The following is a 72089-nucleotide window of genomic DNA, read 5'->3' on the forward strand; positions in this document are numbered from 1 at the left end:
ATTACTGTCATTTTCAATGTGGAAAGCACAACTGTCAACATATACAGTTGTCAAATCCTTGCATGTCTTTTCATCAAAAGCTTTATGTGGTGATTGTCCAAACTCCTTTAAACTAGATTCCACTTCTATTTCATTTGATACATGTTCTCAGCTGCACAGTCATGTAGATCTGCTAAACCTTGAGCAATTGGGCTCTTTTTATTTTGGCCATACCTCACTTCTACAGGAAAGCCTTTAATGCTAGTGTCAATGAAGTAATTCTGGACTGTACTAGGTTGCCTGACCTAATTCTTTTACTCTCTAAAAACTGCAATGGTTGATGATGTGTCTCAATGATTACCTTTTCCCCTGTACAATGGGGTGGAAATGCTGTAGCACCCACAGAATGGTCAAAAGGGCCTTTTCACATTCACTGAATTTAATTTCAACTTGGGAAAATGCCTTACCTGCATAAGCAATGGTTTTGTGATTCACATCATGTTTTTGTGATAACACTGCTGACATACAATGTTCGGAGAAACCTATTTCTATAAAGAAATCCCTATTCTTTATGGGGTATGCTAAACATGCTGCCTTTATAAAACATTCCTTTAACTTAGCCACTGCCTCAGATTGCTCTTTTTCCCATTTCCAGGGTATATTCAGCTTCAATACTTTAGTCAATGGCTGAGTAATTTCAGCATAATTTCCAATAAACTTTCTGTTATATGCCATAATTCCTAACAAACATTTAAGCCTTTCACACGTCTAGGGTCTTTTAGTTTTTGCATGGCTTCTGCCTTCTTCTTTTGTGGGTTTAGTCCATGTTCAGTCACTTCATGGCCTAGAAAATTCACCTTTTTCTTGCACCATTGTGCTTTTTGTAAAGATACTTTGGCACCTGCCTTTTGCAATTGGCCGAGAACATGTCTAATTTCATCAAAATGGCTTTTTAAGCTTTAATTTTTTATCAGAACATCATCCACGTAAACTATAGTTCCTCTTTCCGCTGCATCAGGCATAGCCTTTCTCAAAAATATGCTAAATTCACTCCCACTATTGACGTACCCGAATGGAGTTCTAACCCATGCGTATTGGGTCTTATCAAATGAAAATGAAAATAAATTCTGAATCTCCTCTGCCAATGCCACACACCAATATCCAGATGTGAGATCTAATGTGGTAAACACCTTTGAGCAATGCACCTGAGCTAAGCCTTGATCAATGAATGGCAGTGGCCATCTGGACATTGGCACTCTTTTATTTAATTCTCTCAAATCTGCACAGAGACGCCATTGACCATTTGGCTTTAACACACCTAAAATAAGAGTGTTGGATGTGCTAAGAATGGGCCTGATAATTCCCGAGACTCCAAATTTTTAATTATTTATGCCAGCAACTCTAAACATGCCAGTGGTAATCTATACTGGCACACAATTACTGGATTTCTACTACACCCTTCTGGTAATGTGGCAACATGTAAATCAGTTAGTCCACAATCGTATGCATTTTTAGCAAATACCTCTTTAAACTCCATAAATATTTTCCTCAATTCATTTTTATCTTCATCGCTATCGCATGCATCTGCTGACAAAATCTGCTCCTCTACCATTTTTGAAAATTCTGGGAAATCCTCCAGTGGAGGAATCTCTGTGCTTTCTTCCAACTGTGTGGTTGTGTCTATCTGTAAAGCTTCCACTTTTAAATATATTGGCATATCAGCTTCCACTTCAATGTGCTGATTTTCTGTTTCACTTTCATTTAAATCAAATACTATATAATCTTCTTGATGACAGCACACTGTCTCATTTGAATCATAGGGGTACACAGAATTAATTTTAAAGATCCCTTTGGACTGAGAATCCAGGTATTCTGGCAACACACAACCTGCATCTACATACCTTTCAGGGATATTTCTAATCACCATGTTATTTAGATCTGCAGTATAATGTGATTTTTGTATGGCCATTTCTAATGAAGAATTTTCCTCTAAATTAATATCCTGACCCCCTTTATTATTCACCATAATGTTTACAGACCCTTCACCAACATCTATCAATGGAATGTATCCATAATCCAGGCCTTGCTGTTTTATGGATTCATTCAAGCACACAAATGTATCAGAATCTTTCATCTGCTGTCCATTTTTGCACGTTAGCGTTATTGCAACCTGCTTGGTGAATACAGGAATACTAGTATCCTTCCTCAGTTGTAATTCAATTGCATATGGGACCAGTTGTGCGCAATGATAAGCCCTTCTTATGTCTTCCAATACAGGTGCAGGCCCACCTAGCCGTGACCATATTTTTTGATTAAGGAAATCTAACACCATACGCATTCTGTGCATGATATCATTGCCCATGTAAAATTAATTTTGGGTTCCATTCACTATCCATACATTATGATAAATTGTTTTCTGCCCAATGTTAATCTTTAGCATGCATCTGCCTGCAATTCGGTTTTCAAAGTCTGGACTGTCCAAACCAGAGACATATTGGTTTTTAATTCAAAATTTTGGGATCTCCTCTCTTTCCATTATTTTCTGCAGTAATTTCTCGTTAATAAAGCTTCTTTCTTGTTCAAGCGCTAAGTTAGCTTTTATCCCTTTGGAATGGTCATTTATACCAATGTGAACCCATGGTTGCTCATCTTCCATGTGTATTTCAGCAATAGTAGTAATGTGTTTTTCTGGGTCTGTTTTAGGAGTAGTATTCTGTTTGCATTCATTCTCTTTTAAATAAAAGTATAATGTGTGCTCATCTATTTCAGTTTGCCATTTTTTCTTAGGGTCTAAATAAATCCGTACAGATTGTTTCTCATTTTCACTTTGCATTTTATCTTGACACATCAAGATAACAGTGACGCTAGGTATATAGCTATTCTGGTATTCTGGAGGTATACCTCCACTGCATCATTCGTTTTGGCAACTGTGTGGCATTCATTTATATTGCTGTTTGGTGATTTTATTTTCTTAGGTCTCAATGTTTTTTTTTTATTAATGACCACAGTACTCCATTCACCCCATCTATGAGAGGAGACAATCTTTTCAGGCAATCTGTCCCCATCAGAAATGGGATTTCACAAATAGATGTGATCAATACCTCCTGTTTCATTCTGTGTTTTCCTATTTTTATGTCAACTTCAGTAACACCTATAATAGGTACCTTCTCACCGTTAGAACTATGCACTGGACCTTCACTTTGCCTCACTGGGATCTGATTCTGTGGAGATCTCCCTTCATTGATACGTTTTACCAAGTCTATGGACATATTTGTGGCCTGTGCGCCGGCGTCAATCATCACAAATGTATTGCATTTCTCTTCTACAGTGATGGTAGCCTACTACCTGTCTTCAACTTCCTCTAATACACATAAAAAGTGTGAATTCTTACTGATTTCATGACTCACCTTTCTGAGGCCTTTTTCACTTATGGCTAAGCACATTGGTAAAAGGAAAGATATTTTTCCCTCCTTTCTGTCCATTTCTGCATGAGAGACTTTATTCATTTCCCCATGTTCAGAGGTTTTTTGCAGTGTGGCCACTGTTCGCCCATCCATCCAGGGATCATCAGAGGTCACATTACCATCCTCCAACTGAACATGTGTGACAACATCACTTAGCAATTTGTCATTTTCTAACTCTGTGCATTTGTAATTATTTAGTATGGTACCAGTCCTTTTAACTTCTTCAAAAATATGTGGCTCAAAGAATTCTTCGAGTGATCGACCTGTACCCTCCTTTTGAGTATTTATTTTTTCTGCCTGTGTTTGGTTATTGTTTTGATTGCCCAGGGAAGGAGTTCTAGCATCCCCACTTACTCCCTGTTCACTGGTATTCCCCATGCATGAGTCATTTTTCTTAAATCTGTCTCGTTGTTCTTTTGGAATTTCAGGTTTTCCTTTCTCATTGGTACAAATCTCCAATGTTTGATTTAGCTTTGGGTTAAACCAAACTTCTTTTTTAGAAGTATCTGCACTTTCTGTCACATGTTCACTTACTGGTACTTACATTTTTAAATCATTGGGCATCTCAGAGTCATTATGCAAAATCACATCAGAGCAATCTGTTTTCTTAGCACTGCAGGTATTATAAATACATAGGGCCTCATCACGAGTTGGGCAGTATAGCCCTACCGCCAAGCCCCGCAGTGCTATTAGCGCCGGATCACAGGTTTGGCGGAAGGGTTATTGCCCATTCCCCATTGGGCCCATTCGGGAATTCCTCATTCCCCATTGGGCCCAATGGGGAAAATGTGCGCTATTATAGTAATTGCGCCGAAAATCAGCAATTTTGCAGTGGATTTCCCCCCAGATCAGAGCTGGGGAAATCCGCCAAAGCCATGATCTGGCGGTCCCTTAAATCCAGCGGTAATAGCGCTACCGCCGCATTTAAGGGTTACCGCCAGACTTGTGATGAGGCCCTAGTCACTTATCAGAAACCACCCGGTCAGTGCTATGGCCTTCTGCCCCCTCCTTTGATGACTGTTTTTGTGCTGTACAGAGCTTTCCTATTTGCCCAGCCAACATTTTCACTTGGGCCTCGAGACACTGGAATCTTTCCATTTCTCTAGAATCCTCTCTCTGTGGCCTAGATCTATATTGGTTGTTTTCCCCCTGACTTAATCTATTCTGATGCCTCTCGGGAGAATGATTTCTATTGGGATTGTTCCTGAACTCTTGATTTATATGTGGCGGGGAGCGGAGGGCAACCATCTTTGGTTGTAATCCCCTGGTGATGGTGAATCATTGTATTGACGTGGAGCATAATTCGTATTCTGCCTCATGTCCTGTCTCTTATTTTGTGGGTATTGACTCCTATGTTGATTCCCATTATCAGTAAATCGATCCACATATTGGGGTCTATCCTGATTACCATATATCATGGTGTTGGGATCAAATCTGCTCTGTGTCCCCAATGTCTGGTAGGGACCATTATTTCTTTGATCCTGACTTTGCCTCTGGTTATTGTTCATACCTGACATATCAGGCCAATATCCTGCCCGGGGCCCGTCCCCTAAGTACCTAGGGCTAATGTAATTCTCTCTATTACTAGGGTCATGTGATTGAAACATTGGTGTAGGGAGTGGCAATCTCTGTTGATTACCCCCTTGTTCAGGTGTCAAATTATTTTTACCTGGACTTTGAGCAGACTCAAGGGACATTTTGGCTGACCTGATCTCCATCACTGTTGCTGAGGTTTCTTTAGATTTTGGTCTAGTGGCTTTCATTTTATCATTTTCTCTACCCTGACAATAGAGTAGCTCATATAGTTTTGTGCTTTGGTGTACAAGCCATTCAAGTGATTTGTCACGGTCAATTTCACGGACCAACTGTGATATGATGTCTTTCTGTAGCCCATAGAAGTAGGCAGATTTAAACTCATTGGAATTGGGGTCAAAGGATACATCAAAACGAGAAAAAGCTCTTTTCAAGTCTTGCAAAAATTGGCAAGGTAACGTGTTAGGCCCAGCGGTAATCGTGTAAGAAACCTTTTTAGCCTCTTGCAATGACTGGAAAGGAGAAAAATGATGTCTAATCTCTTTTTCAAACTCTGCCAATGTCATGTTCTGCTGTTCATTTAATCCACTAATGATGCTGGCTGTGGGAGCATCTAGAGTTAAATGAAAATATTGCCTGTATTGTTCCTTAAGTATCTGGAGAGCTTTAAATATATCATGCACCGCTTCTAAGTGGTCCTCTATGCAGCACTCCCCTCCTTTTTTAAATGGTTTGATCAGAGCTTTGATGGATTTCATTATCTTTATGGGGCTACTCGTTGCTATGCACGGAATTGCACTACTTTGTGATTCAATCCTGGTTTCAGGTGTATGGGATTGGTGGCGGTCCCCACTGGGTGTATCAAATCCCCCAAGGGTGCTGCAACCAAGTTCTGTCACCGGTCTAATCACTGGGGCACTAGGATTCACCTCAACTACATTGAATGTGGTGCCCTGCCGTCTATCCTGGGACCTGGAAATGCATATCTGCTGTTCCAAATCATGCACTTCTTAAGGAGCCTATCTGCCTCCTTATGCAAATACTTGTTTTCCTCACTCAATTTATTAATTACCTCCTGCATATCACCCATTTGCATTTGGCATTCATTGAATTCTTTGTTTCTCTTGTCTCGTTCTTGAAACATTTTAACCATTTCCTGTTCAGCATTTTGGAGATCACTTTCTTTTCCACAATGTTCGTTTTGCAAAATCTGCATTTCCAAAAACACCTAATCTTTGTCTTGCCTAATATGGTCTACCAACGCTTTCAAATGTACCAATTCTTGTTCACTATCCTCAAACTGTTTCTTGCTTTTAGAAAATTGAATATCAAGATCCCTACATTTTAACTACATGTCTTTTTGACATAACTCCAATTCTGCTCTTAACATTTCCTCTTTTTTACTTGCCCCATCCAGATCAGCTTTTAACCTGTTAATCATATTAGTATCATTTTCTTACATTGGCAGGGATCTATTCAGGATAAACCATGTCTTGGCACATAGCCGTATCAGACAATCTTTCTCTGCATGTTTATCAGCTGCATTTAATAGTCTCAAAAGGCAGAACTGATTATGCTGCCTTCTGCAAAAATGCCGTCTAATGGTTCTTGCTGTACTTCACCATAAATGTGGTTGTGCCATTCTGTGGCATTATTTGATGACCATGTCCCATGTGCATATAACTTTGCCTCCAGATATTGCACTAGCTCTGAGAATGTGGCTCCATTTGAGACATTCCGAAATTCACTTTTAGTGTCACACTGTTATCATGAAATGGGTTCCCTCTAATGCACGTATGGTAGTGTGAGACACACTTGCCACGCCCAGTAGGTGCTCTATAATCACTTTTCCGGCCTGCACACCATATATGTAGGATATTTTGTGTAAAGTTGGGGTCTGGCAGTATTTTCGTACTGCCAGCAGAAGAGTGGTAGTTTAGAAATACTTATCCTCGCGTTTAGATTGGGTTTGTTCTCACATCATCCTAGAGACCATACCTTATTATATTATATTGGCGAATCCAGTAATATGTATTGGTGGCGATATTTGGTGGTAATAGATTACTTAGTGGTGAGCATAATTGTCCTTCCCTACATTATAGCCCTATCATACACAAAACTTTCCTTACTATTATAATACTCTTAGTGATCTATAGAGGGCCTCTGACCTACATTTAGAGACACCACAGTTTTACATAGATGCCACCTACAACCTGTCGCCGGTATCACTGATTTATTTACACCAGTGAACTATCCGTCCTTAAGCCTCATTACTGGTTCATAGACCCCCAGTAATCTATATATTGTATTAGATTTCCCCAGACAACATGCACTGGGGAACACACGCATACACCTATTTATTACCGCTACGTCTATCTGCATGAACAAGTTGGTAGCTGTATTAAGAAAGAACACAAATCTTCCCCACGTATGCATAGGCAAACCCAAAGCAATGACAAATCAGAAGCATTTATATATGTATATTTTATAATTCAACACATGACGAATAAAAATGCAAGGGATTTTCTTTTGCTTTGCTACTCTAACTGCCTGTTATTTTTAGATCACATTCGTCAAACAATTGCATCAGAATAACCTCACTTCCACTTGGATGCTCACCAAAGATTTTCTGTTCCCTCTCCCACAAAATCTCCTTTTGCTTGCTTCAGAAGGACAAGCCCAGCATGGATTGCCTCTGTTATCTCGGATGTTTGAAGTGTGTAGCGAAAACATAGAGTTCTAAAGCCAGCGCTAAGTGAGACTAGAAACGTCTATCTGAGAGCCCAGTCATTATCCGAACGAACTCACCCTCTGCCTTTGTTCCCCCAGCAAAGTTCTGCACCTTCCCATTTTGCTTACGTAGCAAAATTGCAGACACACTGCTCCAATCAAATTGAAGTCAGCATCACCCTTCTTTTAGCACAATTGACCAGTTACACAGTGAGCAACTGTAACTAATATAATTTCCTCGTATGCAGACTCCCTGCTTACTGCAAACACAGAACAATAAGGGAGAAAATAAATTCAGTGCACGTTTGAAAAACGAATTTCAGAATATGTATTTTCACCCCATTTTGCACATAGAGATTACATTATAATGTTAATAAGTTAGCTCTAGTAATAAGTAATTGTTAATTAAGTCAGTTAGTTAGATGAATAATGTAGTCTCCTATGTATGAGGTATTTCAAAGAAGAGAGAAAAAAATAATTCTGGTGCACTTTTAAACCTGCAGCTTCACATTGCTTTTTGCTGTATTATAAATCCTGTCTCCAGCCAGATACTCACATGGTATGCTAGCAACATAGACTGGCTATGTGTTTATGCCACATTATTGCTGGCAACAAAATGCTATCACATTCAGTGAGGCGCTATACACTCCAAGGCGCTATAAAGTGCTATTTTTCGCTATATACTACTACAGTCCACCCCCAGGAACTGGATCCAATATTGATGGCCGTGTCCTGGCCACCTGGATGACAAATCCCTGGAGACTAGCGGGTGAGACAGCTTCAGGTTTCTTACACCACTCTCAAGTACCTTGGCACTTCAGTCTCCACCTCAGTTTACTGTTCTTCCTCTGTCTCATGTTCATCCACCTGGAATAGGATGTTATAATCCTGATGATGACAAATCACATCTTTCGGTCCTTAAGGGTACACTGACTGAATTCTGAAAATCCTCTTTGGTTTAGAGTCTAAAGGCTCAGGCAATTCACATGTGAATTGACATAGATCCCAGGAATATTCCCAATAACTGTATTGTTTAAATCTGCAGTGTACTATGATTCTTGCACTGCCATCCCTAATGGTGTATTTTCTTTCAAGTTAATATCCTGTCATCCTTTGTTATCCATAAGTATTTGGATGGGGCCATCCCCAACTTCCACTAAGGGTGTGTATTCACATCTCTGGTGTCATGGATTTATTCAGACATGCAAATGCATCGGGCTCTATAACTGTCTGTCCCTTTCTGTACTTCAATGCAATTGTAAACTGCCTTGTTAATGCAGGAATGCTAACATCTTTTTTACTTGAAGCTCAACTGCATATGTAATTATTTGCACACAATTGTATGCTTTCCTTTGATCCTCAAATTCAGGTGCTACTCGACCCAATCTGGACCAAATGTTTTGATTGAAGAAATCAAAAACCATACTCATTCTGTGGGTGTCCAGTCATTCATTCGAAAACAAAAGGATCAAATGCAATACATTTGAGTCAAAAGGAATGAAAAAAAAGACTAAATGCCTTTTTTTACTGTATATTTTTTGGGGGGTTTTGGTTTAGGTAAATTAATGGTTTTTGGCCTAAAAACAGGGGTTTGGGAGGACCTCCCCAAAAAACAAAAAAAAACAAAAGAAATTCAGGCTTTTTTTTCTTGCTCCTTTTGACTCGAATGTATTGCATTTCGATCTTTGTATTCAATCCTTTCACCCATAACCCATTCTGTGCATAATATCATTTCCCAGATCAAATTTGGCTTTGGTTCCACTTACAATGCAGATGTTGTGATGAATGCTATTGGACCGTATTGCTATTTTCAACATGCATCCCCCACAATTCTGTGTCCCAAATCAGGACCATCTAATCAGAACATTTATTGATTTTTTATTTCAAAATTAGGGATCACTTTTCTGTCAAGTATTTGTTGAACAATTTCTCATTAATGAAACCCCTCTCCTGTACCAGAGCCAACACTGACTCAATCATTCCCAGATGCCAATCCATGTGCATAGGTATCCAGGCCTGACCTTCCTTCATGTGCTTTTCTGCTTAATCTGACACTGAAACTTCACATTGTTCACAGTTCTCATCACTTAGATAGAACTGCAATGTGTTTCCATCTATCTGTGTTTGATGGTTCTTCTTGGGATATTAGTGAATCTTTAATGACTGCTTTTCTCCACATTTCTTCCTGACATATGAGAATTACAGTGACACTAGCTACATAGCCATTTTGAAGATACACCTGCACTCTTCCCTCTGTTCTAGCAATGATGTGACATTCTTTTGCATTTCTAACAGTAGGGAAGGCATGGTCTCAAGGTAAGACAGACACAAGTGATCACAGTTCAAAGATGTTTATTATACTGTAAAATTGGGTGATATAAAAGCCTAATATAATCTAAAATGGGAGCAAGCTACGACCATTAAATAATAATAGTACAGTCCTAGTGGAATCGAGTCAAATAAACAGGGCCTATACTAAATAAAAACTATTACCAATCCTTACCGCTATGCTACAAAAGAATGTGGGAAAATATTCACAAGAAAAGAAAGAAGTGTTCACAAAATGATAAGTCAGGATGTTATGACCGGGGACTCCCTTCCCCACATTTTTACAATGGGACATGGCGGTACATTTGAGTACAGCACACTCCTGGGCTTCTCGACACAAGATAACAGCTCCTTTTCTCAATATCAGGGCCTTTTGTGTCCAATTCTCTTTCATGCAAACTCTCTTGCTTCAGAGGGCCTCATATGACATTCACAACAAAACAAACAGATCCTCCTGGTAACCTTCACGTTGGGTGATTACTCTTCACTCTGGGATCCCCCTCAGCCGGGCCCCGATCCTTTTTCCAACATTAGCCTCTCAAAGAACTTGCAAATTTAAACAGAGTCTTCCGAAGGCTGATCACGTCTCACTGGGTCACTCTGTTATTCTAGGGCAAGTGCATGCTTCATAATATCACAGTTCACACAGTGTTCCTCTCAGCTGGGCGCAAACACCAATTTCACAATTACCTCAGTCGGGTTCACACTTTCTAAATCTCATCTGAAAGTGGAGATTCCCTTCCCCTAGCTTTCTCTTGGCATCCCTCCGCCAGGTTCACATTTGCCACAGTTCGCATTTTGATAAAAATTCATTCTAGAACCCTTAGGTTCTTCCCTTTACCTAAGTCCGGGTCTCATCCCCCAGTCAGGCTTTCTCTTAATCCCCCAGTCAGGCTCTCTCTAAAGCTGCAGTCAGGTTTTCTATAAAGCCCCCAGTCAGGCTTCGCACAGATCATTCAACACAATTTCTATCTGCAAGCGTCCCTCAGTCGGGTTCACGTCTGCCTCCACCATGTGTCAAAACTTCTACAACGTGTCAAGCACTTTCGATTGTACAAGGGGTTTGTCTTAACTCATAAATGGCCACCTTGACACCTCACGCCGGCCTTCCCAATGGCCTTTTGGTACCTGTTGTGTCTCCTGGTTCGGGAGAGAGGGCACCAGCCAGAGACCTTCGAATGAGAGCCGATGTGGCGCCGGACCACTCTATCTCTGTTGCCAGTTTCTTTCACAAATTTCAGAGGAGTCTCCCTCTGCCGAGCTTGGACCCTTCTCACAAAGTTCACAAGGGTCTCCCTCTGCCGGGCTTCGACCCCTCTCACAAAGTTCACAATCTTCAAAAAAGGTTTTGGCACTGCCACTTCCAGTCCCAAAATGCACTGTCACGATTTTGCTCCCACTTTTCAGCTCCCCAAAATGTAATTTGGCATTGAGAACTGCTGGAGCTAAAAGGGAATACTGTGGTAGGGTCGGACTCTGTTTTTCTGACCCGCAGAGGCCTGGGTTCACCTGACTGGCCCAGGGGAGGAGTCTTACTGTGGGTACTGCCAGGCAACCCCAGCTGGCCATTGTCTTGCCTTCTGGAGGTACATCTCCCCCTCACCAGTGCAGTCTCTCCTGGACTCACAGGGCCAGTCTCATGATGGTTTTCTCCTCCTCCAGGTCTCCCAGGGGCTCCGCAGGTCTTCTGGTCCTCTTCTGGCTTTGTGCACATTCCAGCATCCCCAACTCGCTCAAAGTGTGCTTTCCTGCTCCGCCTTTTATGCTGCCTGGTAGAGACAAGTGGAGTCAGGTACGAGTAATTAAAGAGGGACGCCGAATTGGACAGTCTGCTGTAGAAAGGGGAGAGTCTGTTTTCTGGGTCTGTGGTTCCCTGTTGGTAAAATTCATCCTCCATATCTCTCTTCTCTTCGTCTCAGTGACTTGAGAATAGAGCAGAGGGGAGTAATTATGGGGATTGTAGTTGTCACTAGTAAGTTTAGGAAAATCCAGACAAATACAGTTGAGAAAGGGGGAGGTAGACCTGTTGTTGCGCACAGTGAGTTGTCCGTGAGAAAGGGTCTGTGTCGGAAAGGGGGGAGGGGTTGAGTTCCTTAATATCCTTAACTGGTAGGAAGGGGAAACAGTGTTATAGGGAAGGGGGTACCACGTCTTACCCTTTGGTGTCCCACTTCCACTCCCAGAGGCCCCCTCATTCAAGTGATCCTCCCACACCGGTCCATTCCCAGGAACTGGATCCAGCAGCGATGGACTTGTTCTGGCCAGCTGGATGACAAATCCCCGGGGATCAGCATGTGACAACACCTTCTGGTTTCTCATGTAACCTAGCCCACCACTTTTTGAGGCTTCAGGGGCTTTTTGGGCAAAGACCTCAGGACCCCATTTACTCCATCAATCAGAGGTGACAGAATCTTCAGACAATTCATCCCTAAGAGGAATGGGTCTCCTTAATGGGCGTGACCACCACTTCTTAACTCAGTCTATGTTTCCCCACCCTACCGATGCCAACTTCAATTGCACCTTCCACCAGTATCTCTTCCCCATTTATGCTATTCAGCATTTCCTTGACATTACAATCGCCTGTGCACCTGTATCCACTGTTGCAATTACATTGCATTGCTCTTCTACTTTAATAGGGGCATAATATCTGTCTACACATTCTTCAAGTATATATAGAAAATGTGAATTGTTGCTAATCTCGGGGATGATTTTATTTCAGGCCTACCAGGCTTCTTGCTAAACAAAGAAGCATGTGAAATTACATTTTACCCACCCCCCTTTTTGCCCATCTCCTTTTCAATCTCTCTGTTTATATTTCTGTCCTGAGAAGCCTTCTGGGGCTTTGCCTCTTTTGACTGACCCCCATTCTCACCCCATTCCCTATCTGTTTTGTCCACACTATTTAGATTTTTTTTCACTTACCTACTTCTGGTGCATGATTGCTTTGTGTTTTCATTAGCATCAACAATTTGTGTTTGGAACTCACCTGGCTCTTGTACCCTACCTGTCATTTTCACCTCTTGGAACATCTGCGGCTTGAAATATTCCTCTTGGAACTCACCTGCAAGTGGTCTTTGGAAAGTTTTCATTTCTGTGTATATATGAACATGATTAAAATGATCAGGTAGTGAAAGCCTGTCACCTGGCTTTGTACTTTGTTTTCATCTATCATTTCATTCAATTTCATTTAATTAATTGCTGATACATTCAGTGCACCATTAATCATGCAATGGCCCACTTGCTCACTGGCTATGAACTGGTGAAATGTGTGTACGCCATCCTTTTCATGTGGCATGTTCTTTTTTTAATGTCTTTTAATCTGTTGCTATTTGGGTTCCCCCTGCGTATTTCTCCTTTCCTTTTCCTTATCTTCACATACCTGAATGGAGCCAATAGTCTGGTTTAGCTCTACATTGAACCACATCTTTTCTTGTGTGTGTTTTTATTTCCTGTTATCATCATTTGGTTTTCTCAATTATTTAATTAATATGCAGCTCAGTGTGTTTGACCAATGGTGGATCACTCGTGCCTTCAGTGTGAGAAGTCTGCCTGATTATTCATTTGTCAATGCCCATTGAAATGTCACTCTTATGTTCTGCATTCTCACTCAGCTGTTGCTTTTGCCCCATGCACAGCCTTCCTCTCTGATCAGCTATTGTCTTAACATGTGCCTATAAGCACTGGAATCTTTCCAGATCCCTGAAATCATCTCTCTGTGCCCTTGGCCAGTACTGGTTTGATTCATATTGGTCTGTCCTAGTTTAATTTCCTCCAGGAGACTGACTTCTGTTAGTGTTTCCCCTGAAATCCCGGGACAGAGGAGGTGGGGAGCGTGGAGTTGCTGTCCTCTGTCCATATTCTCCTATTTAGTAGGCCTGAAAATAGGAGCGAGTGCTGTAGGTCAAATTATATCTCTCATTTGATTGATACTGCTCCCTTTGTTCATTCCCGGTTTCAATGATTCTATCTACATATCTCTGGCCAGTTTGATTGCCATATATCATTGTAGCAGGGTTAAATTTACTATGTGCTCCCAATGCCTGTTAGCGCCTTTTATGACTTTGGGTGTTATTAGATCCCGCTATATCATAACGAAACCCCACTCGTGGTGAAATGCCAAGGTACCGGGGACTAATGTAAAACTCCCTCTTACTCAAATCTGTGTATATATATACCGGTGTGCGGGTGCTGCCCTTCCCTACATGGCCACACCCTTCTGAATCTAAAATGTGTCATTCCTTGTCTGATCTGTTTCATATGCCATGTGTTTTCCTGATCTGATTTCTAAAACTGCAGGGACTGCTATGATTCCTTGCTTTTATTTTCACTGTATGTGATTACCTCCCATATCCTTTGTGAATTGATCTAAGATCCACTGTAAACTCTTGTCATTAGTAAATTCACGGGCCAACTGAGTCACAATTTCTTTTTGTAAACCATGAAAGAATGTGCTTTTGAATTCTACTCAGTGCACATCACAATTCACATCAAATCTCATAAATGCGTATTTCAAAGGTTGTAAGAACTGTCTTGGGGAATCATATGCCGATAAATTATATGCTGCACATTTTGCGTCTTGAACAGATTTATATGGAGAAAATGTTTTCTTATCTCTCACTGATTAGATTGTCCTGCTCATTAAGACTATGTATAAAGCTGGCATGGATCTGGTCAATTGTCAGGTGAATCTAATATATTATTTTTTTGGAATGTACAAAGTGTGATAGAATGCCATAACACATTCCGAATATTCTTTGATTGCCACACCCAAATCTTTTCTGAAAGGCATAACAATGCTCTTTAGAGATTTCATGATTTTAAGTGGATTAAAATGAGCTTCGTCTTATATCTCTGTTCAGCAGAAAAGGGCACAGCTTGATTCCCCCTCTCCAATGTTGGAATTTGGCCAGGGCGTGGAACGCGCTCATCAGTTGGCCGCATTCTCAGACTGTGAGTTGGCATAGCCCCAGTGACAGTCATGCCCTGCAGCTCATCGTGCGTCGAGCACAGCACTTGTCTTCTAAAATCTGAATTCTGACATTTTATTTCCCTAAATTGGGAATGTAAAAATTCTGAACCTCTTTTCTCAATCTGATTATTGAATCATTTATTTCTGTGACCTGCACTTTGAATTCAGCAATTGTTCTCATTTTTGTATCATCTTCTGACATCAAATGAAACAGTTCGCTTTCCAATGATTGTATATATCCCTAGCAGATTGCGCATGGTGTCTGCGCAGTGATTGCATCTCTGACAAAGCGAGATCTATGACTGCACATTTTGCGTCTTGAACAGATTTATATGGAGAAAATGTTTTCTTATCTCTCACTGATTAGATTGTCCTGCTCATTAAGACTATGTATAAAGCTGGCATGGATCTGGTCAATTGTCAGGTGAATCTAATATATTATTTTTTTGGAATGTACAAAGTGTGATAGAATGCCATAACACATTCCGAATATTCTTTGATTGCCACACCCAAATCTTTTCTGAAAGGCATAACAATGCTCTTTAGAGATTTCATGATTTTAAGTGGATTAAAATGAGCTTCGTCTTATATCTCTGTTCAGCAGAAAAGGGCACAGCTTGATTCCCCCTCTCCAATGTTGGAATTTGGCCAGGGCGTGGAACGCGCTCATCAGTTGGCCGCATTCTCAGACTGTGAGTTGGCATAGCCCCAGTGACAGTCATGCCCTGCAGCTCATCGTGCGTCGAGCACAGCACTTGTCTTCTAAAATCTGAATTCTGACATTTTATTTCCCTAAATTGGGAATGTAAAAATTCTGAACCTCTTTTCTCAATCTGATTATTGAATCATTTATTTCTGTGACCTGCACTTTGAATTCAGCAATTGTTCTCATTTTTGTATCATCTTCTGACATCAAATGAAACAGTTCGCTTTCCAATGATTGTATATATCCCTAGCAGATTGCGCATGGTGTCTGCGCAGTGATTGCATCTCTGACAAAGCGAGATCTATGACTGCCCGGATCCTTTCTAAGATCGTTTTTAAACGGTTAATCTCCTCCAAATTTTCTTGCAACTGCTTACCTTTTACCTATATCTCAACACTCAAAGCTTCTAACCATTGGGGAATCGCCTGATCTGACAGTTCATTGTATTTGGCTTGTGTAAGGAAGGCATGGTTATCAGAAGCATGACAGACATAAGGGGCCTCATTACGACTTTGGAGGTAGCCATGGCGCTCTTAGCGCCGTGGCTGCCTTCAAAATCGGATCCGGGTCCGGGTTCCCTGAATGGGAAATTACTGGGCCATTCCGAGTTCGGAGGGCTCGGTAATTCCTCCTACTGGGAACCCGGGCCCGGAACTTTCCCATTCCCATTTGAGCCCCGATAGTGCTCAATGGGAATGGGAGCGGGAGGTAACAATGGGCCGATTGTGACCGGCCCGTTGTTAGCTCCCTTGTCCCCTCGCGGGACCCGGTAATGATGCCTGGTTTTACCAGGCGTCATTACCGGGTCCCACAAGGGGACCTCGTAGTTTTGCGGAATGGGTTTAACGGGTCCGCCTCCATTAGCGGAGCCCGTTAACCCATTCCGCAAAAGTCGTAATGAGGCCCAAGGAGTATAATCCAAGGGTGTTTATTGAACAATATATGGTGAGAAAAACACCTAATCTACGCCTAAATCTAAGATGGGAGCAAGTGACAACCACAAAATAAAGAAAAGACTGTCCTAGTGGTGTTGTGTAAAAGCAAAATGGCCTATACTATAAACCTATTAACAAATCCTTACTCTATATAACAAAAGGATGCAGGACAATGACATGTATAACAAAATAGTGTAATGCAAACTAAAATGTCCAAAAAGGTTTTGGTAGTTCTGGACTCTTGAACTAATACACTCCCTTCCCCACGTTGAATCACGGGACAAGGCAGAGCAGTGGTATGACTGTAAGCCCCCCTTGAGTCTATAGGCATCAGGAAGCTGTTTCTTTCGAAAAAGCAGGATCCCTCAAATCAATGGCCCTCATTACGACCCTGGCGCTAAGTGAAAAACGATGGCGGTAAATGGTTACCGCCATCGTTTTCCGCTAGGTCCGATCATGACCCGTGACCGTTAACTACGATGCCATTAGCGGCATCGTAGTTAACGCTGCCGCTAACTGCGCCAATGGCGCACGCACGCGACCTCCAACACCGTACTTAGCGCCATGGCGGAAAGGTACGCGAATGCCGACCCAAGCGGACATGCACCTAACGCCATCACCCAGCCCGTTAAGTACCTTACCGCCATGGTGCTAATTACGCCATCGCGAACCAACTGTAAAGGGCCTTGTGCAGTGAATCCAGCTGCCACAGGTGCACAGAATCAGCACAGGTGGAGGCAATACAGAGTCAGGAAGTACAAAAAGAGCACACCCAACCCCTTCCCAGACCCAGTCACACTCCACAATGATTCCAATAGGACTAGCAATGTTGGGGCTGGAGGACCTGATAGCAATGCAAGTGCTACAACTTCAACTACAACAACAACAACAATAGGCTGCACAGAGGAGACGCAGGAGGAGAAGGAGGGCAAGGCAGGGCCAGCAAGCCCCACCAGCACAGCCAGTGGCACCACGCAGGCAGCCCACAATCCCACGCATCAGAGCCAGTCCATTCAACCTCACCGCTGAGCAGATCCACACCCTGTACCGTTTGGACCGGGACACCATCACCACCATCGTATACATGATACACAACGACATTGACAGCATGATAGAAACACCAACCGCCATCCCACCCCTACTGAATACTCCACCTGGCTGTGAGTAGCAGAGACAACGGAGCCAGATCATACCCTAAAGCAGCACAAACTTCAGCTGACACCACTAAACCTAATGCCCGATGTATGCAGCCCCACCACGTGAATGAAGGTGTGCCCCAACCATGACACAACCATCTGCAAGTGCATTGTACCAATTCACACCACATTGACCTCAATGAAATGCACCTACATGCACGTCACCAGACACCATCCACTGAAAGGCCTGTCCCCATAACTGCGCACGAATGAGGCACATGACGGACAGAAACATCAACACACCATCACACAGACAGCAAGGCCCACAAAATGTCCCTATCAACATCAGTATTGCTCACTGGGGTCATGATGAGGCTGACAGCAATATTGCAATGATGTGAGCGTTGACCTCACAGGACACGTGCCAGGCCACCAAAACAAACGGCATGAACGAACACAGTGGATGGACACTCACAAGGCACTTGACCCCCCTGCATACATTGGTTGATGGCATGCACAACATTCCATAAGAGCCATGAGCATATACTGGTCGCATAGTGTGAATCAATTAGTGCATTTAAAAGAGGTCCGAAGTAACAGTTGGATGCAAGCCATGGTGGCACGTCATGTTTTGAAATAGACGTCATGACTGACACATACATTCTCGCCCACATACAGGTGATGCAGGCTATCCCCTGAAGAGGTGGCTCCTTACACCAGTCCGGAACCCACAGAACCAGCACGAGGAGGACTTCAACCGTGCACATAGGCATTTGGCCTATTGAAGGCACGGTTTCGCTGCCTCAGCAGGTCTGGTGGGGCACTCCTGTACCGCCATGAGAAGATGGCAAAGATCGTCATGGCATGTGTCATGCTACACAATATGTGCGTCAGACGCAATGTGCCCCTGCCCCCTGATGCAGAACTGCAACCACCTGACGATGAGGATGATGAAGGTGGGGATTCGGCAGCACCTCATGGAGGCGGCGATGCACAGGAGGGGCATGAAATGCGTAGTACTCTGATCAACCAATTATTCTAGCACACGCGAATGGGGGGTGTCACCTGGAGATGACGATTGTGGCACTGTGTGCGTCTGTTATATGGACACTGGGGACTGTTTACCAATAAATCACACATACGCAATGAGCAATGTCCACACATCTGATTAGTGCAAATATGAAAAGTGTATTGTGAAAGTGATTTTGTTGAACACACCCACTCCCCCTCCCCCCTGAACTCCCCAACAAGCCCACTCCCCCCTCCCCCCTGAACTCCCCAACACACCCACTCCCCCCTCCCCCCTGAACTCCCCAACACACCCACTCCCCCCTCCCCTCTGAACTCCCCAACACACCCACTCCCCCTCCCCCCTGAACTCCCCAACACACCCACTCCCCCCTCCACCCTCCCCCCTGGAATCCCTACAAAGGTGTGAGTAAGTCTGTGCAGCAGTGTCTGATGTAGGATTTCTCCACTGTCCGGCCACTATTGGCAGCCCCCTCCCCTGGCCCCCGGGGCACCCCTGCCTGTGCTGCGCAGGTTCCTCCCCGATCGGCGGATGGGGCTGCTTGGTGTCGAGCTGGCACCCGAGGAGGTTCCTGCCTGCTCATTTGGACGCATGTCCCGAATTGTCTGCACTAGTTCAGAGATGACGTGCCGCACAGCGGCGAGTTCTGCGCAGATGTCCTTTGTGGAGGACTCTATAGCAGCCTTCACTGTCTCCGCACATTTCTCCATTGCTTCCCTTGACCCCCCAAATTCTGCAACATGCTCATTGAGGAGCGAGGATAGTTGCTGCTGCCGGGTGACGATCTCCTCCAGGCTTTGTTGTTCTGTCTGGCCCATAGCTAATGGCAGTGGTATTCCCATTGGGCTGCTCACCTCCTGCAGTGGGGATGGAGAGCCTGGCCAATCCTCATCCTCTAACTGCCCCTGTGTGGCATCCGCATGCGGGCTGCTTAGGGACAGGTAGGGGGAATGAGGGTGGGCAGTGGGGCTTCCGACATCAATCTCCTCAATGATCCCTGCTTCGCTATCGGAGGAGGCTGCAATGGCAGCAGTTTCCCCAATAGTGCTGCTTGCAGCAGAGCCTGTCCCTTCTGTGGGCACGATTTGGGTAATGTCTGCTGCTGCTGCTGCTTCTGTGCTGCCTGCTGGGGTGGCTGTCAGTGCCCTGTCCTGTTTTCCTGGCATGGATTTTGGCTGCTGTGGGGTTTTCCTCGGGACGGCAGAGGTGGAGGGTTGTGGTGTTGGCACAGTTGTCCTGGCCCTCTTGGTGGGTGTGGAGGCAGTGGTGTCCTCATCCTCAAGGTCGGAATTTGAGCCTGTGGTGGAGCAAAGGAGGGAAAGTGTTATTGATGGGTCTGCGGACATTGGGCGGGCATTGTGACGACTGACATCTTATCAGTTAGTACATGTGGCACATTTGAGGCAGGGGAAAACAGGTTGTCTCCCTTTTGTGTGGAAGTAGCATGGAGGTATGTGGGTGCCTGCAGTTAGGGTGTGCATACTGCATGTGTACAGGGTGGAGATCGGATGTATCTGTGGGCAGTCTCCTGCTGATGTGTTGCATTTACACTATGGGGCAACATTGTACTTCACATGAATGGACTGATGTCGGGGCTCCTCTCTCCATTCCACCTACTCCTTCTATGCTCTCCATTCCGATGGTGGAGGCACAGATTTCCTCCCATGGCTGCAATTTAATAGGGGACTCCGATCCTCCCCCGGTTGCCGTGGCCAGGTTCCTGTTTGCCGATAGTATGCTCCTGACTCTGAGCCGGAGATCGTCCCACCGCTTGCGGCACTGTCTCACATTGCGGGGTGTTGTTCCCACGGCACTAACCCGCTGAGCTACCAGTGCCCATATGGCCTTCTTCTTGGCTATGGCCGGTCTGGTCATTTGGTTGGAGAATACCACTGCGGCGTTCTCCTGGAGGGTCTCCGCAAGCATGGTAAGCTCCTCTCTGGTGAAGCGGTCTTGCCGCTGGCGGTCACAGGCTTTTTTAACCACTTTAGGCATTTTCTTGCAGGAAGAAGGTTGCTGATGGTATTTGCCGGGTCTCAGGCTCGGATGTCCAGTGGTTGCGGAGGATGCCAATGGATTGTGTTTTTAAAGGTGGCCGCCGTGCTCTTTCCCGTTCCGCCGCGGTGACGCTACTTCCGGTTCCGCTTATCTACGGTGACCGCTAATTGCGGTGACCGCTAACTACGGTCACCGCTATGAACGGTGGTCGGGGTGGCGGTGGTGCACCTTGCGCGGCATACGATGCCGGTAGGTGCCGTTTTGGGGGCATTAACGCCATGGCGCAGTTTACATTACCGGCATGGCGTAATGCTCGTGCAAGATGGGTCGTAATGTCCCGCTTTTTACGGCTTTGACCCAGCACGTAAACGTTAGTTACGCCATGCCGGTAATGTTGTATACTTACCGCCTGGGTCGTAATGAGGGCCAATGTCTTTTACCTGGCAGCGCAAGACTTTTCCCAAGCTCTCACCATGCAGGATTCCCCATTTCTGCGGCTTTCTCGTGATACCCCCTTGGTGGGTTCACCTTCGTCTTTACCCCACTGTTCAGTCACTTTATCAAAAATGCAGGGTTCACTTTCCCTTGCCTTCACTTGGCCTCCCTCCATTGGGTTCACTATAGCCTTCAAATCACTGTTCAGCTAACTTTACCAGTTCTACTAGCTTATAGTGTTCAGGAATTCTTAATGTATTTTAAAAAAAATATTGATTCACTTTCACTAGTTCACTCAGTTCCCTTGATCGGGCACAAGCCTTCACACTGCCAGTATCACACTTGTTTCTTTGCAATCTTTCACGCTTTCACAATTCCGTACTTGCCAGTTAATACAGAGACTTCCGCTAGACAATCTTGTCTCGCTGGGCCACTCTGTTATATTGTAGCAAATGTGTTTACTTTTCACAATCAAGCTTCTCTTTCTCACGGCTGCCGTCCTACGTGCAATCCACAATACTGGATACAGTTCAAAGGTTCATACTAGACTCCTCTCCCGAGGCCTTCTGGTATCTGCAGTTCATTTCACTTCTTGTCAAAGACTTTCGACTGTATGAGGGGGTTTATACCTCAGACTTTCTCCTTGTTCGTCCACTTTGACTATTCACGTCCTTTCTTAGTTGTTTTCTCTCATGGCTTCTCTCACATGATATTATATGATATGATATGATATGATTGATATGATATGATTGGTTATGTATAACACACTTATTACCCAGAGGTTTCTAAGTGTGGACCCAGGGATCAAACCTGTGTTGCTCCGTGTCGTCTTGCTTCCAAGGCGAGTATGTTGCCCCAGAGCTATCCTCCCAAGACAATCTCGGCATTCCTCATTCTTGCTAAAATGTGTTTCACTTGCGATTTCTCGACAACCTAATAAGCACTTCACATTTTAACGTCCTTTTCATTCACCATCAAAAGCCTGTCTCCATTCCCCTCACCAGCAGCGGGTGATACAGTTTATCAAGACCTTCCCTTCATGCTGTCACGACCCATGACCTAGAACCCCACTGGCATGGTCACATGCCAGGTAGGGTTAGGACTCCGGGTTCATTCGGGGCCCCAAGGGCCTTACATTATCATCAGGGACTCTCCTGGAGTCAGTCCTGGCGCCTTTGGCACCAGGCTCATATTTGGAATGGGACTTGAGGGGACTAATTTTTGTGTGTAAGCCTGCATCCAACATGGAGGCACCCACAAAGTCTAGTCCCGAAGAACCAGACTGTGCGGTGCAGTGTTTTAGGGTGTGGTAGCCCGGACTACTTTACCTGGAATACTTAACAGGGGTAGGCTATGTAAACCACACCCAAGCTACAGAACGTGCTTCGCGTTATTCTGCAGCCAGCAGCGTGACGCTCATCGTGTTCAGTGACCAGCACCCGGCGTTCCCGGAATAGCGGACCTGCAGAGGAGACAAAAGAACATCATTAGCAGTCCCTGCTTACCTGCAGCTTTCCATCCTTCGACCCCGGCTGCTCGCAGTCTCCCATCCCGTTGGCAGCATCTTCAGGACATCACGCACGCACCGAAACCAAGCACCTAGAGGGAGAGAGAAAAAAGGACAACGTTGAACAGGTTACTCACGGCAATCACAGCAGTACCATAACCTCCTCACCTGGCTTGGCATTTCTTGGCCGGTTCCGCTCCGGAAATCTCTGCACGTCCAGAAAGACCATCGCGACCTGAAAAGGAATAAAGAATACAAGTTAGCCCAAAAAGACATTAGCGCGCCGCACTTCGCGCTGAACCTACCATTCTTCATACGCTCCGTGTCCATAATCCCGGCAGGAGCCTGATCCAAGCAGCACACCCAGCGAACCTCCGCACACCTAAGGGGGAAACAATCAGGGAAAGACATTAACAGCACGAAGGAAAAGCAAAGGCCTTCAGAGACTGCTATAATCGGACTTACCTCCTTAAAGACACTTGAATGGGTTGGCACCAGTGAAGTTAACTCGGTTGCTTCAACCCGCAGAAAACTATGCACCCCTGCGCAGAAAGCAGGACGGAGAGCACGCCAGACATCATAACAAGGTGAGGAGGGGGCCATCAGGTTGAGTCCAAGGGGCTGGTAGGAAGGAAACGAAATCTGTTTCTAAGTCCAGTCCTCCTGTGTTTTAGGCCCAACTGCCATAGAAGACATCATCCCGAATTGGGCACATCCAGGGGTAATCTGGCAACCAGGCCATACGGGCATCCCCGTGGATACCAGGTGAGTGTAACACATTCAAGGCTTTTGGCCCAGCATGGCAAGCCTCCTTTGAAGTCCTCATGACAGACATGAAGGTGTTACTGCTGTGACCTTCTGCAGTGGCAGGGAGTTGCCCCATTGGAATTCTCTAGTGACTTTCATCTCGCACCTGGTAGGACCACAGCCTTTCGTTTGTCCACTGGTCCTGCCTGCTCTGCTTCCATGTTCGCGTCGCCTTCCCGGGATTTCCTGCCCGTTCTGTTGATCTTGCTCGCTTTGGTTTCACTTCTTGCCTTGCTCTCCGGGTGCTTTCATGCTCTGCCCTTGATCCCAGTGGGGAAAGGTAACAGGATTCATGTGTGAGTCATTAAGATTAAGGGCCTAACTCTGCCTGACCTTGAGGTTGGGACATGTCAAACGGATTGGTTGTGTGTCTGAGTCTGTCTTTCCCTGCAGTGCTTTGTCCATGCAGCAGAGTGTGTGTAGGAAAGGGGGGGAATTCCTAGCTAGTAAATGGATTGAGGGTGTTCTACAGGGAAACGGGCACAGGGATACCGTGTCTCTCCTCTGGGTGCCCCACTCCGCAGGGACCACTCATCCATGTGTTCCTCTCGCACTGGTCCACCCCTGGGGTCTGGATGCAATAGCGATGGCCAGGCCCTGACCACCTGGATGACAGATCCCAAGGGACTAGCGTGTGAGTTAAATGAGATGCCCTTTCTCTAAGGCCTCTTCTAACTGAAACACATTGTCTACCCATATCTGTCAGTTCACTTTGTAGCTCTGAAATAACCTCATCATCTTTCTTGTTCATATTAATTATCCTGTGGTGAATGAACCATTACTTCATGCCTAAATGGATTATGCATTGCTGCTGGCTCTTTCTGTCATCAAAGTTAAAAATCCAAGTTAAACAAGAATGTAAAATGGTGCCTTCCCCAAACAGCAGATCAGGCGACTGCTCAGCAATTTCTGATAACAACCGTTCTCGCCACACACTAATGGATTCTGATGTCTTAGGTAGCCAGAGTGAAGCATTTAGCTTCAGAATTGTCACATAGATCTGTCACTTTAACTTTTGCCATGTCTGCTTGCATACCCACAGGGAATCGTACCAAAATATTGCCTGCACAATTACGACGGTCGACCCCCCTTACACTACATATATATGTGGGGGGATATAGAATATAATATTAATATGGGGGAGCTGCAGAGGGTCTCCCCCGCATTTACACGTGCTGTAAAGAGGTTAAAAAAAAGTTGGCATTGTCGGGCGTCGCAATTGTGAGGGTCGCAATAATCACATAGATCCTACCCACAGTATGCTAAAACTATTTAACACACAGCACTATTTGCCAAAACAATTTAAAGTGTGCGCAGCACAACACACTATGGCAATTATAATATGCCACGCCTAACTAATGCACATAGTCAAATCTGGTCCCGGCCAATGCACCAAATTGTTAGATATATTCCCTGCCACTTTCTTATTTCCACAGGCTAGGCTAGACACCAGTAGGCATGGTAATGCACCAGGCAAACACTAGACTTATATAAAATGATGCATTATACAATGGGCATTGGACCGGCTGTGCAATAAAACCAGACACAATGATCGCCACCACACATTGTCACCTTTAATCATGTAGACAATCAAACAACCTCCAAACTGATGCAGTGGTGAGCATAGAGACCTTTGAAACACATGTTGGCAATGAATACATTAAAAGAAAAAGGAAAAAGGAAAAACACTTTGTACTTTGGTTCTGCACAGCCCTCAGACTGCAGCTAGTACTTTGTGAAAGCAAATGCATTGTAGATACAGCTTATATGTCCATGTACTCCTTGCCGTTTAGCTACAGTTGAGTTAGTTTGAAATTATATGTAGTGCACTCTCCTGTATAGCAGAACAACCCCAATAACCAATTTTGATTCAGGCAACTATCTTCAACCCAGGTATCTTAGAAATAAAGGATGTTATGCCTTTTGGGTCAGTTTGACCTGGCTAGATTACCCCGGCAAGTTATTCCAGTTAATAGTGTCCGTATTAATACTCACTCTACTTCACTTGTGACTTTGGTGAACCCAGCGCTTCAGGCCTGTATGCAGTTTGAACTCTACATGGCAGCTTCCCCCATCTTCCTTCTAGCTGGCAGGTTCCCAGAACACTGTCTTTTCAGAACTGCACATGCAGTATTGTGCTCTCTCACTACCAGCTCCCAAAATATATTGTCACAAAGACAGCTCCCAGCAGCTTTCAAGGTATTTGATTGTGCTCGAAGCAAAACGGGGCAGCCCAGTTTTGTCACTTGATGCAAACAGAGACTCGTAAATGCTTTCTGGTAAGCCCCACATCGCTTTCAAGATTCGGGAACCAAAGCCCCAGGCCTTGCTAGAAATCAGAGTCTGTTCAATCTCAGCCTTGTTTTCAAGCTTCACCAAGCCAAAGACCAGTTGCAAATCCCTTCAAAACTCAGTAAAAGAAAAAGCCTCAAAGACTATACAGAGAAATTCAGGTCCACAGCATGCAGCAAAAACCCCAGGCAAAAAGCCCCTCCTTCCAGTTGACAGCTCATTATAAACCATTCTCCAGAATCCAGGCCTATATGGTACCTCACATATAGATTCTGAAAATGTTTACGCACTTATCTGATGATGTCAGCTGCTAGCTTCTTACAAGCCCCAGCCCCTTTCTTGTATCAATCCTAACTTCAACACGTGACAGAGCCTTCAAGCCTTCTGGCACCCATCTCATGTAATTTTCCAAGTTTCTTTGGGCCGCATTCAGCACATCACCCGATAATGTAACATATTCCTTCCTTCCTATTTTCTGCTCAGAACAATGGACATTTATCTTGAAAGCCCCTTTCTCGCAACCTCACAGCACCAGGCCTAATCTCACCTGCAAATGCAGTTTTGACTCTTCGCTTTTATTCTCTGAAATGTGCACCAACAGCCAGAATATTTGTTCATGCACCTGCCACAATATTAGTACATTAAGCCTGCAGCCCACAAATCTAACCCCTACATCAGCTGTCTGGTTTAAAATCACCCCCATTTCAGTTCCTAATGCTACAGCCACCCCCTTGTTAGTAATCCATGTCAGTAAGTATCAATCTTAGTAATTCATGTTAGTAACCCATGTATCAAATTACACAGCACATGGCATGTGCTGCAATGTTACTATATGTCAAAATATTGGCACACAACTTCCCCACAGGTCTGTGCTGTCTTGGGGCTGCCTGGACGTCCTGAAATGGAAATTTCTGCCGGAGTCCTTTGGTACTGCCCCTTGTGAAGATGAGAAAGGTGTTTCAAGTCCATGGCACAAGCCCATGGCAGAAGGGTGCAGGTTAATTGGTGTTCTGCTGCTTAGAGGCTGCATTGAGATACAGGTGTGGGTTTTGTTTTCTGGGATGTCTTGGCCCTGCCTTGAATGAAGGAAACCACAGCCACTTCAAGCCAGCCACTTCAAGCCAGGGGCATAAGCCAGTGGCATAAGCCAGTAACTGTGCTGAGGTCCAGTTGTGGATGTTGTTTGCCGTGATCAGTCTGAGAGACCCAAGCTACTCCTCAGTGATGAGGCCCAACAAGGCTGAAACATGTCTGGGGAGGCTTATGGTTTTATGCAGAAAGGGTGTGACCTAGCAGTTCCGGCTGGACTGGTTGGGAGAAAGCCTGACCTTTGAATGGTCTTTCCCCTTTCTGCAATGGCTTGGTAGGCAAAGAATGATGGTCTGCAGGGTTGCCTAGAGCAATGCCAGAGGTTAAGATTAATTCTAAACCTTCCAGCCACCATCTATTTTGTTTTCCATAACCCAGACAAAACCATTGAGATAAACTGACCCTCTCTCGGAGATAATCATGTCTGGAAACACAGGTAGCAAAATTATTTCTTGAAGCACCACCACAAATAACCAATCTCATGGCTTTGGGTAACTTTTTCAAACAAATAAAATGTGCCATTTTAGTTAGAAAATCCGCTACATCCAAAATGGTGTGTTTTCCAATCGATAATTGCATATAAGAAGTACATAAGAAGTACATAAGTGTTTGCATGGACACGCAGAGTGGTGCCTGGAACTCTTTGAACTAGTGCAAGCAGTACAACAGTGCAGACAAATATGTGCGCATCTGTGGCCTCCAAAACGAAACATCTAGTAATTCCCAAGTTTTCTTGAAAGTCCCTGTGAGGAATGGACTTTCTTTGTCGAAAACGGAGGCCATGCAACCCTCCTTAATTTCCTATTTCCTCTGAAACCCATTGATGATTTTACATTTCATGGTGCTTAAAAACAACAGGGTTTTAGGATACATTCACAAAGTAACTGGATCACTGGCGCCTTCCAAATAGTGTCTGCGCTGTATGAAGGTTTTCTTTAATGCCAGAAGCTCCCATGTCCTAGAAAGTGTAGTATTTTTCTGCTTCTTGGAGTGCTCTACAAAACAGTTAATAGATGTAAATCCACACTCATGCATCTCATTGTGAGAACATATCCCAAATTGATGTTTCTGAGTCATCAGTTTCCACAATGAGTGGTGATGCCAAATATGGGTGCCTCAAAATGGGACATGAAGTAAAGGCCCATTTAAGAAAACTTAAAACATTTTCCTTTTGTGGACCACAATTAAGCTATCCAGCCCTTTTGGCCAATGCAAATATAGGCTAAACAATGTCACAGAAATATTTTATAAACCATCTATAAAAATTAGCAAACCCTAGACAATGCTGTATGCTTTTAAAATTAAGTAGTTTGAAATTCTAGGTATGATTTAATTGTATTAGTATCCATCATCATTCTTGTAGTTCACATCTGTGTCTGGTAAGGATGTCCTTCAAGCAGTAATATATCACCCAGATATATAATAATGTAGGAAGCCAGCAGCACATCTGGGAAGATGTCATTTCGGAGTTTTTGGATAGTGGTTGGAGCATTCTGTAGTCCAGCTAGCACTACGAGGCACTCAGAATTACTGCACCTCACATTGAACGCCTTTCTTCCACCTGTCACATATTTTCCCACAGTCGAATTTAGAAAGAACCACTACATTTCTTAGCAGATCTATACACAAACTTAGTAATGGCAGCCAATATCGTTTTGCTTAAAGTCAGCATGTTTAGTTGTCTAAGTCCACCAACCCCTGGATATTGTGTAAGAAAAAGATGGGTTTCCCAGCAGGTGATGAGGAATAGCGTATGAACCCCCTTTGGCAGGTTTTCAATTAAATATTTTCTTAGCTCCTTGTGGTTTGGTTCTCCCCTGCACGGGTGCTGTGTGCCTGCAAGCTATGTGGAATGCCCGTGGAATGTTCATGAATGGAATGTTTATGCGGGAGAGCTCCCGAGTGTTTGCTGGTTGTCAGATGGTGAGCTGAGTGCCTGTGAGTGAGGCTGTCTCCTATGTCTTACCCAAGATCTTACCTGTGCTTGTTCCCTTGTCAACTGGACTTCAGTAAAGAAGTTACTCTGCCCATGCATGGTGTCTCAGTGTCTTCTTCACTAAAGACTCGTCCTTTTAATGGCGACGAGCTGGCTTGGAGGGAAGGAGCCAAGAACCTGCAGCAGATGTTCAAGGGGATCAGCATCTGTATGAAGGAAAATGAGTATAAGACTAGGGGAGGAGACATCCACCTGCCCCTGACCCCATGAAGATTGGCCCATTTACCCCTGGCTCAGTGCTTTGAGCAGTGGAAGTAAGACAAGGTGATTTGTTCACTGAGAGTTGCAGCCTGGGATGTGTTCGTGTCTCTTACGGGCAGGCTCTAGGCCCTGTGGTGACAGTTTGGTTGTCTTGTGAAGGCACGGCAACAAGAAGCGGCTGTGACAGCCTGGGAGAGTCAAGGAGATTCGAGGTGGCTGCCGTAACAGCCTGGGAGAGGCAAGAAGATTCGAGGGGACTGCCTGTGAGTGGCATCTAGTAATGACCTGCTGGGGGGAGGGTCAAAAGGTACATACCTTGTGATCCCTCAAAATCAGTTCCTGCAATGGATTGTGAGTGAGTCCTACAAGGCTCAGCTATACCGGACTGCAATGTTCAGCTATACCAGAGGATATAATGTTTGGTGACATGCCTGTTGTCTGATTTAAATCAGTGGCACTTGTGGCAGTACCAATTGTGGTTGTAGGAGGGTCCAGAATACCTTACCCCTGGCGGGCTCTGGTTTCCCTTTGGGGGTTTGATTGGATAAGCACTGTCGGAACCATTGACAGCCCTGCAGCTCCAAGCCGCATGGAGCCTTCTGCCAAATGATGTCTGAGAGGATCTTTGTGCTGAGCGTTTGGCAACAACCGTTCAAGAGGATTTTCAGTACAATGAAGGAACGTTGCTGGGTCCTTTTCTCTTGCCTTTGTTGCACCATGGGAATTCTTTTCTTAGCTTTTATGCCAGGCATCCATCAGTTCTCGGAGCCGCTGTTGCTTGGCATTTCTATGCCATATCATTTGGTCTTGGAAGAATAGCTGCAGAAACAGTTTGGAAGCTTTAGTAGATGGCAAGCCAGCAGCAAATGATGATGGGTCAGCAGTGCCAATGTGGGGAAGCCCATCAGCTCTGGAAGGTGTCTGCAGTATAGAGGACCAGGATGATGTGAACTGAGGCTCTTGGAGCGCTCGCCCTGCAGGTACTGTTGTGGTGAACTGGCGGTAGCGATGGCATTGTTGAGCAGCAGGCACATTAAACATGCCGGATATGTTAAGGCGCAGCCGGGGGTTTGAAGTGAAGTTCCGTACAGCCCCTAGTCGTGCTGCATGGAGCGCAGATCCCCTGGTGCTGTCATTTTGTGTTTCGGAGGGGAGGAACTACTTTCACGATATATGTGAGATCCTCTGCTGTCCATACCAGCAGTATGTTTCTAGCATCTTTAGAGACTCTTTGCCGCCCATTGTCACACAAGTCCAATCATATTGGTGCAGCTCCATCAGTAGTTTGTTCTCTTTACCTACTGTAGTAGTCATGATGTGAGGCCTGTTCATTTACTCATATCTTTAGTTGTGTGAAGGAGGCTGTTGAGAGCTGCAAAGGTGTATGAATGATCTGGTGAATGACGTACCCTCTGCTTTGTTAGGCATTTGATACAGCAATGTTGAAATGTATGTTTTTTGCTGTGTCCTCCACAGGACCACCAATCAGACAGACTTTGTAGCTTAGGACATGGACTTGATAAGAGTACAGTTCTCAAATGTGCTGTTTTCTTGCAGGCTCATTTAATGTTGTCTGCGCGGTGAGGTTGTATGTTGTGAGTTTTGCTATGTAAACTCAGTCTGTGGTCTAGCAGATCACTGGTTGGGTGTGTGGCAGCCGAACATGGGTGTGTGTGAGCAGTGCAGTGTGTGCCAGTAGGTTCTGACGTGGCAGTGTGTGTGGTACAATGCCTGCTGGTGCATGCCTGACTTGACCACGAGGCTCACAGCACTTTTGGTATGAACCCGTGCTTATTTTTGTGTGGTGGTGCGGGTGTTGGACACCTGGTGGTTTGGGACTTTGATATACATTTTACCTGGTTTTTCCACCTCTGCTTTTGGTATCCTGAGGTTGGACACCCGGTAGTCTTTTGGGGTGGTTGGTACTTGATACCCAGTTTTCTGGTGTGTTTGGCTGTTGCTTGTGATTTTGGCAGTATGGTTTCTTGAAGGGTGTGCTGTCCTTTTCAATGAACTGCTTGTGCTATTGGCAGAGTGTTTGATTTGGAGGTGTGCTGACCTTTCAGTGCACTGTGGCTGTTGGAGGTATGACAAGAGATGGTTGTAGCTTGAGTCAAGTTGGGATTTGTGGTATAGTTGAGGTGTTGGGGATGGTTCCCCCGGTTTGTCTTTCCCACTGTTGTGCCCACAAGCGTGGACTTTGAGTGGTTTTGGGCTGGGTTGCCCTGTTTATTTGGAGGACTGTGAGGTGATGAGGTTCAGTGGGAGCGTTGCTCCTTGTTCAGAGGTGGCATGGAGGGAAAGGTTTCTGGGAGTTTTCCTTCTTGTCTGAGTTGGAATGGAGTGTTGGTTGGAGACCTGAGACTTCTGGTCGCTTTTCCAGATGGTCCTCCCTGTGTTGTCTGTTCCTTACCTTTTTGCTTTCCCTTTGTTAAGGAGGGAGATGCGCTGTGTCTTGGTTCTCCCCTGCCCTGGTACTGTGAGCATGTAACCAATGTGGAATGCCTGTGGAACGTTCATGAGTGGAATGTTTATGTAGGAGAGCTTCTGAGTGTTCCCTGGTTGTCAGTTGGTGAGATGAGTGCCTGTGATAGATGGTGCTGGTGGATGTTTCTTATGTCTTTCTTTTAACTTACCCAAGATCTCACCTGTACTTGTAACCTTGTCAACTGGACTTCAGTAAAGAAGTTACTGTTCCCAAGCATGGTATCCAGAGTCTTCTTCATTAAAGACACATCATTTCACTCCTCATCGTTCCTCACAGAACATACATTATGTAATGGGAATGGTGGCCAACAAGACACATCTTCTTCTTAGCCTTTATTCGAAGGTAAAGCCATCAGGCCCACAACACAGTAAAAATAGTTAAAATACAAACAAATTAAAGTACACTTCAGACAATTAACATATAAACATATACAAACACGTGTATCCCTGAGTTAAAATAGTTAAAACAAGGAATGGTCTAAAACAAGCAAGTCTAATAAGTTGATAGTGAGTGCTTTTTCAGCCATGCCCTATATATGAATTCAGAAAGGCAACATCCATTTTCTAGAACTCAAACCAAATGTCATTGCTTCTTTTTTTTTTTTTTTTTTTTTATTGGTTTGTTACAAACCTTTAAAAAATAAGAAAAGAAATACAATGGAGAAGACTAGAAAAAGCCACCAAACTAGAGCGCCCACAAAAGGACAGAATCAGTCAGTGAGTCCCTAATGCGACATAGATTTGTTGGGACAATGTTTTGGGTTGATTTTACATTCGTCAAAACTTCAAAGCTAGGTGTTTATAGGAAAGGGACAGTTCTTTCACTGATGCTGATTAAACATCCGCCTCTGATAACTTCGACGATTGTATTTCCAAATTAGGTTCTGCCTTTAGTAGTTTCACCATCATTAATTCTAAAAAGAAGGTTAGTTCAATTGTTAGGCTGCGATCTGAGTCTTGAGAGAGTCGTGTCCACCATTCTTCAGCGGACAATGAAGGCTTTGCCATTATAAACCTTCCAAAATGCTTTGTGCGTTCCTGTATCAGGTGACTGCATTCCAGCGTCAGATGTTTCAACGTTTCAGTATCTTTCCCACACAGTCGGCACGTTGTGGAGGTTTGATCCATGCCGTTCCGTATGTTTAGATTTTCTTTGGTTGGAAATTGGTTGAGACGATATTTCATGAACAGTGCTCTACGTTTTTTATCTGAAAATTTGTGTAAGTATGGCTGGGTTATGTTCAATTTTCTCTCTCCGTTTGGCATCAGCTTCATTATTCTGTGTTTTTTGCACGTATCACCCGTGTCAATCCAGTCTTGGAGCCACAACAAGGATTTGACCTTATTCGGATTTTCTTGCAGTAGATTTTTGTCTGCTCCTATGTCGCTGAGGATTTTTTCACAACTTTGGAGCCACATTGAGAGCACAGAATTATCATGCTCTATAACTGAAGTTTTTAAGATGTTATATTGGATGATCGGCTTTTCAGCAGATACTTTGCGGAATTCATTTAGGGTGTTCCACGTTATCCTTCCATTAATAGATGGGAGGCTCAGCTCATATCTTATACAGGCGGTTGGTACGCCAGGGGGTAGACACAAGACTTTTGACCAAAACGAGTGTTCCAAAGAGGCCCATAGCTCTGCTGGACAGCCAAAGGCACATTCAGCTCCATGGATCAAGGCCGGTATGACTTTTGCCTTATAGAATGTTAAAACAGGTGTTAATGAGTGTTTCCCGAATTTTGCGTTTACAATGCAAGCCTGCGCTGTCAGTTGTTTACATTTTGACTTGACTTTTCCTACCCATGGGGCATCGTTTATATTTGAGCTGAGCAACATACCCAAGTACAGTGATTGTTTGTTTAGCTCAATTTTGCCATCATCCAGTTTCCACGTGAACTTTTTTTTCCCAATAGGATCTTTGTTCTTTTGCAGATCTTGCAGGATTAAAATTTCTGATTTTTGTGTGTTCACATTTAGGCCGTTTAGCTGGATATATTGTGCTAAAATCCCGAGTTTTCGTTGCAGACCTATTGGCGTCAAGTCCAAGAGAACAAGGTCATCCGCGTACAGAAGCCAATGAAGATCTTTTCCATTAACTTTTGGAGGAAAAGTGTTTGTACCTTTGTATGCATCACCCAAGTCTGAGATAAACAGATTGAAGATGACAGAAGCCAGAGGGCACCCTTGTTTTACTCCTCGATATGTTTTTATTGGAGCCGATAGGGTGCCACTTTTATCTATCTTTATTTTTATCTCCGTATCGGTGTGTAATGCTTTTATTGCTGAAAGTAGACTAATTGGACATTGCCAATCAAACATTTTTTTCCAAAGTAACTCTCTTTCTATACTGTCAAAGGCTTGCGATAAGTCCACAAATGCCAAATAGATTTTTTTGTTTCTTTGTATTGCATCCATCTTAAGTAGGTTTAGCAGAAAAAGGTTTAGGCCACAGCCTACACCTCTGACAAAACCCGCTTGACGGATGTCCAGATGACTTGACTCTTGGATCCACTCTTGTAGTTGTTTCTGTATTTGAGTCGCAAATATTTTTCCCACAACGTCCAGCAAGGCAATGGGTCTGTAGTTTTTAGGTTCAGCTCTATTGCCTTTTTTAAAGATTGGAATGACAATTGCGGTTTTCCAACTGGTTGGGACTTTTGCTTCATTAGCTTATGTCATTGCTTCCGCTAGGGACTGAACATTGTAGTGTAAATGTACAAGCCTAAGATTCAAGATTGTAATCTTTTTCAGTGCATCACATTTGAACAAGAAATGGATTACATCCTATAGCCATGCTCCGCACAACATACAGTTAGTGCCTGTCAAATCTTTCCATAGGCCTATGCGAGCCCAAACATTTAGGCAACCATTTCTAAACTGGATATAAAATGCGTGTGCATATGTCGGTTGAACAAGGTTCACATAGGATTCATAACCGCAATGCTTTTTAACAGACAAGTACTCATTACCAAGGGATAAACGTGCACACAAACTATCAATTTTTCTGTGCTTATGATCTTTCCAATTCTTCTTCACAATGATCAGGCTGTTCTTAGTGATTAAGTTTGGGTAAAACCAATAACAGGAAAGATCTATGGCTACCAAGGTCTATTCAACATGAGTAGTCCATGGGATGAATAGTCTCAATTCCAAACTCATAATGTACTTCAAAACATCACAATATTTACTAAAAGCTGAATTACCCCAAAAAGCGAATTCAGTACATCACAGGTCATCTATTGTGCTCATCTCACACTCCAAGTAGATCATATCCATTGGGGTGCTTAGGCGCAAACATAAGATGCCCTTGAAAAATGTGTTTTCTGTGATAGTCACCATTGGGCACCTGTTAAAACCCCAAACTTCCGCACCATACAATGCGGCCGACTTGGCTTGTGCTTTAAATACTTCCAGAGCTTGGCGAACTGCATCCCCTCCGCGACTTATATCATATTTTTAAAATGAGCAGCACTTTTCTCAAGGGTCATATTAACCATAGTGAGGTGTGGAATCCAGCCAGCACTTTTAGAAAATCTCATTCCCAGGTCATCATACCATATATGGGAATGAATACCTTGCTTTACGTTTTGGTCACATTCAATTCAAGGCCCAAGTCCCTAATGTTGGATACAAAACAAGACAAAGACGCATTCAGGCCAGATGGAGTAGTTGACAAGAAAACTGCATCGTCTGCAAAAAACAATGCTGCTAACTTATCCTTCCCTTAGCGTGGGTAATCATAATTATGCAGGTTAAAGTGGTCAATACCTTAGTTTATAAAGAGACAGAATAGCAAAGGTGCTAGAATGCATCCTTGACAAACTCCCTTTTCTACTAGAAATGGTTCGGTAACTGCTAAACTCCATCTCGATGCGGCTGTGTTATTAGAATAGAGAAGTTGGATTGCCCTTAGCAGTGGTTCAGGAATACCTTTAGCTGGTAGTATATCCCATAAAGACCTCCGTGGAACACTGTCAAACGTAGTCTTTTAATCTACAAATACTCCTTACAACTTAGTCTTGGACACGGCTGCATGTTTCTGGATGGTCAGATATAATCTGAGCCCCTGGTCCACTGTACTCATACTTGCTCTGAAGCCAGCTTGGAGGTGGCTTAAGAGACATGTACTGTCAACCCTGTCCTGAAGATTTTTCAAAAGCACTTTGGTGAAAAAGTTCCCGTTGTGAACAGTAGGGAAACAGGTCGATAATTAGCAGGGTTGTCCCTTGCTCCCTTTTTGTAAATTGGGACTATTTTATCCTGCCTCCACGAATCAGGAATTATGCCTGAGGTAAGCATACAAATAAAACTCTCTTTAAGATTGGAGCCCATATTGGTGGTTCTTCTTTAAATAAATCCCTCAGGATTTTATCTGGGCCGGGAGCTTTAAGCACTTTCAAGGATAACATTGCAGTTTCTACATCTTTAATGGAGCAAAGAATAGCGGGATCACCTACTATATGAGAATCCACAGAACTACAACCGATTGTTGCACAGCAACTCTCAATACTACTTGGGTTCATAAATAGAAATTTAAAGTGGTCTCTTCACATACTTGGGGTGATACAAGCTTGGGCAATGTGTCACCTCTTCGTTCTTTGTCCGATATTAATTTCCAAAACCCCCTTTGAGTCCCCAATTCTAGCAGCCTCTAGCAATGAATCCCACCAACTAATCAGGAACTGCTTAATTTTTAGTGTTATTATAATTTTATAGGCTGACCTCAAAGATCTTAAGTGAACCATGACTCCCAAAAAATTGTGAACCTAAATAGTTGGAAAGGGCCTGCCTGGCTGAGTAGTCTATTCTCTTTATCATACCATTGCTCTCTCTTCTTAGCACTTCTACTGATCACTGGTTTACTAGTGGTAGAAAAGGGCTTCAGATTGGTCACCAATTCCTCAAAGGACTGGATCACCACATTATCCAAACGTTTCTGGGAACAAAGGTGCTCGACATGGCCCAAAATCGAGTGGTAGATTGCTGGGATTTGATCCCAGACAAGCACCCAGTGTAAATATGTCACTGAACAAAAAAAGAGGGAGCCACACATGTGATGTCATCAGTCATGTCACGAATGACATTTGTGATGTCATCTTTGATGTCATGGGTGTTAGTGCTTGCATTGCACAGGGGTACCGTGAGTTATGGTTGCTTAGCTGACGATAACTTGCGAATTTCTGTTTTTTTTTTCGCTTTTACCTGTAACCATAACGTCCCTGTAACAACGTTTGTCCATTGAATTGCATAGGTTTTTACTAGTGCAACATAACCATAATGTCCCTTTAACAATGTTTTTTGTCAGTGAATTTCATTGGTTTTTAGCAGGATACCCTTAGTTTGTAAACAAGAACTGTGCAACATAGTGCACCTGCTGGCCCCATGTTAATACGGACAGCAGTCACGGACTATGCGTCTGTTTGCGGAGATCGTGTGGCGTCCAACATGCTAAGGAAGGCAGGTGCTCTCTTACATAGTGGTACCAATCACCAAAAGCAAAGAACAAAGACAAACAGCACCATCTGCAAATATTGCAAGGGAAAATAGAGTAGGTTTGCAAATTGTGTACTCATGAAGCAAACAAAGGCATACGGAGTGCACCATAAGGGAATGCATCAACAACAGAAGTGATGTCTGCCTTCACCAATCCCACCACACTGCTGCTGTAAAGGGAAACAAAAAACGAACAGCCATAGTAACGACTGGAAAGTGCTAAAACCTGAATGTCACTACAGTGTAGTAAGGACCCTAAACTTTGTCTAATAACTGCACAGGTGCTGCAGTATGCAATAGTACAGAAGCATAATGTGTGTTTTTGTAACACAGCAATGGCAAGCACCTTAGAGTGGCAGGATGAACATTTCCCTCATGACGCAATGACTTTCTATAGTAGTCCCATTGGCACGTACAGTGCTGTGAACCGTAAATTATGTAATATATATTGCTTCATGTACACCAAACACATTCTTTTTTCGGTAAGAGAAATATTGGAAAGGAAAGCAAGACAGTAAAAGCGGCACCCTGTTCCTTTCCAAATGAGGTGTATGCATGTGTACAAGTAAACAGTAATAATGAGAATGTTGCTGAGTGTTTGTGTGGTATTCTTTTTTTACCTGAAATGGGTTCTGACTCACTAGCACACAGTCCTCGTTGCAATGACCGCAAGTAAGAAAAAGGTAGGTGCCCTACGGTCACTGCAGCTGTCTGGCCTATCCACAATGACAATGTAGGCATCTGTACGCCGCCAGTAGGCTTTGCATGTCTGCATGTTGTCCAACACCTACCAATGCGTGTGGGAGCACACGTTTTTGCGTAGTGAAAGTACACACATGTGTATCTGTTCCTCTCTGTCCTGGTAACATCGCCACTGTGCAGCATATGCAAGGGAACGTTCATTAGGTTGGGGCGTCCACCCACGCCCTACAGGTAGCTATACACATAAACATCCCACCTGCTGTACCCTATAAATCACTAGCATCACCCGAAATGGTTGGCGCACGTGTGGCACACTTTTAGTCAGAAGAAAAGATGCAATGGTGTGAATAGCACACCCATGCACACGCGCACAACGCATTTCACCCAAAACGTGGACAGCCGTCTCAAAGGAGAACATTGGCAACTTCATCATGCAACCGCACCCACACTGCGCGTGGGCCCTTATTTCGAGGACAGGAGCCGGACCCTCAAACACTGGCAAAGTGCAGGGTTGAGCAATGTAGGGAGTGTTCTTCGGAAAGCACACACTTACAAACACACCACAATGTGCCGTTGCACATGTATGTGTGTTTTGGAACAATGCAGGCCTGCTTTCCAGGTGGAAGTTGTCCATTGCAACCCTACAAAAGGGCACACCACAGAGGTGCTGTGAAATCTGTTTGCAGCTTTTCAGACCAGAGTAGCAGGCCACATAGGTTTGCCCTGTAAGTAATCGTGCACCAAATCTGTTCTGCTATAGTGTGTCTGCTACTAATAGCAACCATGTCAGTCCGGCTGAGTATGCACAGTAATTGAGAAAACTATGAACGGGCCTTGCTGTGACCCATACCCGCATCTGCGATAGTCCCCATTGTCCCAATCTCATGGGTAGCTAGAGGCAAAGGGGAGTATGCATGCTTCTGTTGATCAGACACCTTCCTGCCTCTTCACTAGTTTTAGCAACTTCTTCAGTCGACAGAACAAACCTAAACAAGACATGTGACCCATATGCATGCCGCCGAAATGGATGACGAGAACATCGGCTCTAGCAAAAGTGGCCAGATCTTTGCAAAGTGCAGCCAGGTTGGCGAAACTGCACTCGTAGACACCATTGCACAATGCGACCACTCCTTCCAATCCAAAATTATCAGCAAAGTTTCTTTCCAGGGCATACTTGTGCAGATCTAGTAGAAAGGCATCACCTATAGGCAACACAATGCGTTTGCCATGTCGGCCAGCCTCACTACGCAGAGTGTAATGTACAGCAGTTTGACCACCCCTTCCAGTGAACCACACCCACAGTACCTGATTGGATAATCCTGAGAGTCCCATGTCCATTGGCCAGCAAGGTAAGAAGCGCAGATTGTGGCATGTGCAGTGCCCAAAGTACCACGAGGGCTGCACCCCATTAAAGCAGGAGCAGTCCTTCTTCCCTTTCCACTACCTTTTGTCCAGCATGACCTCATTGGGTATGGGTAAATGGGCATACACTATTCCACCAATGCCATCCAAGACATTACCCTCTAACACTGTCAGTTCTGCACAAAACTTCATAGGTATCGTTACAAATTCAGCCTGCTAGTGTGCTGTCACTGGACAGCACATCCAGTAGAAAGTTCAGTAAAAGATGGCAAGATTTTTCTGCCCTATGTGTATCAATGCGTTATAATTGCCTCTGCATACGGTATCTGCCACTGAGCGGCCATAACGTTCTTTAAAAGCATAATGGTTTTTTCCCATCCCCTACCATGAAGTGGCACTTCAGTGAAATGTGCTTGCAACGTTTTCATTTAGCCATATCATACAGGGTAATATCAAAACAGGAACTCTCTGCTTTTCCTCCGACAATGCTACTAAATGTTTTCCCCACTAACCCACCTCCTACATAAATTGTAAAAAAATGCCACCAATAGCAGCATTGAATGTATGGTACCAAGTGAAAGCAACTTTCCAAAAGATCACTGTCTACACAGCTATACTTCTGGCTATGATGCACTATTGCAACAGGCTCTTTTTAAATCTGCCCCCTTCTACTCTCCGCCCTCTGGAACACATCCAGTAGAGGAGTGCACGACTTGGGATGGTATCTCTCCTGCACTGAAATGTCACCAATAGCTCCCAATGGCTGCGAGGAATAAAGTGAGAAGACTCTGCATTATGTGGAAGGCCTTCTGGCCCCTGGGACTTCAATACCTTCAACTGTAACTCCCTATATATTTGCATGCACGTTCTCTTCCCTCATCCACCTCCAACTCCCTCAGGGTGCGGCGCTTCTGCAAAATACCAGTTAGTGGTAGTTGTGCTTTTTCACCTGCGGCCTCCCTCTGCAACAGCCTTCCTGGCTCCCCGACACTTGAGGAGAACCATCGCGAGTTCCAGAAGCACCTCAAAGCCTTTCTCTTAGCATCTGCTGTCTCTGCTACTCTCCCCAGCTAATTGCCTGACGTAAACTGATTCTGCACTACTAACCTGGCGACTCTGTGATGTCGGGCCCATGTCACTTCCCCCCTCCAGGCAAACCCCAGCACTGGCTTTCTAGCAAACCCCACACTTGAGGACTGTTTTCTGTATGCCTAACAGTGCATCCACCACCTGCTGTGTGCGCATATCCGTGGACTTGGCACAATAGTCCCTTATTTTTACTTATTGTAATTTTTTCTTCTTCACATGTAGTGTACCTTCCCCTCCCTCCACCCATGCACTTGGGTGATGTAAGTCACACCTGGTCTAGTAGGGTATTTGTCTCTGTCTCCCCTCCCTTGCCTTGTTGTGCTTTGGTAGACGTGTGTATAGGCGCATTACGAATGCCATAGCATACAATTGCACATCATATGATATCATACGCACAATGCATGCACCACAGTAGGATGCCCGCCACTTACCGTATACACTGCAAAGTTGTTTTTTTGGTTTCCACAGTACCCCACTTACTGCACAGTTTTCAAAAAATATTCGCACACGCAGCACAGCTTGCATGTTGCAAACTGAAAATAAATACATACAGTTCATGCATAAACCCAGGATGCCTGCCCCTTACCTTGCACACTTCCACCATACCCTTCTGCAATTATTTGTGCAAAGAGACCTTCTGGCACAGTGTTTGCGTACACACCAGACCCACCAACCTTATAGAGCAGTGTCTTTCACTCAACAATTTCCTTTGCATGACTCCCGGCCAGAAAATGGCTGTATGTGGCACGTGGAAGCATGAAAGTACAGCGTAATCTGCTGGGTTTCCATGCTTTTGGGTAAATGTAAAACAGGGTAGGGGTTTGGGTCTGTAGTCCTGTCTCAGAAAACAAAAGGTTTTTTTACATTTATTTTGTTGTCCTGTTTTTGTTGTGTACATGCTTGCATACAATTCTTTTTATTTTTATCTCTTTCGATGACTTTCTGTTTGCTTCTCCTCCTCACATTTGTACGGACTAAACATCAACACTTCTCTTACAGTTCTACAGGATTGTCTACAACACTGCATGCAGAGTGGCAAACAAAACAGCATTGCCAATGGAGGTAAAAAAATGCCATTTCCTTGGAACCACTGCAAATCTTGCTCGTTAATGCTGTCATAGTCGGTGCAGAACATCCCAGCACTGCACATAAACTCACACATTCTTCCGTGTATGAAACACCTCCCGACCTCTGGCTGTTGCAAATTACACCGGCATGGTTCCATACACCTCTTGGTGGTATGGAGGAGAAAATCACCTTGGCAGTGGGAAAAATCTGCATCACTGCTGTCATCAACTTCTTGATGTGACGGAGCAAACGTGACCACAACATGTACCCCAAGTGTAGCACTCCATAATGCACAACCACAACATCCATCCACACTGCCTACAGAGGCCACACATACAAAGGAGAACCATGGCTCCGATTCCCCACTCATACACTGTGCCCCAAAAAAGCCTCCACTCCTTCCAACTCAAAGTTAGTATCAAAGCCTCTTTCCAAGGCATACCTTTGCAGATCTTGCACAAAGGTATCACCCACAATGAGCACTCTGCATCTGTCCATCTCTGTCAATCTCACTGCATCGAGATTTGGGGAAATATATCCCTGCCCCATCCTGTGACCCACACCCTTGACAACAGATTGGGTAATCCCAACAGTTCCATTTGCAAAGGCACCATGCTCAAAAGGGAAGATTGTAGCATGTGCGCCTTCCCAGTTACAGCAACGGCCACACCAAGTAAAGCACAGGCACTCCTTATACCGTTTCCAGTATTGTATATCCAACACTCCCGCATTAGGTAGTATGCAATAGTCACACACGCATGTAGCATTCACATCCAAGACCTCCACATCGAACACTATCATTTCTGCACTGCACTGCTGACGTACCTTTACACTCTCACAGTACAGGTCTTGTGTCATGTGTATGGCCGACTAAGAACCCCTAGCTAACAAATTTTGTTTATTTTCTGCTCTTCTCTCCCTAATTGACCTGATGAATTCCGAATACACAATTGGTATGGACTTCTTTGCAATTATGTGATATATGGATGTCTTGTTTATTTCGAAATTGCTTTTAATAATTTTCTGCTTTGGCACCATGAATTGAAATGTACAATATCGTGCCATGAATGACTAAACTAATTGTTTTGTGGCCCCTTTCTCCTTGGTTGCCCTGGTACCTTGGGTTTATATATATGTACATTTTCAAATGTCTTGTACTACATTACTTTGCATGTACAAAAAACCTTGTAGCCTCAGTGGAAGGGCAAGTGCCCGAAACACGTGTCAGGCTACTCTAGCTTTCATTAAAAATAGCTATACCATTTTGGCTTTAATTAAGTGTTGTTGCGCAGTGTGCTTGCAAAATGTGATTTTTGTTTACTTACCAGGCGGTAGATTTGGCAAATCCCACCCCCCGCATCCACCTGCAGCACCTCTCACCACACCCAATCCAACAGGTCCTTGCGCTGAACATCGCCTTTTTCCCATCTTGCCAACCTAGTTTCTCATGTGAAAGCACCTCCAGGTAGAAGCTCTCCAAACCGATGCATGCTTTCAGTGTCCACATTCACCCAGAGTGGCACCCAGCACCACAAACTACAGGTAGACATAGTTTTTTTCCTCCCAGCCCTCAACCAAATCCAATGATAAAATAATTAAAAGTGCAGTACAGTAGTTAGTAATCTGCGCAATGCACACTACTCAAGCACATACACTATGCAGTTGAACCCTATGCACTGGTACACACACACTTTGTTACCACAGCACTCAGTGGACACACTGCAGAACTGGTCACTCCATAAGCTCCTGCCATGCACTTGTAAATGTACCACGTGCGAACAATGAGCACACTCATGCAATCAACAATGCATGCACAACTCACAAACCACACATGAAATGGAACAATCTGAGGAGTAGTTGCAAGCAACCCACATAGCTGTTTGTGTAAGGCTTCCAGTCCTGCATCCAAGACGCTAGGCCCTCCCCACACACAGCACTCCCTAGTGCACCCCACATTGGACTCCTCATGTCATGTGTAATGCATTACCCATCTTCAATTGCACCTGCCACCTTTCACCCTGGCCTCATCTTTGCATGCATTGCTCATGATGTTCGGTTGCCTGTGCTGAACGATATGTGCATTCCTCTGTACATTGTCCATATTGCAACTTTCCGATGCTGCTGACTTCCTTTCATGGGGCAATGTGGTCAAACATTTTCTCAAGAAAGGGTCGTATTAGGGCCTAACCATTTCAAACGCAAATGGTGACATGTGGCTCCTATTGTACAACAGGGGCAATGGTGAACACCATATACTTATGTACGCATAGCAGCTCACTTCTGCTGTTCTACCAAGTGTACAATGTCCTCTGCAATGATTGTGTGCTACTCACCAACTTAAAATACATGCAGAATGACAACTGCATCACTGCATTATGTTGTGGTGGCTGTGATGAAGGCCTAGGCTGCTGGGTGCATGGCATACTGCCTAGGGCATTCAGCCACGCACCCAACAGTCTAGGCCTTGGGCACACTCACCACAACATAACAGAGCCATGCAGGCAACCATGTAGGCATGTAGGCATGTGCCAGAAATCACAAAGACATAATACGCATCAGCACTTCCACCAAACCGCCGCACCATAAAGCAGGGAGGCAAGGACACGTGTTCCACTTACCGTAATGCAGAAACATATCGCTTTGTTTGGTACCGCTACCCACTTCCATTCACAAAGCATTATAAGCATGCCAACCAAAAAAGACAATCTTTGCAACAATGAGCCTGCTCCCAACACTCTAGTACGTGCATAGAGCCAATGGTGCGTAGTGCACTGCAACACTTATTAATCTGCGCAATACACACTACGCAAGCACATAAAAGAACAAGTGGCACCTTAACCTCTTCCATATGTACACTATTCTGTTAGTGCACCCAGTGGACACACTGCACGACTGGTCACGGCAGCATCTCCACCCATACACCAACAACTGTAGGTTGTTCTACCAATCACCACACCCATGCAACCAACATTTTGGTCACTGCAACCGAACCACACACAAAAAGCAACAATTTGGCACCTACTTTCAACCAGTGGACATTCCTTTTCAACCAGTGGACATACCTTTCTGTGCTAGGCTGCAGCCATGCATCGCTGGGGCTATGGACTTACCTCACACAGCACACCATAGTACATGCTATGTTTAAATCCTCATGTCTCGTGGAATGCACTCCCCTTCTGCAAATGTGCCTGCCACTACTCATCACAGAAAGACATTGTAGCTGCAGCTGCCATGCCATAAAAAAGGCTGCCTGCAATGACCACACAGATTGTTGCCTGTCGAGGTATCCGCACATTGACGGAGCATGCACGGATATATATATATATACGGAGATATATCACATGAAGCAGTTCTCACTCTTACACCCTTTCGATCCATTCTTCCCACCTCCAAATGCCGTACACAATGTTTTTCAGCCTCTTTCGCCTCCGATACAACATGCCGCCATCATGGAACACTTTTGACACACAAACTGTCACAGCACACTGCGTTCCAATCAACATTTTGACCACATGGCGAACAGGGAAATGGGGCGCTGGAGCAAAGCCAGATATGACTAATTTTACTGCACACACTGCTACGTACAAGAGGCCCACCCATGCACACAATGGCTTAGAGCCTTGCCAAACACACCACAACTCTACCATCCAATACACCATGATGGCGTTTCCCAAAACCTTTGATGCACAGCACGCTTTCCTCCAGCCAACCACCAGCTGCGTCCAATGTTCGCTGAAAGCACAGCATACCGAAGGCCAATGAGACTTCGGACCGTGGAGCGAACAGGGAAATGGGTCCATGGAGTAAACCCAGATATCACTAGTTTTTTGGGATGTACATTTCAGTTCTTTGCAACAAAAGTACTGATCCGATGTCCACCAAACATACAAAAGCATGCTTTCTGACCCAAGCCCCTGCTCCTGCCGCAAATTCGGTGCAAATCCACTCAGCCGTTCGGGCTGTAGTCGTGCGCAAAGTTTTTGCCCATTCAGTCTATGGAAGAAAAAACATTTTATGGGTCCCCCTATAACCCCTATACCCCCCCTGCACGAAACCTGACCCAACTTGGCACAGAAATCACAAAGTTTAGTGAGGATTCCTCCAGGGGGAGCGAAGCTATAAGCTGCCAAAAAAGTGGACTACCTATGGGTTTAGCAACTTAACCATAACTACACGGCCGCTACCGCAGGCCTTGTAATTTAAATTGCCTAATACATCTGTTCAGGCTTACAACCCATATACATCACTTAATACATTCCCACACCCACATTTGTTTACAGTGTACACATTTCTTTCTATTATAAGGTCGACACGTGTTTCAGCCAGTATTGCTTAGCGATTTTCCTGCTCCTATTTGATCTGGCCTTCTTTAGGACGTGAGCGGTCCTGTTAGACCACCACTCCTTTTATATACTTGTGTTCTTGTGAGTCGATAAAGTAAAACATACCAACAACTTCTAGTTTCTCACTGTCATCCATAACATATTATTTAAAAAATGTAAACTAATCATGTTACATTTTTTTTTTGCACAATAAATGTTCCAAAACATATATACCTTTCTCGTACACATCATCATGTTCTCCTATCATCTATCAAAAGTAACATCACCCCAGCTTATTTCATGTGTGCAACCTGGTGAAAGACACAAGGGAGCAAACCCTTTTACTATGTACTACACCTTAACCATGTTTCCTAATACTATAGCAGGCCAAACATATTATTGCAGGTACCGGCTTACCTCATTCCCACTGTGCGGTCTGCAATGCTTCCAGAAGGATATTATTCCTTTGTCTTGTTAAGGATTTCAATCAGGCAATCTCAGCCTAGCATCCAATGCACAAATGAAATACTTATTTATTGTGTCTATAGGTTCAATATTATGAGTAATATACCACTCATATCACACCCCTTTTCAAAACACCCCCAGGTCACAATGGACCAGGAATCAGGCTGGTTGGGAAAAGTAATATTTATTTATTTATTTAAAATGCAAATCAAACACAGGTTTTAATATATGGGGCAGCAATCACCAATATGGTGACAATACAATTAAGAAAGTAGGTAAGGCAATTGAATTCACTTTTTAGCAACAGAGAATATAAACACAGAGAAAATAACAGTTTTGACGTGTTTGAAAGATATCATTTAAGTTAAGATTTCCCCCTGCAAATTTCTCAACTCAGAAATAAGCAATTCTACACAGATGTAAGGGAGCAGCAGTTATTCGGGAATAAAGAACTGTGTTCAGGGTTTGAATACAATCTTCCATCCCCAAACAAGAGAGAAAAACATTTGGGAAATTTTATACTTTTAAAATGACATTTGAAAATGGCTTAGGAAAACAATGAAAAGTGTGCAAAATGTCCTTAAATTGATATAAATCTCTATGGGAGCAACACTAAAAAGATCCTAACAAACAGAAGCTATAGCATGAGCAAGAGTACACACTTTGAATCAGAATGGCAGTTCAGAAATACTTTGAATTGGAATTTACACGTGTAAAACTGTTGTAAAAATGCGAATTCCCGCTTAATTTCCCTATGTGGTTTTTAAGAAAAACGGGTCAACTACACTGGTTTTGGATGTGATGTAGCTACAGGTCTTAGGTTAAGTCAGAGTTGAAATTAAGTCTCTAGCTATTAATTTGCGGAAGTTATGCAAGTTTGAAGGAGAGGTGTTTTTAGAAAAATAGAACAGAGAAAAAGCAGAAAATAGGTTTAAAATGACAGGTTGCTTTTACTTAAACTAGATTAAGGCTAAGAAAAAGAATAATGCCACCCATGAATCTCCACAGTTACTTGGCCACTGTAACCCTTCACATAGTGGATACTCCATTTTCTTTATGGGAATTACTTTATTTAAAACCCAAATCACTTATGGTGTAGTAAAACAAAAATGAAAATAATGTCGCTAACACTCGGAATCACAGAGTTGCAAGAATGGTTCTGACAATATTATGGTTCTTAAGTTAAAGATGGGATAGTTTATTGATTGGGATAGGACAAGGCAATTATGCTATGGTTTACTATGATTCCTATTGATACTTACAGTCGACTTTAATTTAAGATTGGACCGTCAATGGCTCTGGTCATCAGTGATCGGGTCTACATGCAGCAGGGCACTTCTGGCAGGATAGTTCAGCGAGACGGTTCTGGTCAACTGGACTGACATCTCTGATTGGATTGGATTGGCCCTTCTGGTTGCTGGACACTGTAGATCAGTGGGATGGCAAGTTTCAGCAGGCAAGCCTTAAGGGTAGCAAGCCAAACTGGATCAATTTACTTCCCTTTGGTTTTGGGATGGTTTCAGGATTTGGGCCTAGCTGAAAAAGGAGTTCAGCAATACTGAGGCCTTGGCTTTGCAAAGAAATCTGGAATCAGGAACAATATGGAGGATTCAGGAACAAGGCGCCACGCAGAAATCAGGATGGAGTCAGTGTCTTGTGTGTTGTGAGGTTCCCTTATTTATCCTGCCAAATGACATCACTAAGTTTATGGTAGGGGCAGACTTACAACCCACACCCACAAGGCTATAATTAGTCAAAGGCACAGTTCCCACCTTGCTTTTCGCTGGTTGGATGACAGAAAGGGTTGTCATATTTTATGATGTGACTTGAGAACCTCCCATAATTATTAGGACCAAAATTTTACTTTCCCACAAATACATATTTATATAATTATGCCCTTTAATAAAACCGGGCACTTACATTATATATGTTTTGGGTTACATTTACATCCAACTCCCAAGTCGGTGGGACCTGTTCTTGTTTTTCTGTGGAATTGTGGCAATTTTAATCATAAAGGTTTGGCCTAACATTTCCAACTTCGGTACATATATGTGCAATCACCCCTAGAACATGGGTACACAATATTAGATTTGCAGCATTAATAGTTTCTGCGCAATTAGTCCTTTTTCATAACTCCAGTTCCTTACGCAGGTAGAAATCCTACCAAGTCCTCACATGTCTGTCATATATTCAGATTTCAATGTATGTACTTTTCATTCTTTTACTTATTTTTGCTGGCAAGTTAAATGACTTGGAGTTCTGTGGAAAAATAAGCAATTTAAATTCAAATTCACAGGTCCGTTTCTTTTTCTTACTTCCCAAGTATGAGTAAATGGCCTGTCCTTTGAAGTTCACTGAGAAGCCTCTCCCAGCATCCTACCCCTCCCCTGGAAGGATGAGTGTCCCAGCCTTCTATTGTGTTTTCCTGGGGCAGAGACGAATGTCTAATGAGGTCCTTTGTTCTGAGTATGCGAGGCCTCCCAGCAGCAATTAGGCCTTCCTGCCAGCAGTGAAGTGTAAACCTTTCCCAGGCTGAGGACTTTCAAGCAGAATTGTTTTTTTCTTTAAATAGTTGATCAACTCCAAACTAGGTTACTTTAAGTTCACCTACATCTTTCATTTAAACATGTAAAATGAACATAGTTGATAGGTGGATTCTTGCATTAGCAATCCTTTGATATTTCTTAAAAAATTAGTCCTTTCAACAAAAACATGCTTTCAAAACAGGCGATTTTGCACTTTCTTCATGGAAAAACACACTAAACTGAGTTCTTTTTAATCCGATTTTCCTATGCAGCATATGCAGCTTTGATTCAGCACCAGTTCTTCCCTTGAGTGCTGGGGTGGTTTGCAGTTTAGATACATGTATCCTGCCTTTGTTTAAAGTTTCTGTCTGCACAGCTGATTCTGTTAGATGTTGCAATTTTAGCTGCGTTTTTCCTGTGGAAATGAAAACAAATATTCCTGTGCTGCTTTTTCCTTAGATACATTTTATAATGGCTGTCAGTCAATGAGGCCCGGTTCCCCTGAGCCACACTGGATGATCCTGACATTTCAGTACCCTTTTAATCTCAATCATTCAATGGAAATGAATGGATCTAGCGCCAATACAGCACTTTTTAAGGTTGCAAAGCTAACATTTTAAAAGGCATTTTCGTTTTCAGCACAATTCTGCTGCTGCTGCTTTGCTCCATGTTGAATGTTGCAGAGTCCACTGGCATGCTCCTACAGTAGGAACTCTGTTTTAGCCCCCCCTGGCTGTGTGTGGCAGGGTGTGCAGCAATTCTGGTTGTGACCCAGTGCAGTTTTCAAGATTTTGGCGCGCACAGGAGCCAGTGCATCCATTTTGGGCTGTTTCTTTCACCATTTGTAAAGTCATACAGTGGGGCACATTGAAATGGGGCAAAATATCCCACAGTCTTCCTGACGGTATTACAGCAAATCTATTCATGAAATAGACACCATATGTTCCCACAAGCTTATATATTTAAATCCCGTACACATTATCTAGCCTAGTCCCACCATCTCTGTGGGGAGCTATCCCTTAGCAGTTTGACTATATTACTCATCGTACTATCTGCCTTGAATCACCAAGACATTTGTACTCTCCTACTGTGAGGTCCAAAATCTCTCTATAGATATAACTGGCCAACAACTCAGCCAAACCTTTCAAAATCTGCAAGGAGCTGGCCAATCCTGCTGCAGTTTACACCTCTTCTGTTACCTTCCAGGCCCTTTGCATGGCTCTGGCATCTCATTTCACCACAAAAACTCAGGACATCCTGTCCAGTCTCTCCTCTTCCTCAACTTCCTCTTCCTCTCCCGCTTCCATTCCAGGGCCCTCTCAGGCCATATCTCCTCTTCCTTTCTCCTCCTTCTCCCTGTTCACTACTAACAATGTTTCTAAACAAGTCCAAACTATGAAAGTCTTCTCAAAGCAGGTAATACCATGATCCTCCAGAACCATGAAGGAACACATCGACACCCTTGCTCCAGCCTTGGCCAATTTCTGGAATCACTCTTTTGCCACTGGAACCTTCCACTCAACCCTTAAGCACTCCCTTGTACACCCCCTCCTTAAGAAGCCCTCTGCCGATCCTTCCTCTTCGGCAAACTATCGCCCAATCTCATCACTCCTTTCCTGGAAAAACTCCTGGAAAAGCTGGCCATCTCCCATCTTAATCTACATACTGAATCTGTTGGTTGCCTACATGACCACCCGTCTGGCTTCAGACTCTAAGCTTCCTTCTGTCCTCATTCTCCTTGATCTATCCTCTACTTTCAACATAGTCAACCACGCCATCCTGCTCAATCATCCCTGTGACAACCTGGGTAGCTCTGGTCAGGCCCTAGCCTGGTTGACCTCCTTTCTCTCTGATCAAACCTCGTAGGTCCAACTTTGGTCTTGTGGTGTCCCCCAGGGGTCTAACCTCTCTCCCTGGTTCTTTATCCACTACCTGGCACCTCTGGCCCACCGCATCTCTACCTTCTGTTCTAACTTTCATTGTTATGCAGATGACACCCAGCTCTCCTTCAGGCTCACCTTAGCCTCATCTTCTACTTCTCTCATACATGACTCTCTCTGTCCGCAATTCAGGAATGGTGTGCCGCCAACAAAATCTGCCTTAATGCTAGTAAGATGGAGATTCTCCTCATCGGCAGCCCTGCTCCCTCCTTTACTGTCACTCTCTGGTCGACCTCCCTTTGCCCTCTTCCTGCTCCTATCTTTGAGGCTAAGAACCTCAGGGTCATCTTCGACTCCACACTCTCAATTTCTCCTCACATCTCTGACGTCTCTAAGAAGTCACACTACGAACTGCACCTCCTCAGAGGTATTATTCCTTTCCTCTCCTTCACCCAGAAACTCACTGTCTCTAGAGCTGTGTTTTTCTCTAGGCTGGACTACTGCAACAGCCTCTTTCTGTATCTGCCTGCTTCTACTCTCTGCCCTCTGCAACTCATCCAGAACAGGGCTGCGAGACTTGTCCTTGGCCTCAAGCCCAGGGATCGTATCTCTCCAGCACTGAAATCTCTGCAATAAGTCCAAGACCCTCTGCATTGTCCACAAGGCCTTCAGGGGCCTGGGTCCTCAATACCTCCATCTCCCTCTTCTTAAATACCTTCCTACTCAAGCTCTTCACTCCTCCACCTCCAACTCCGTCAGGGTCAGTCGCTTCTCCAAGCAATGAGTTGGTGGTAGATCTCTTTTTTTGGGTGGGGCCTCCCTCTGGAACAGCCTCCCTGCCTCTCTGAAACTCAAGGAGAACCATCTCTGGTTCCAGAAGCACCTCAAGACCTTCCTCTTTGCCTCTGCCTTCTACCTTTCTCTCCCCTGCTGATTTCCTATCTGAAACTGCACTGGTCACCTGGCTACTCTCTGATTTCGGGCCCAGGTCCCTACCCACCCAGTTGCACACCCGCACTGCCTCCCAGCAACCCTTGCACTTGGATCTATATCTGTAACCCTACAGTCTCCCTACCTGCACTTTTGGACACCTGCTGTCCGCACTTACCCTTGCACCTGCCACTTGCTGGCCGCACTTCTTGTTATTGTTTTGATCCCATGTACAGCACTGCCCCCTCCCCTTTCCCCTGGCACTTTCCCCCTCCCCTGTCCCCTGCACTTGCACAATCTCAATTTCACTTGGCCTAGTAAGATCGTTGTCTCTCTCCTCCCTCTGTTCCCCCTTCCTTGCCTCATCGCACCTTGAAACACCTGTGTATAGGCGCATTACAAATGCCATCTCATATCATATCTCTCACTCTGGCCGCCCACCCTGAGCCCTCTACCTGCATCTTCCTGTGAGGCTAAAAACCCTGGTGTCATCTTCGACTCCACCCTCTCCTTCTCTCCTCACATCTCGGATGTCTCTAGGAAGTCACACTATCAGCTGCACCTCCTCAGAGGTATTCTCCCTTTTCTCACTTTCCCTGAAAAGCTCACTGTCTCCAGAGCCCTGGTCCTCTCTAGGCTGGACTACTGCAGCAGCCTCTTTCTAAATCTGCCTACTTCGATTCTTTGCCCCTTACAACTAATCCAGAACAGGACTGCAAGACTTGTCCTTGGCCTCAAGCCCAGGGATCATATCTCTCCAGCCCTGAAACCTCTACACTGGCTCCCTGTGGCTGCAAGGATCAAGTTCAAGACCCTCTGCATCGCCCACAAGGCTTTCTGGGGCTGGGGACCACACTACATTGAACTTTCTCTTCCTAAGCATCTTCCTTCTAGAGCCCTTTGCTCATCCACCTCCAACTCTCTGAGGGTGAGACGCTTCTCCAGGCAGAGAGTGGGGGTAGGTCTCGGTCCTCGGCTGGGGTCTCTCTCTGATACAGCCTCCTTGCCTCTCTCAATCTTGAGCAGGACCACCTAAGGTTTGGAGGCAACTCAAGAACTTCCTTTTCGCTGCCGCTTTCTCTCTCCCTCTCCCCTGCGGATGTTCCTGTCTGCTGTGCATACTGATTACCTGGCCACCCACTGAACTCACAGGACCTGGCTCCTGCAGAACCAGGTTCCCTTGCACTGGCTCTGGGACTGCCAACTACTCAGGGACTGTATCTGCAAACCTACAGTCCCCTGACTCTCTGCACTTTTGAGCCACCGCTCCGCCAGCACTTATGAGTTCCTTTGCACTCTCCCCTTCCCCTGCACCCTGGCACTTCTGCACACCATGCACTTGCACGATCTGAATGACACAAGGCCTAGTAAGATCATTGTTTTTTCCTCCTTCTGTCTTACCTTCCTTGTCTTGTTGCGCCTAGAAACGCTAGTGTACCATCACGTTATAAATGACTTATGATATGTTTTATTTTATTCATTTGTCCCCTTTTTTTGTTATCATATCATATCATATCAAGTCCAGGCTCTATTTGTACAACATTGTGCAATAACGTGCCACGCACTGACAAACCTAAAACCATTTTGACCTGTTTTGCAACATAGCTTTTGCACTGTTTGTTAACACTATGCTCCCATGCCAGATTCCAACTGAATCTATCTGACTGCTTGCTGACACTTGGTCCGTGTCTGATGTGAAAGCAGTCTCTCTACTGCCTGTATAGCACATTCTAAATCTCTCTCTATGCCGCCTTTTCACCTTGCGGTCGCTTCTTAGTGTGCTATGTGATCTGCACGCGTATAACCCTGTTATCTCAAAAATAAACATTCAGCAGAGTGTCACATCTCATGTCTGCATTGTACTTTCCGAATATATGTGACGGGTCACTCCCGCGCTGTAATAACACAGATCAATTCCCGTCTGTGATTTACCTGGAGCCTGCCTGCAAAACGCTTGGTCTACAGTGTTTCTTCACTGGGTCTCTCTCCACAGGGCGTCAGCTCTCTGCGCACTTACCATAAAGTTACCTGTTTTCTCAACGTAAACACAAAAGAAGAACACACTCCTTTGTTTTTCAGCACTACCTATGCCCAGAGTTCAGCGCTTGCTATTATAAATACATGAGCGCTTTTTATTGCAAATGCAGTCGTGGTCAACCTGAGGTCCACTAAATTAACAGTCCTTGTAAGTGCTATGAGGACTTTGTTTGTACATCGAACAGACTATAAATGCAAAGGCACATTCATTTTGTTTTAAAGCAGTGGTATTCCACCTAAAAACATAGGCGCTTTCAATTTGAAAACAACTATATTCAATGCTAGATTTTCTATCATTTATGAAGAAGTGGGGACTATCAAGCTATTATTGTTTTTTTAGTATTACAAATGCACAAGTGTTTTTTATTATAAATGCAGTACTAGTCATCCTGGGGCCGTCTAGATTTATCATCATTTATACATGGTCTGGGGACTCTGTTTATACAAAGATCAGATTATTTCATTCCATGGCAATATTCAATCTGTGATTCACCATGACTAAGCGATAAATCAATTTCTGCTCCATTTTGTGTAGTTGGATGTTATTATCGCTCCCCCGGGGATGTGGCCTGACTGTCTGTAACACAAACCACTGTAAATCCATCTCATTGTGTCCTGCCCTCAAATAATGATCCACCAATGGTTTATCACAAACCTTATTTCTTATACATGATCTATGCTCGATATCCTCTGTTTGATAGGACGAATATTCTTGCCCACAAATAACCTCTTGCATGGACATTCAATAACATAAACCAAATTCTTACTCAGGCAATTGATGTGTTTTCTTAACTCCCAGTTAATACGCCTGTGTACAAATCATTGTTTGGTATTGGTAAATTGGCACGCTACACAATTACCACATGTATAGTGGCCTGCAACCAGAGGAAGTTCCCACAAAGACACCAAACTCTGTTCTTTTATTACAGTTTTGTAGGTATGTAGCAACTGTTGTCTTAAATTGAAGTTTTTTTAAAAAGCAAACAACTTTATTTTTCTGTGTGCCTTGGTTTTTCACCAAATGTCATTTTTTGTGAATTATCTTTTTAATAAGATTGCTCATTGGGCTATAGGTAGTCACAGATAAGCCTATCTGTCACCTTTTTGGGTTGTTGGGTCAGATATAACTCCCTATTTCTGTATGCAGCCCTTTTAGAGTAATTTCTCACTGTCTTCCTGCGGTACGCTCTAGCTGCCAATATTTCTTTCAAATGGTCTGCGTCTATAATAAAGTTCTTCCTTTCTGTGCAGTTTCGCTGATACCTCAAAAATTGTCCATAGCGTAGATTGGTCTTTAAACAGACCGGATGAAACCTTGTTTAATGGAGTAAACCATTTGCCCATGATGTGGCAAACATATATATGGCTAATTTCGAACACCAGTATATCACAGCAAATTCAAACCCTTTCCACTCCCACATATCAGTGTGGAAAAGGTATATTGATGATGTTTTATTAAAATTGAAAGGAATTGAAGATTAATTGGTGCTGTTTCATACTTGGTTAAACACTTGTGATATTAACATCAAATTTACCATTGAGTGGAATAAGGAGGCTAATTTTCTAGATCTGATAATGTATAAGACTTCAGAGGGATTATGTACTACCTTATTAAGGAAACAGGCAGACCACAATGGTTTACTCCTTTATACAAGCTTTCATCCGGTCAGTTTAAAGACTAACTTACCCTATGGACAATTTTGAGGATTTGGCAAAACTGCACAGAAAGGAGGGACTTTAATACACATGCAGACCATTTGAAAAAAAGATTGGCCGCTAGAGGGTACCCCCGGAACACAGTGAGAAATCACAATAAAAAGCCTGCAAACTCAAATAGGGAGCTATGTCTCACCAACAAACTAAAAAGGTGACAGATAGATTTATCGGTGTGACTATCTATGGCCCAGTGAGCAATCGCATTAAGAAGGTAATTCACAACAATCTGGCCAGACTCCTTGGGTCCCCTGCCCTCACCCACCTATGAGGCAAAACACCTTGGGATCACCTTTGACTCTTCTCTCTCTCCCCACATCTTGGACCTTGCCAAGAAGTCCAACTTTCAGCTCAACCTTCTCAGGGGCATTCTACCTTTCCTCACCTTCTCCCAGAAGCTTAATGTCTCCAGAGCCCTGGTTTTCTCTACGCTTGATTACTGCAACATCCTCTTCCTCAATCTACCTCTTTCTCCCCTTTGCCCCCTTCAACTCATCCAGAATAGGACTGCAAAACATATCCTTGGCCTCAAGTCCAGGGACCGCATCCCTACAGCCCTAAAATCTCTCCAATGGCTTCCAGTGACCACAATGATCAAATACAAGACCCTTTCAATCATCCACAAGGCTGTCTGCGGTCTGGGACCTCTTTACATCCAGCTTTCTATCCCTGAATACCTCACGGCCAGAGTCCTTTGGTCCTCTGGCTCCAACTCTCTACATGTCAAACGCTTCTCCAGGCAGAGACTGGGAGGTAGATCCCTTTGCTCAGCTGGCTCCTCCCTCTGGAACGGCCTCCCTAGCATCCCCAGACTTGAGCCGGATCTTCTTAAGTTCCAGAAACTTCTCAAGACTTCCCTTTTCTCCTCTTCCTTCCCTCTCCCCTCCTGTGTTAACCCTCCCCTTGCCGCTGTGACTTGAGCCTGGTCCCTTCAGCGTCATACAGAGGCAGACTACCCCCTAACAGTCCCCCCAGCATCCTTTGCCAGCACTTGCCCCAAGGCTCCCTTTCCTGGTCTAGCCCAACTTGGACCTCCCTGTTGTCCACCGCACTCATCCTCCCCTTCAATCTCTTGCCCTGCACTTGCCACCTTGGCCCACCCAGTACTTGCCCACCCCCCTTCCCTGGGGACCCCCCTCTCCAGCACTTCTCCATCTATACACCCCCTGCACTTTCCACCTTGTCAAACACTTGCACGGTAGGATTGTCACACGGCCAATATAACCATTTTTGTTGTTCTACTTTTGTGATTCCCATGTCCCTCCCCCCATCTTGTCTTGTGGCACCTGGAAACACTTTTGTGAAGGTGCCATACAAATGTCCAATAAATAAATAAATAGAATGAAAACATTTGGTAAAAAACCAAAGCACACTGGATAAAAAATTTTGTTTGCTTTTAAAAAAAAACCTTCAATTTAAGATAAAAGTTGCTACATGGCTAGACAACTGTAAAAGAAGAACAGAATTTGGTGTCTTTGTGGTAACTTCCTCCAGTTACAGGCTACTATAAATGTGGTAATTGTGTAGCGTGCCAATTTACCAATACCAAACATCGATTTGTACGTGGGCGTATTAACTGGGGGTTAAGAACGCACATCAATTGCCTGAGTAAGAATTTGGTTTATGTTATTGAATGCCCATGCAAGCTGTTATTTGTGGGCAAGATCATTCGTCCTATCAAACAGAAGATATCGAGCATAAATCATGTATAAGAAATAAGGTGTGTGATAAACCATTGGTGGATCATTAGGTGAGTGCAGGACACAATGAGAGAGATTTATGGTGGTTTGCATTACAAACAGTTAGGCCACACCCCCTGGGGGTTACATTAACATCCAACTACACAAACTTGAGCAAAAATTGATTTATCATTTGGACATGGGCAATCACGGATTGAATATTGCAGTGGAATGGAATAATCTGATCTTTGTATAAAGAGAGTCCCCAGATCATGTATAAATGATTATTAATCTAGATGGCCCCAGGATGACTAGTACTGCATGTATAATAAAAAGCACTCTTGCATTTGTAATACTAAAAAAAGCGATAATAGCCTGATAGTCCCAACACCTTCAGAAGTGATAGAAAGTCTAGCGGTGTTCAGGTTGAATATAGTTGTATTTAAATTAAAAAGCGCCTATACTTTTAGGTGGACTACTATTGCTCTTGCACAAAACGAAAGTGCTTATGCATTTATAGTTTGATTGATAAAAAAAGTCCTGATAGCACTTACAAGGACTGTTAATTTTGTGTATCTCAGGTTGACCACAATTGCATTTGCAATAAAAAGCGCTCATGTATTCATAATAAAATGCGCTGAACTCTGGGCATAGGTAGTGTTGAAACACAAAGGAGTGTGTCCTTCTTTTGCGTCTATGTTGAGAAAACGGGTAACTCTATGGTAAGGGAGCAGAGAGCTGACGCCCTGTGGAGGGAGACACAGTGAAGACACGCTGCAGATCAAACCTTTTACCGGCAGGCTCCAGGTGAGTCACAAGCCAGAATGGATCCATGTTATTGCAGCATGGGGGTGGCCCGGAGCATATACTCGGAAAGTACAATGCAGAGATAAGATGTGACACTCTGCTGAATGTTTATTTTTGAATTAACAGGGTAATACGTGTGCAGATCACATAGCACGCTAAGAATTGACCGCAAGGTGAAAGCGGCATAGACAGAGATTTAGAATGTACTATACAGGCAGTAGAACGAAAGAGACTGCTTTCACATCAGACACGGATCAAGTGTCAGCAAGCAGTCAGATAGATTCAGTTGGAATCTGGCATGGGACCACAGTGTTAGCAAAGAGTGCAAAAGCTGTGTCACTACACAGGTGAAAATAGTTTTAGTTTTGGCCGTGCGTGGCATGTTATTGAGGGCTGATGTACACATAGAACCTGGACTTGGCCAATTATATCTATAAGGAGAGTTTGGACCTCACAGTATGATAGTACAAATGTCTGGATGATTTGAGGCAGATAGTACATGGAGTAATATAGTAAAACTGCTAAGGGGATATCTCCACACAGAGATGGTGGGACTAGGCTGGATAATGTGTACAAGATTTAAATATATTACCTTATAGGGACATATGGTGTCTATTACAGGAATAGAGTGGCTGTAATACAGTTGGGACGATAAAGGAATAATATCCATCTGAAAGCATTGCAGACCGTACAGTAGGAAGGAGGTTAGCAGGTAACTGCAATAATATGTTTGGCCTACTACAGTAGTAGGATACATAGTTAAGTGGTTGTTGGTATGTTTTACTTCATAGACACACAAGAACAAAAGAATATAAAAGGAGTGGTGTTCTAACAGGCCCCGCTCCCGTCCCAAAGAAGACTGGATCAAATAGAAGCAGTATAATCGCTCGACAATACCGACTGAAACATGTGTCGACCTTATAATAGAAAGACATGTGTGCAATGTAAACACATTTGGGTGTGGGAATGTATTAAGTGATGTATATGGGCCGTAGGCATAAACAGATGTATTAGCCAATTTGCACATTGTCATGTTATGTAATATGTGAATGGTTACTGTTTGTATGTTTATAGTCTTGTGTTCTTGGATTAACTGATAGTGATGTGTAGCATTGCAGTGTGATCTGTTACAGCAGACAAAATGTGTGATGTCTAGTATGTAATAGGACAGAGAAAGTTATGCTCTGGTGATATATTTTTAATATTGAATTGATATATATTTTCTTAAATAAAAAAAATATTTCTCCAAACAACGTTGATGTGATTGTAGAATTTGATAGATGTAGCCTGTCATGCATAACAGGTCTCGTTCACTTTTTTGTCAGTTTTGCCTTCCCCTAAGTCCATCACGTGGCCAGTAGCCACCCACATCCACGTCCTGATAAGAATTGTGAAATGGCTTATGGCCTCCCCCAAAGGGTCAACTATGCGCTACTTTAATTGGAGGTACTGTCAATAGGCACATATGTAGCAAGGGGGGTTTAGATTCCCGCATATATTTTAATAACATCGCTGACCTAGTTAGACCAATCCATAGACTCCAATACTTGTGGTTTCAGTGCCATGCCACTTGTTTTAAAATTAGAATCAACTAAAGTCTCTGCGTTTGTACCAGGCATGATATGATATGATGATTTATTTGTAATGCTTCTGTACAAAAGTGTTTCTAGGCACAACAAGGTAGGGAGACATAGGGAGGACGAGACAAACGATCTTACTGAGCTTTGTATCATTCAGATCGTGAAACAGCAGGGGGAGAGGAGAAAGTGCCAGGGGGAGGAAGAAGGGAAGTGCAGTCAGGGCAGTGGTTGCTCTGAGTAAGTGGAGCCAGGGGAGCTAGCTATGAGAAATGCAAAGGGTGGGGTTGGGGGGGCTGTAGGGTTACAGATACAGCTCCCAAATGTGCAGAGACCAGAAGGCAGTGCAGGTGTTTGCAGGTCGTGGATGAATCCTGGTGTCCATTGAGTTCCAAGTGTAACCAGGCGACCAGCTAGTACGGCAGACAGGTGGTCAGCCAGGGAGAGCAAGAGAGAAAGCAGAAGAAAAAAGGAAAGTCTTGAGCTGCTTCCGGAAACTGAGGTGGTCCTGCTCCAGTTTGAGAGAGACAGGGAGGCCATTCCAGATGGAGGCCCCTGCCGAGGAGCGAGATCTACTTCCACCTCTCTGCATGGAGAAGAGTCTGACTGTCAGAGAGTTAGAGGTAACTGAGTGAAGGGCTTCAGAAGGAAGATGTTAAGGAAGGAAGAGTTGGATGTAATGTGGGTCCCGGTCCCAGAAAGCCTTGTGGGCAATGCAGAGGCTATTGAACTTGATGCGTGCAGCCACCAGGAGACATTGGAGAGATTTCAGAGCTGGAAAGATACTGTGATGCTGAAAATGCGTCGGAGGGACAGGGCCTCCGAATCCTTGTCCTTTACTGCTCTTTATCATGTGTTTTGTCTTGTTTTTCGCGCAGGAGTTCATGTGGGACTCCTGGCAGTGCAGCCCTCTCTTTTGGTTTGTTGTACAGACCCATGGGTACCCTTATGGCACCCATGGGTGGGGGTACAACCCTGTGCCCCTAGTATATGTTTTTGGGCACCTGTGTGTGGCCAACAGAGCAGGGTAGGGGCTGGTGGCAGATCCATGCTTGAGGAATTTGACAGATGCCCTGAGTATCCTCCATTTTGGGATACCCAGGCCCTGCCATTGGAATCAGTTGATTCCTGATAGGAGACAAGATTGCCCCTGTGGCCTATTGCTTTCTATTGCCTGTTACCTTGTTTTCCCAAAGTCCTGGGAAGCCCTGACTCTGTCCCTTCCCCCTGACTGGCTGTTGGGTGGAAGTTCCATATATGGTGTTGTTTTGCAGTCCAGGCCAGACAGCTGGAGCCTTCCCAATGACTTTATGTTGTGGGTACGCCCTGTGGGTGGGAACTGGGTGAATGGAGTGTGTGATCAATATGCACTTCTTGTTGTGGATGTCTGGTTTCTGGTGTTTTACACAATGACTGAGACAGCCCTGCCCGAAACTGGTATGAATGCAGTGTGGAGTGTTGAATGGCTGGGTACTTGTCCCAATACACATAACTTGTTGTGAGTGCCTGGAGAGGAGTGAATTACCTGAATGCACTATGCACCTGATTGTCTGCCTGCCTGCATGAATGCCCTTCTGACTGATTGGTTGCCTGAATGTGACCCAGCAGAATTAATGGGAGATCAACTAGTATATCTGGGGGCCTCTCACTGCTAGAGTTCATGTTCAGAAGCTGAAGTCAACTACGAAGAGTAACTGGAGTAAAACTGAAGCTTAACCTTGAAGCCCTGCTGCAAGAGAAGTGTTGCTGTTACTCTACTTCGTCAATCTGAATGCTGCTTTGTCTCCAAGGACTGACCCAGAGAGGACCTGGTAAGGCGCCCTCTTCCCGAGCTACGAGGGACCATTGTGCACCAGCTGATCTTTACCAAAGCTCCCTGGTAGACAGACCTATGACAGGCTGCAGACCGGAGATGGGGACCGCTGCAGAATCACAAGGAGAAGCGCCCGGACACTGTTGCCCACCACCGTCGACGACTGCCGTCGCCGACCGGAGCCACCGTGCTCCTGTTGCCTAAGAACTTTGAATTCACGGACGCGCTCGTCCGCACCACCACTTGACTTATCCTGCCAGAGAAGGCCAGGCTGTCGACGCGCAGAGGAGCATCTGCTGGTGGGTTTCCCACCACCCAAAGACCACAGAGACGCCGACGACTCGACACCCTTGCTGGGCCACAGTTCTTCAAACTCTTTGCGGTCCTGAACTATCGGCATCGAGGTGCTCCGCATGCCTCATCCTTGCAGGACGTCTACGCTTCATCGCCGACAAGCTCTGCTAGGAACGAAGATGCCCCATTCACTGCCGTAGTTCACCCTGTTCGATGACCCATGGCTCCTGCCGTAAAGGGAGTGCACTCAAAAAGGGCCATCGATTTCCCGACGAGGAACTCTACAACACCAGGTACTTTGGGGTTGCTGAACTATTGGAAAGATTCTTGTGAACAATATATGGACTCAGCTTGTGATATATCTTTATTTTACAGGTTGCCCAGGTGGGGGGATCTCCACACAGAACTGTGTCTAGGTAAACGGGGCCAGTATTCTGCCTATTGTTCTAACCAACTGCTTTCCTCTTATATCTATTGTTGGTTTCCTTTACGAACTGATTTGTGTGACATTTAACCATACCGTTGATGCACTTTAAAGAGATTGAATAGTAATTGTGGTACCACATAGAACTGTATAGATTTGCCATTATAGATAACCGAGTACAACGTGAGTTATCGTGATATTGTACATAACCTTGAATATTAATTATATAAACACTGTGTTTAAACAAATACAGTGTGCAGACATTCCTTTGTAGGTGCTTGGGGACTACACTGTACTTAAGAACCAGCCTTCATCACCTCCTGAGAAGCTAGGCCTTGATTGCTCGACCACGTACCAATAATGGAGAATCTTGGCTGGGGTCCTCTGTGCCTCACCTCTGCCATAAAGAGAGCAGAAGTACAGAACCCCCCTCCAGTCTTTACAGATACCTTCCCTGGGCTTCAGGCCAAGGACAAGTCTTACAGTCCTGTTCTGGATTAGTTGCAGAGGGCTGAGAGTAGAGGAAGGCAGGTTGAGATAGAGGCTGTTGCAGTAGTCCAGCCTAGAGAGAACCAGGGCTCTGGACATGTAGAGCTTCTGGTGGAAAGTTAGAAAAGGAAGAATACCTCTGAGGAGGTGCAGCTGATAGTGTGACTTCTTTGAGAGTTCCATGATATGAGGGGAGAAGGAACGAGTGGAGTCGAAGATGACCCCAAGGATTATTGCCTCACAGGAAGTTACAGGGAGAGGGCGCTAGGAGGGGTCCCAGAGTGAAAGAGGGAAAGTGGGAGCAGGGGTCCCCATGAGGAGGATATCTGTCTTGCTGGCATTGAGGCATATATTGTTGCAGGCTCACCATTCCTAAGTCACTTATAGACAGTAAGAAATGAGTGCGAGAGGAGAGGAGGCAAAGGGGAACCTGAAGGAGAACAGAGTATCATACACATAACACTGAAAGTTAGAGGAGAAGGTAGAGATGATGTAGGCCAAAGGGTCCACATAGTCATTTAAAAGCCAGGGAGAGAGGTTGGAGCCCTGGGGAACACCACATGTGGAGAGAGAGGTAGTGGAGAGAAAAGACCCCAGTTGGACCTGAGAGGGACGGTGCAGGAGGAAGAAAGTCAACCAGGCGAGGGCCTGATCCGTGATGCCCAGGTTCTCACAGAGACGCTTGATCAGGATGGCATGGTTGGCCATGTTGAAAGCAGAGGAAAGATCAAGGAGGATGAGGACAGAAGGAAGGCTAGAATCATGATTAGTGAGCAGGTATTCACGGGTGTTCAGGAGAATAGGGTCTGAGGGTCTGGCTGCTGTGAAGCCAGACTGATGGTCAAGGAGACAACCAACAGTTTCAGTGTGGAGACTGAGCTGGGAGATGGCCAGCTTTTCCAAGAGTTTGCCCAAATAAGGAATAATAGCGATAGGGCGGTAGTTTGCCGGAAAGGAAGGATCGGCGGACGGTTTCTTCAGGAGGGGATGCACAAGGGAGTGCTTATGGGGACAGGGGAAAGTTCCAGTAGCAAAAAGAATGATTGCAGATAGTGGTGAAGGCTGGAGCAAGGGTGTCAATGTGGTCCTTAATGGTTCTGGAGGAGCAGGGGAGCACCTGCTTGGATGAAATTTTCATAGATCGGACTTGTCTAGAAAGGTCATCAGTAGTGATCACAGAGAAAGAGGAGAAAGGAGGAGGCAAGGGAGAGGCAGCCAGAAGAGGGCCAGGAGAGGTAGAGGCAGAGGAAGAGGAAAGAGAGGAGGAGAGAGAGGACAGGATGTCCTGGGTTTTAGTAGAGAAGTGAGAGGACAGAGTCATGCAGAGGGCCTGGGAGGGAGCAGCTGACGTGGAGGCTGCAGCAGGATTGGCCAGCTCCTTACAGATTTTGAAGAGTTTGGCTGTGTTGTTAGAGGCCGCAGAGATAGAGGCTTAGATGTAGGCCCTCTTCTAGGACAGTAAAGAGAGCATGTTTTGCCTTTGGAGCAGGCAACAGGCCAGTTTGTCAGAGGATGCGCCAGATGCCCTCCACTTCGTCTCACCCACCCTATACCTGCGTTTTAGGGTGGCGAGGTCGGAGTCATACCAAGAGTTACACTTTGAGGTTGGCTTCGCAAAGACCTCTTCTTACACACACTTCATGGACCGGATGACCGAGAAGGTTAGTGGCAATATTTGGCTAAGCTTCACTTGAGGGACAGAGAGTGTCAGGTGGGAGGATAACAGAAACTGGTCATTCGAAGAGAGAGGAGTGGCGAGAGAGTTAGAGAGGGGCATGTCAGTAGAGATGAGAACATCCAAGGTGTGTCCGGCTGAGTGTGTCGGACCAGAGGGTAGAATGGAGAGCGAGAGAGAGAGTGTTGCAGGGATTGCGGAAGAGCCATTAGGAGATATTGAAAGCATCCAGAGGGATGTTGAGGTCTCCAAGTAGGAGGTAGAGGCAAGGAGAGAACATGAGATGAGAGGTCAGCCCATTCTGAGAGGAAGAGGGTGACCTGGCTAGGTGGTCTGTAGATGGTGGCCACAGTTAGAGAGAGGTCAGAGAGATAGAGAGCCTGTAGACCAGGCATTCAAAGGAGGAGTAGGCCTGCCTAGGGATGACAGAGGCAGGGAGCAACTCTGGAAAGATCAGGACTTCGCCACCTCAAGAACGGTTGTTTCTGAGTTCAGAGAGGATCTTGTAGCCCAGAGGGAGGAGAGTGTCAAAACTAGTGAACTGGCCGTGAACCTGTCTCGGTGAGAGCACGGACATGTAGGTTGAGTTCTTCAAGGAGGTGACAGATGTCAGAGGAGTGTTTGACAGCAGAATGAGAGTTGAGAGTAGTGACCAAGAGCAGGTTGCCACATTTGAAAGACTTCAGTGGAGGAGTACAGGTTTGAAGTACGTCCTGCAGAGGTGGTAGAGGGGCCCAACGGTGGGAAGAGGCGGAAGAGGAGGGTGCCAGAGAGATGGTATAGGAGCTGCATAGGAGTGAAATAATCATTTCACCCACCTTCAACTTCATGGGCCCCACATAACCCACAAACTTGCACTATGAGTCATCTAACTGCTAAGCAACTTGTTTAATTACCATTGAAAGTTCATGTAAGCTATCCTTTAAAGTGTTCAACCCCGTGATTATATCGACCGAGACTAGTCCGGTGTTCACATTGGCAACTCCTGACTCAAAAGATCAATTTCCCCCATATTGGATAAGCACTGGAGGTGTGCAACTACTTGCACCATTAAGGGTCAGACTTGCCCTGGATTTATTTCGTTTATTAAGGGAATTTCTGCCATCTGACACACTAGTTCCATTTCCCTTTCCCTTCCTCGTGCTCTGTGTGTCCCTTTTAGCATTGCCACCCCCTGCATCATGGCCCATGACAATCTGGTCCTGTGCTGCATCAAGCAGAGTTAGAGGAAGGAAACTATTTTGGGTTGGGATAGTCGCAGAAACTGCCAACCCTTCTATCTCAGTCAATGGAGAAATGCCATTCAGAAGTGTCTCTTGTGCAATCCCATTATTAGACAACGCTATGCATTCAATAACACAAGGGAGAATTGCACTATCCGTATCAGCTACACTTGTGGTGAGTAGATAGCACCTCCCTTACACCTGATCATATGTATTGTTAGTCACAAAAGAGTCTAGTTTTTGTTTCTGCATGGCTAGAATGTAAGCATCCCTTTTTCCTTGGGGGCACAGCAAGAACTGGTAAGAGGTTGGTCTGGAGCTATTGAATCCACAAGGATGGCATCATCCCCCTCCAAGATACCATTAGATTTGTAATTCCTCTACCTACTATATTGATGTCACTCTGTATGTGGTGTAACAGGTCCTAATTAAAGTTATTAGGACATTTACCTCATTGATCAGTTTAAACATATTAAAACATGTATTTATTAGCTCTCCCACTGGGATTCCTCGGAAGCTGCTTGTCTTTTAGACATTGTATAGTTAAATACTTAATAACAAAACAGTTTAAATTAAATAACTATAAATTCTACCAAATATCAAAGTGTACTAAAATACTTAATATAAAAGATAAAGTGCACTCCTCAAAATGGCCTAGGCAAAGCATCGGAGCATTCGCAATGGAATGGGCAATGGAGCGGGGGAGGAACTCGAGGGGCACCCAAAATTCGACTTCCCCTCGACCTCCCTAAGCCTTGTCCAAAAGTATAACCAGATGATGTAAGATCACTATGTAAAAATTAAACGTTCCATCTGCTGCTGTGCAGACTCAGGCTAACCAGACCTATACTTGATTCAATAGATCCAAACCAGAAACTCATTTGCATGAAGCCACACTCAAAAGCACCTGCTCTCATGTCCTGATGTTTGTCATTGCCAAGCAATGATGTATGCACTGGTGCCAAACACTGACTGTGCATCCTTGGCCTGCAGGCTTCACCTGATGGGCTTGGCTCTTTAATCTTTATCCAACACAGGTGAGCAGAGTGGCAGGATTAAGTAACTCCCAGGCTGTAATGAAACGATGATCCAAACCCGGCGGTGCTCAACACTGTGTGTCCTTGGCTGCTGGCTAAATCAATGAGTCAATCATGCTTCCTATCAAGGGATAATCTTTCTTCCTTCTTTTCTGAAAAAAACATTTGTGAACTCCTGATATGTATCCGGCAATTCGATGTAGCACCTTCTTGAATTTGTTGGAGATGGTACAAATCAAGAAGTGGGCAGAGAGAATATAATATAGTGTTTTGACTGGTCTACCAAATAATTGTATGCATGAAGAGAGGATGAAGCCTGAGAAAGAGGTGTGAGCTGTGGAAGGAGTAAAGCGGTGAATGGGGAAATGAACACACGCATGGGACGGAGGAGGGAGCCAGAAAACCCAGAAAGGGTAATGTGGTTAGAGTGAGAATGAGGAGTAACTAGGGCCTGGGGAGCTTTAACAGGAGGCACGGGGGACAAAAATACAGTGGGGAGCTACAATGGGAGCCAGAGGGAGCATAACTGCAAGAGACCCCCGGGAGTGGTAAAAGACAAAAAGGTCCCAGGTCAAGAGCAAACCCAGTAACAGTCTGAGGAGGTTGAAACTAAGAGAACCCCTCACATAGGAGAGGAAAGAATGAAGCAGCAGCCAAACAAGGGTCAAACCAAGACAGGAATGACAGCAATAATTACAAGAAGACCAATGTTGTCAGGCAACTACAGCTCAAGTTAGGTTCATTTATAAAGGAAGTGCCTAACCTTGAAGTACTATCTCCCATATTGCCCGTTCTTCTGTAGCCGCTATCTTCTAATGATGTTTTTTTCTGATTTTCTGTACGTGTGCACGCCTACCCCTCCATTCCCAATTACCCCAAAGCCTCCAATCAACCTTGTGCCACCTTTTGTTCCTAACCAAAAAGCACACTCCGCGATATGGACTGTTGCAGATGAAACAACTGGCATCTTGAAGCCAAGTTTCAGAAGCATACAAAAGACTGCAGTCTGTAAAACTGCTGCAACATCACTGGCTCATGTGCATTGCTTTAACATATTGCCATGCAGGGAGATCTCCCAAATAGACATGAAACATGTTGAGGAAGAGATGAAGAAGAGATGAAGAAGAGGAACACAAATACATCCAATGATGAGTAGATGTGTACCCCACAGCATTAGATCGAACCCAGACTGGGAAATACAATTCAGGCAAGGCAATAGTTCAGCTCAATGGTTCAAGCACCATTTTACAAAGACCACAACAATTTGATCCAGAGATACATAACTTCAATCTTTCTTCCAGTAGCATAAAGTGGCCTCTTGACTTAATGGCAAACATATGCAAGGACAGTTTCTCATTGTACTATGGATGCATTTAAAAAACACTGACATCACAAACCCTTGAAAAAACAAAATTCTACATATCAGACTGTGAAAGGCTACACACAGTACTCTGATGTAAAACATTAGCACTGATGACAGACTCAATGCCTTCCCTACTTCTAGTGGTTTCAGATTATACGATTTCAATCTGTTTTTCAAAATATATTCCCATTTTAAAATTAACTTCCTCACAGGGCAAACTGAATGTTTTATGTGAATGACACACAAATCATCTTGAGAATCTCTAAATCAACCGGCCATCCTCAACCTGATCTAGCAGCATGTCTCAATGATATTGACCGCTGGATGACGACTAACCTTCTCCTCCACAACCCAGGGAAAACAGAGATCATTGCATGCATAAAAACTGCTCTATTCCCCCCAACCGACGAGCTGGCCACCCTGAGTCTCTCCCTCTCCCGACCACCAACACAGTCAGAAATCTTGACTGCACAATGGACTCTAACCTAACTCTGTCTCACCACATCAACAATGCTTCCAAATCCTGCCATTCCCACCTTAGGCTTCTGAAGTGCATTTTCCCTTACCTTATTTACCCCAAAACACTGGCTGAAATTATGTCCATTGTCATGTCCAGGCTTGATTATGCAAACTCCCTCTACCTGTGTGCACCGGCCTATGAGCCAAACAAACTCCAAAGAGTACAAAACTCGGCTTATAGACTGCTTCTCGCATTGGGACGAAGGGACTGCATCTCACCTGCTCTTCACACCCTATACTGGCTGCCAATTGGATGCAAGGCCACCTTCAAAATCCTTTGCATTAACCACCGAGCTGTGCACAAAGCCGGCCCCAAATGCCTACAAGAAAGGATTATGCCTTACCAACCAACTCACACCCTAAGGTCAAGCACTGCCCTCCTCCTAGTGGTCCCTACTTTCAATTTGGCCAGGATCGGAGGGTCCGCCTACTCAACCCTGGCGCCAACTTTGTGGAATTCACTCCCTTCCTGCATAAGACACATCGAAGACTACATGGCTTTCTGGAAGGCACTCAAACCCTGGTTCCTCCCCTGAAAACACATAAGGGAACTCCCTGGCCAATCGACTTACCACCACGACTGAGAAATGGCATGTGAACCAGCTCATTTGATTTCACCAGGGATACCGTACCCTTTGAGGCTGAGAGATATCTTTCTCCAATAATCTGGATCAACTGTACTAGACTCGTAATCCAAGCACTAATAGCACTTAATAGCTTGACCATTGCCTTGCAAATATGCAGCACGCAATCAGTCCAAGAACTGCCCATGCTTGCTAACCCTACTCATCTGGAAATCCAGGTGCAGAACTAGATACTGGGGGACATCTAGCACTTATTTGCTAATCCCACCTATATGGGATTGTATTTAGCAGAACTACCAATCGGGGAATCCATCTAGCAAAACTACCAACCCAAGCACTAGTAGCACTTATGAGACTGATGGCCGCCATGCAAATATGCACCACGCTATCAGTGCAAGAAATGCCCATGCTTGCTAAGCCTACACATCTGGAAAGCCATGAACAGAACTAGATACCGGGGGACTCTAGCATCTGTTTGCTAATCCCACCTATCTGGGAATGTATTTAACCGAACTACCAATCGGGGAATCCATGTAGCAAAACTACGGACCCAAACACTAATAACACTCACATGCTTAATCATTGCCCTGCAAATATGCACCATGCTATAAATCCAGGAAAAGCCCATTCTGGCCAATCCCACTCATCTGGAAATCTGGAGAAATCTTGGGGCAGAACTACATACCGGGGACCGTCTAGCACTTATTTCTTGCTAATCCCACCTATTTGGGAATGTATTTAGCAGTGCTACCTATCGGGTACTACCATCCAAGGGCATCCCTAGATCCTAAACTGTAACAAAATGATTTGAGATGGTTACCCCTGTCACCGCCCATCAGACTTTGCCAAAGCAATTTGAACCAATGAGACAAAGGGAGGACCTCAGCCTAACAGTCCCAACCCAAAGGGAGATACCATCCTCTGACCAGTGCAGGAGACGAAACCATCGTGATGCAGGCACTCAGCTTGCTCACAGCACAGTAGGTAAGCCATAGGGCTTAACCTACTTATTTATCTCCATCCTGCTGCCTTCACCGACCAAGATATAGGATTGTGCCCCAACATATCTTATTGCTACCTGAATTGATCTGAATTCGCCCGCTACTTTGCTGGTGGCAGTTACCCCTGTTTCTAGTTGCACCACCATTATAGTGCACGCAGCATCCCCCATTCCAAGATGGCCACCCCCATTCCGGTGTGAGCTGCCTCGGAGCTCTGGTGAAGTCACCTGAACACACAGCCGCCTGATTGGCTGTCCACTTCCTCATCTACAACCTATGAGCAACCGTGAGGCTTTAGCCATCCCACGCTCGAAGGACTACACCTGTCCTGTGCCTGTCCTAAGCCGCCTATGCTGCTAGCCAGAACCCCTGGCCGGACACCCCCAGACTCACTCATACAAGGTAACTCATCTTCAGAGTGATATCCACTCTTTAAAACTGTAAAAGGGCGCACCGCTTCTCTTCCATGCTTTATATTGTTCTATCTACTCGTGATATGTAACTACCTGTATTGACATGTATTGATGCCCGTTCCTATGAGTGCCGCATTTAGTCACTGTGCTCTCACCACGCATTCTCCGCCTCTTCACACGGCCTTTTACATCCACCCACCCGCATCAGTGCTGCACAACACTATCGTTATAGCACAGTAGGCTGCACGACTTCCTACCGAGACCGCAACTGTTCACCTAGCCTGTCGTGAAATACTGCCTTCCAACTACTGCCTAATGTTGATGTATACTTACCCTCTGCACATAATCATGTTTGATGTGCCCATATATTTGGATACGGCACACGCCTTCTTGTAAACGTGAGCATTACACACTCACAGACACTCTGCTGATCTGCTAAGCTACTACACTTATTGACCTCCCACCGTATTGTTTGTATCTGTGATGCATGCAGTGGTGCCCCTAAGAAGTTGCATATGATCATGTGCACTCACCCTGATTACAATTATGTTGGTACTATTTACTTAGGTGTATATTAGAAATTTTGCCTGCACAAACCTGAGCGCTCAAAACCCTCAGCCATAGTGTTAAAGCGCCCAGAGACGGTACCTAGAACTTTATCCACTTGTAATCTACCATTTAGGTTCTCCCTACACCACCTGATCTAACTAGACCCCACCAACCTAACCGGGAAAGGACCCCCACTGCCTCTCCATTGCCTGCACTAGTACACCTCGTCTGCTACGCATAATAATCACCTTCTGCGCAATGGCCATATCCTTGTCACCGGACATTCTCAGCCAGGATATCCACAACAGGGCTCCCCCTTTAGAGACAGCTCCCAATGCACCAGACTTAGCTACTCATCCTTCTGACCCCGCCTGCACTAAACACTACTGCAGGCCAGGAATAATCACCTATGCCTCATTACCCTGCCCCATCACCGATAAAAACAACAAACTTTGCGCTAGACTCTCTAAACTGCATGAGCCGCCTAGAAGACTTCTTTCCACCGCCAAATATGAAACCAAAGGCCACCATATCAGAGAACATAGTGCCCCCTATCACCAGACCACCCCCCTAGCCACTAAAGTAACTGCTACTCCTAGAACTAAGACAGAACCATCCATTCCTACGAATCTCAGCATAGACATTGATGCTCATTCGTACAAAGGAGCACTCCTCAACACAAGATCTCTAGTCGCCCATGCCCTTAACATAGCAGATCTTATCACGGAAGCCAAATTAGACTTCATCGCCTTAATCAAAACATGGCTACACAATGCGGCAGGACCATCTCTTATGCTGGCCATCCCAGATGGCTATGCCATATCTAGGCAGGACCGTGTTGGCACCACCAGCGGCGGCGGTATCGCCATCATATCCAAAGAAAAACTAGCCCTACGGTTAGTCACCACCCAAACTCTGCAATCGTGTGAATCCCTCACCGCCAAACTCTCTATAAATAACACCCAATCACTTACCATCCACTTAGTCTACAGACCTCCTAGCCCTCTAGGGACCTTTGAAGAGGATCTACATAGCTTATTAACCAATAATGCCAAAACCACATCACAAATGCTATTACTAGGTGACTTTAACCTCGGTCTCAATGACCCTACAGACTTACATGCACTAACAATAGCTAATACCATCACCTCCTTAGGACTATCCCAAAAAGTTAACTCTGCCACCCACTTGAAGGGAAGAACCTTGGACTGGGTTGCCGATGCTAACTGTTCGGCGGTCATCTCATCCATCTCTCCTCTACCTTGGACTGACCACTCCCTGATCTCCTTTAATATATTGACCTCCAGACCACCCATTATAGCCGTGCCACTAGCACCACCATGCCTAACAAGAAATTAGAAAAATATAACAGTGGAAAAAATTATTCCAGCCATCCTCCCAACTCTGAATGCACTGCCAGACAATCTA

This window comes from Ambystoma mexicanum, chromosome 8, assembly GCF_040938575.1.
Source record: "Ambystoma mexicanum isolate Mex_15411 chromosome 8, UKY_AmexF1_1, whole genome shotgun sequence".
NCBI lineage: Eukaryota > Metazoa > Chordata > Amphibia > Caudata > Ambystomatidae > Ambystoma > Ambystoma mexicanum.